Source organism: Prosopis cineraria, unplaced genomic scaffold (assembly GCF_029017545.1).
Source record: "Prosopis cineraria cultivar Desert tree isolate PC_DT_omini unplaced genomic scaffold, ASM2901754v1 PC11, whole genome shotgun sequence".
Lineage (NCBI taxonomy): Eukaryota > Viridiplantae > Streptophyta > Magnoliopsida > Fabales > Fabaceae > Prosopis > Prosopis cineraria.
In genome coordinates this window covers 8,297,328-8,368,403 of record NW_026555342.1, presented here as the reverse complement: position 1 = coordinate 8,368,403, position 71,076 = coordinate 8,297,328, and the positions used below count along the sequence as shown (strand labels likewise).

The following is a 71,076-nucleotide window of genomic DNA, read 5'->3' as shown; positions in this document are numbered from 1 at the left end:
GGCACAAGCTCTTAACATATCTTCAAGAGTTTGTATGGTTCGTTCCGTTTGCCCATCAGTCTGGGGGTGGTAAGCGGTGCTAAAACTCAGACAAGTACCCATGGCTTTCTGTAATGACTTTCAAAAGTTTGATGTGAACCTTGGATCATGATCAGATACGATATTTGTCGGCACTCTATGCAATCTTACCACTTCTCTTATATAGATTTCAGTTAATTTTTCAAGAGAATAAGTGATATTGATAGCAAGAAAGTGAGCCGATTTGGTAAGTCGATCTACAATTACCCATATAGTGTCATGACCAGAAGATGTTCTAGGTAATCCTGTAATGAAGTCCATAGAAATGCTGTCCCATTTCTACTCTGGAATATCAAGAGACTGTAGCATTCTGGTTGGTTTCTAATGCTCAATTTTGACTTTTTGGCAAGTCAAACAATGAGTTACATGTTCAGTTACATCTCTCTTCATCCTTGGCCACCACCAACCACGTCTTAAGTCATGATACATCTTAGTTGCTCCTAGGTGAATGGTATATCTACTCTGATGAGTGTAACATCCCAATTTAAATTTTAATAGTTAATTTTGATTAATATAAATTTTAAAAAAAATATTTAGAGGTAAGCAAATTAGTAGAAAATGATTATTAAATCTAATTTAGGATATAATTTTAAATTAAAATAAAAAAATTTAAAAAAAATAAATATTAATTAATTAAAAAAAATAAATAAATATTATTAAATTATTATTATTATTATAAAAAGAAAGAAAGAGAAAAGGTATGAGAAAGAGGAAGGAAAGAAAGAAGAAAATGCGATCAGCTTTTGGTGCAATGATTATGTATATAATAATAATAAAAAAAAGGGAGAGAGAGAAAAGAAGAAATAATAAAAAAAGATATGAGACCCACTGAATTTTTTTTTTTATAAAAACTCACCTGTTTTCTTCATTTCTTCATTCTTTCCTTCGTGCGTGAGCTGAGGCAGAGAGAGCGTCTGTGAGCCAAGTTCACCGGTGCTGGGTTTTAAAGTAAGAGTTTTTAATAGGATATTTAAGATGTGATTTTAAGCTTTTCAAGACTAAGTAAGTGTTCTAAAAAATTTTCTTAGTCATCCTTCCTCTTTGGTTTCTGATTTTGTGGTGGTAGAAAATTTAGGATCTGAAAGAGTGATCAATTTATGTTGAATAAATATGATTTATGAGGTTGTTAGTAGTATAATAAATGTTCTAGAGTATAAATTTGTTGATGATCTTTAAATTTGTGGCTTATGGATCAAATTCTAAACTAGATCTGAAAATATATGTTGATTTATTGAGGTTTAGATGATTATTTGGGATGAGAAATGAATTATTATAGCTATAGGATTATGATTCTAAGCTAGAGATTCAATTTTTAATTTTTGAATATTTTAGGTGCGAATTTATGAAATAAAAAAGAAAATTTTGATAATAGAAATTAGTTTAGAAGTTGATTTTTAGATTATTAATGTTTATTGATAATTAAAAGAGGAGTTAAAAATTTTACTTAATAGTATTAACTCTAAATTTATATTAAGATTTATAATTAGGAATTATGTTATATTTTTAATTCTATTATTAGAATTATTTTATTAGTTTCAAAAATTGAAACTAATATTTATAAATAATATGTTATTTGTAGATTGTATTATTGGTGAAATTTGTGGTGGGAGAGAAATTGTAAGGAATAATTTATTGAAAAAGCCACAAGGTAACCATGCTTTTAATTTGTGATTAGTGTTACTTCATGTTAATTGGGTGATTATTGAAAAAATTATGAATTTTGTAATATTGTATAATTGTGTAATATTATTATGAATTTGTTTGATTATTATGGGAGGTGTTGGGAGACTTACTATTGTTGTTGTATTTATGTGCCACGTGGTACGCCCCTATTGGAGCTCAATAGGTGGCTTGTAAGGGCTCGGGCTAATCTACCTTTGGCCAGGTAATTTAGCACCGAGTGAGGGCTACGGCTCGAGGTTAATGAAGGGATATAAGGATGGTTATTTGTGTGTATTATAATATTTCTTATATTTTGTTGGAATTATATTATTTTTGGTTCCCACTTAGTAAGCACACACTTAACTGTTTGTACACACTATCATAAATTGGCTTTGGTTACTGAAACTTTTCAGTCTCATTATGTGGTTAACAATTTTCAGGAGAAGAGCCACGAGTAACACGTGAAGGAGTCCCAGAGGCTTAGTGGCATTGATCCACTGTCTCTTTTGGGTATTTAGTTTATGATTTATAATGTGTTATATTGCCAACATTAGGGCTTTTTGTTTATTGTCAATTATATAAAAATAAGTAAATGTAATCATGCCTTTCAAACTATTTCTATTTTTGGTACAATTTAGATGACTCTAATTTTAATATTTGATTTAATTTGGATTGGTTAAAATGGCATGATTATGAGGCCAAATAACTGACTTGTGTTGAAAATTGACTAAATTATTTATTTTACTTGTTGGGAGTATAAGGATGGACAAATGTGATTTAGTTTATTTGTTGAGAGTATAAGGATGGACAAGTGTGATTTAGCCTAGTGGCATGTGGGAGGTAAAAATTTATCTGAAATGTTATATTGTGTGAGTTAAAGCCAATTATAAAATATTTTATATTGAAATTATTGATATAAAAATATGTTGGGTGGCTGTAACCTAACTATGGTTGAGTTAAATTATTTTTTAAAAAAAAAATTTGGTGTGTTACAATGAGCCTCCTCAAGTAGGATATTTTTCAATCGAGCATTATTAGGCACACACACTCTACCTTTATATCTTACGACATCATCATCGGTCATATCAAAATGTTCAGCCTTTCCAGCCCCAATCTCTACCCTAATCTTATTCAAATGATCGTCCTTCTGTTGCGCAATTCTGATTTCTTCCCAAAAATTATTCTCAAATTCAGTAATGTGTAGAGCAGCCAAACAATTATCAACTACTTCTACATTTACTGCATGAAAACTACTCCATAATTCATGTTCTCTGACCATCATGTGAGTAGTATGTACAAGCTTCCTGCTCAAAGCATCGGCGACTACGTTTGCTTTCCCTGGATGATACTTCAACTCAAAGTCATAATCCTTCAAAAACTCAATCCATCTGCATTGTCTCATGTTGAGTTCCTTTTGATCAAACAAATATTTTAAACTTTTATGATCACTGAAGACTTCAAAAGAAGAACCATAAAGATAGTGCCTCCAAATCTTCAAGGCAAACACCACAGCAGCAAGCTCCAAGTCATGAGTAGGATAATTTTCCTCATGAGGCCTCAACTGTCGAGAGACATAAGCCACTACTCGATCCTCCTGCAATAATATACAACCTAAAATAATATAGCAAGATCAATAACATGGATGGCCCAAAAGCTGAAGGTAATTCATCTAGTTTATTGAATGGCAAACGCACGCGCTACAAAACAAATGTATTTTAATCCATAAATTCTTGAATAAGCAGAAATATATTAGAAAATATTGAAGAAATATCAGGAAAATCGAACTGCTTAATTATCTATCTAAAATTATGACAAGCTCCAAATATCACTTTCTTCGGTGTCACAACGATGAACAACACAGAGCACTATTTTCCAGCACAGGTTTTCGACAACTCGCAGGCTTGAAGAATTCAATATTTAGGTGATTAAAATCATACAATACATGAGAGACATTGGAGTAATTAACCTCTGCAAATTATATTTAATTAGCAATTTATCAAATAAATGAAAAGGAAATTATTCAAAACATTACCACGTGTTTTGTCAAGAAGCACAAACTATGAAACAGCAACGACACTTCTTATTTTTTTGGGGAAAAAAGCAACGATACTTCTTTTATTTTCAATTAACCAGTACTCATTAAATGCCCACCACGCCGTGTTAGATTCAAACAAATGATCACTTCCAAGAAAAAATGAAGGACTCATTTAGTGACTTTATAAATCATCCATTACCAAAAAAGACGCGTAAATCATTTAGTTATGCAATTGAACAATTAAGAACCATGACCTACCAATCATCAATTATCGTGAAAACAATCTGGTCAACATCTCACCCATGATATTTGACACGATGAAGGCCAAAAACACTTGAAAGATAAATTTTATTATTAGATTTGTAACTACTATGAAAACATACGTATTTTTAAAGGTTAATATACAATTTTACCTTTAAATTATTCTCAAAAAAATAATATTACTTCTACTGTTTAAATGTCTATTACTATAATAAGTGGGATTCACTTTTCATGAGTTAAGGTGTAATTTTATCTTTAAATTATTTTCAAAGAGAAATGTTGTCCTTATTATTTAAAAATTATAAAATTAAATAAAAATAAAATTATAATAATATTAAATAAAATAATATTAAATGTATATATAAAAATAAAATTATAATAATATTAAATAAAAATAATAAATATAAATTATAATTTTATAACTTATTAAATATAAATAAATTTTAATTAAGTAGAATCAAAATTATTGTTAAAATGTCACAAAATTGGGGGAAAATAAAATGTACGTATTCTTTCTTGCTATCGCGTAGGCCCCATTGCTTGCCATTTCCTAATAAAGTTTTCCACATAAGAAGAATTTTAAAGAAAATGGAAAAATGGTGCAAAAAAAGAAAGGTGAGGGAAAAATAATTAAATTACAGAGGAGTCCAGCACGACTTCGTTTTCGGGTCCCACACTCCGGGAATCAAGAACTTGTGGCGTGCCACGCCGTACACGTTGAAGGATCCGAAATTCCTACGGTCTAACAACACCTTTCCCGGGTTTCCCGGCGATGATCCGCTTCCGAACACCCCCTTGCACGACGCCGTCGCGTCCACCTCCTCATTCCTGTATTCCACGTAGAACCCCTCCCCGTGCGGGTTCGTCACCGCTCCCATCAACCCCCCCGCCAGCGACATCACCATCGTGTCCGCTCCCAGGTTCGAACTCGGCGGCCTCAGCACCGGCGACCCTCTCGGCGAGTGCACGTCCCTCACGAACGGCCAGGCACATATGGGGCACTCGTTCTCCGGATTACCCACCAACACGTACGCCTGCGGCTTGTCATTTAGAGCTGCGCCGTCATCGAGAGCAGTTATATTATGATAGTCAGTGCCGATCAGTATTACAATTAAATATCCTAGAGACAAAGGCATGCTTTCGGGAAAAAAGGCGAGAAAGATTACTTAAGCTGCCGTGCTGCCAGCAGCTTCCGGCGCACATGTTCTGGACGGTGACGCCGTCGGAGGCGACAATGATGGCGAGAAGGTTGTTGTTGCCACCGGTGAGGCCGGGGATCAATGCCATGATCATGTCCTTGATCAAGACTTTGCCCTGAGAGTAACCGGGGTCCTGCTTCTGGCTCACCACTCTGACGCTGATGGGACCTGGTGGTTTTCTGGCGAACGTTTGGTAGCTCTCCACGACCTTCCACCAGGTGGCCACGTTGGGTTGGGGCACCCTGTCGGCGTTGATGGACTTGAGGAAGGCCAGAATCTTGTTCTTCTGCACCTTGGTGACGTTGCCGTACCACAGAAGGGCGACGTCGATGCTGCCGGTGAGCAGGTCGCCGTCGTTGTAAGCGAGGGGAGGTAAGGGCCTCTCCACGGCGAGGGAGGCAGCCTTGGCAGTGGGGAGGAGCAGAGCGAGAGCCAGAAGGACGGCGAGGGAAGCAGGCGGCATTTTGGGTCGTAAATCTTGATGCCAACGTTTTTATGAGCGCTGGTTCCTAATTGCTATATATGCCTCGGTGGGTCGTGTTGCTATTTGCGGGCATTATCAATACCTCAGGTTCAGGTGTGGAGCCTCAATTTAGAAAATGGACAGCCCGTTTTACGGTGACCAGAGTGCATGCCACTGCGTTGTTCCATGAACGGTGTTATGATACAGGGAAGACTGCTATAATTGCGAAGCCAATAATTAGTAAACGTGGCTTCAGTCAGGGGAACGGGTCAAATCGTCCAAACCCTTGGCCCTTAGAGCTGCTCCTTAATTACACATTCCATCTGTTAAGCTGTTTCATCGCTCTTTCTAAGCGCCACGCCAGAGAGACGCTTTCATGTTGCAGATATAACACATCAACACCACCTATCAGTCTAACAAGCTCGTCGCCTTACTTAATTAATCCGCCTTCGATTCTCATGTCATGACGCCATTTCTTACATATTTTTACTTTTTTGACCTGAAAAACATGCTCCCTTCCAGCGTTCATGCCAATATTGCTCTCTTTATCATTTGTGATGACTCGTGATTTCACCAAATCTTAACCCGGGATAAATTTATATGGAATATAATGAGCACTTGAAGACTGTACAAGCATCGTTTCTTATATGTTTTTTATTACATTATTTAATAAATATTATATATTTGTATTGTTATTGTCAAGAAACATATGCTCATGAGATACACGCTATATAATATGCATTTAATATATAAAAATAAAGTTTTTGCTTATTATTTTTATAGATTGAATAGGATACCTAGCCCGAGCATCAAAACTGGAGTCTAAAATTATCTTGTCCCACATCGGGCCAGAATTCCAGTCACGTTGATTCACAAATGATTTAGTACTCATAGACTAATTCACAACTATATGGGATCAAACACGTAATGGTTTCACAAATATGATTTAGAAGCTGGATTTAAAATTCGCTTTACAAAGGCGTTGATCCTAATTAACAAACTTGGACGATACATGCACAAGCAATCTAATCCATAAATATGTTGGCCAAAAATCTAATCCATAAATATATGTTTTCATCAGAAAGATTAAAAAAGGGAACAGATATGTATTTTTTCCCGACAGAATCTAGTGCACGGACATGCTTCATCGGATTCGTGACTTGTGAATCTGTGAGTTATATATATATATATATATAAACGACAATAACAAGAGTACAAGTGTCCAACCAACCCGTGATGGTGGGGGCCCTTGTAAGATTTTTTTTTTTGTGGAAAATAACAGTTAGGTGTTAAAGAAGTAAATTAACCACGGCTAGATTCTTGATAAATTTTTTTACAAATTGAATTATAAATATTAATTCAAACAATTATAAATAAAAATTTATATTACAATCTAAAAATTATATTTAATATTTAAATAATTATTTGCAATCGAAATTTCTGAACTTGTAATAATTTATATCGATATTTTTAATTTATTTTTTTAAAAAATCTGTTAAAAAATTTAATTATAATAATTCAGTATTTTAAGATTTAATTGTTATTATTATGATTATTTTGGTTCCCTGACACAAGAGGAAGGAAAGTTCCTATTATGGAACTGACGCTTCATGTTTAGAATTTAACATTGAGATGTTGGGCCAAAATAATAATGAGCTTTAGATTTTTTTATTGAGCTTTCGAGTCATTTGTACTTTTTTAGGTTTCCATAAAGGGCCTGGTGGTGAAAATATTGGACTTGTTCTATCACACTTAAGGATTGGACCAGTCAGTCCCACGACCACTATGCGGCTGCTCTATGTCCTATCACCCTTCGCATTTTTTTATTTTTTATTTTTGGAATCAAACTGAAATGTATTCATAACTTGAAAACCAGCATGGTCAACCGACTATTAGAGAAACAAGTCATTCATCATTCACCTCCTTCATATAACCAAGGTAGTGCGTGATCAAAAACGCAAAAAGAACTCTTAACAACGTGAGCTTTTTTGGCTGGGGAGTTAGCAAAACTGACCACATCCCTATAAACAAAATTAATGTGAACTAACCAGTCCTTATTAATTAAATTACAAACATTATGAATTACATCATGGAAAGGGTGATCCACACCGTAACCTCCAGTGATGAAATTAATAGCTTCCACACAATATGAATAGACTTCAACTTCCTTGAGCTCTTTCTACTAGTGGTGTTCTAAGCCCATAGTGATTCCCATGACTTCTACTATATAGCTGGAGGTAGATTCCCCAGTTTACAACAGAAGCCCATCACCCAGTTGCCCTCGTCATCCACCACGTGGCCTATCCATTTGCGTACACAGAACCGTCCACATCAAGTCGGACAAAGTCCTCTTTTGGAGTGTGCTAGTTGTTGGGGCTGTTATGGGGTCTTCCATGTATGCCCATGTTCCTCATTATGTTAATATTAGTGTAGACTTTTTGAATACACTTTCTATTGTCGATCTGCATGACAGGTTCCTCTCCTCTATAGAGATTTGTGCATCTATTAGTCCAGAGTTCGTAGCATAAATATGCAAAGTTGGTAGACCATCTAGGTTCATTTATTGAATTCTATCTGATCCATTCTTAACACTGTTGCTACATAAATCTATTCCAGTATTTTGGTTTCACAACTTGCCGCTAAGCATCTTGCAATCGCGGACTATGTCCATGGTTGTTTCTTCCTCATTACACCTGAACGGACCATGGCTTGATTCTGATAGTCCCCTTCGTCCCCTTAATTGAGCAATGAGTAATCTATTTCTGCCCAGGAGCCATAGGAAATTTTTCATTTTTTTCGGGATACTCCATTTCCAGATATTTGTCCAAAGATTGTCTTTGCCTGTGCCTATACCTGCAAAAAGGAAATCATATGCAGATTCAATGTTAAAAGAGCCATTAGTGGATGGCTTCCACACAATTTTCACTCCCTCTGAACACATTAGGTGGGTTATAATTAGTGATTTGCCTAATAGTGGAGAAGTTGAGCCAACTCGCCATTTTTTGCAAGTCCCAAGAACCACAGGGACTTGCAAGAAATTGTTCAATAGTATCATGAATGTTCACAGGAGGATTGTTACTCCTCATGAGATTGATCAAAAGGTTCATTCATTGCAGACCAATTTTCACACCAAAAACTAGATAATCTCCCAGGAATGCATCTTTGACATAGCCCTTCTTGAAATCTATCCTGATCCTTGACAATACTCTTCCAAGTTTCAGGTGAATTTTTTCTTTTAACTATCAGAGATAGAGCATTCTCACCACACTTGTATTTAGACGGAAGCACTCTTACCCACAAAGCTTCAGAATTCAAAGTCAAGTTCTAGCATAACTGCATTTTAAAATGAAGGTTTAGTTTTGTGCATAGGCCGAGCTACTTGTAATTGAGGAGGGCATATGCACCCTCTCAACGTAGGAAAAATAAAATACATAGAATATGAGTTTTGATATTTTGTAGTTTGTACTCCTTTTTTCTCATAGTTTACATTTCCTTATTTTAATATTTTAAACTTTAAATCCATTTCAATATTATATTTTATAGCCTACATCTAAAATTTAAATTTTTAACTTAAAGTTCAGTGAATATTAATCTATAATTTTATTATATCTAAATACTAATATTATTTATTTGTCCTTTAAAAAATAGGAAAAAAATTAATTTGACTAAATTAGAGTCACATCGACCTCATCCCCAATACTAGTAAGAGACTAGTTAAAAAAAAAAAAGCAATGAAAAATGAAGATTCAAGATTCAAGGATAAATTTATTGAATGTCTTTTTTACTAGCTCACTGTACTTGCAAAGTTAAATTAAAAAAAGAATAATAAAGAAAGAAAGAGAATGTATAAGTATAAATTATATTAATATAATTAATATATTTAATATATATTTTTAAAATAAAAAATAATATATATAACATTCGCAATGGGATGAAATATCTCAATGGTAATCGTGTGTCTCATCCTAAACTCCTTTCTTGTCATATCCCTCAAAGTCTTGTCCCAATTGTTTTCGGATCGAGACGAGACCTATCTCGATATGATCAAAACAATACTGGGCTAATTGAGATGGGTACAAGATGAACATCCCCAACCCCCCTCTTGTTATATATATGTATCCATATATTTATATGACATTTATTATTATTATTTTCTAAGCATCTTAAATTAAAATTATATCCTAAATTTATTTTTAAACGTACTTTCATTTTTTAAATTCTAAGTAACTTTTAAAATTTAAATTGGGGTGTTAAAATATGTTCTATGCATGTGTGAGTGCTTTTGCTAATGATATGCAAGTGGGGTGTCTTTGGAACTAAGGTTAGTTTCAATATCAAGTGTTTCAGGATCTTTGTTCATTATCAGTTTGAAATAAAACCAAGGCCATTAGATAGTTCATTAAATTATCTACGTGTGGATGATTGGATAACCTTAATTGTAGGCTTGAGCAATTAATTAGATACATTAAAAGTTGGTATTTATTGTCACATATTTTTGCATTGATGAGGGCTTCCGTCGTGACAGAGGTGTCATATAGGGCTAGCTACGGCAAATAAGGCTGTTAACTACGATAAAGTGGTTTTTATACCACATGCTACATCGGACAAATTCTTAGCTGCGGTGGATGTTGTTATTCATGATCGACCGTAGCGGATGAATGTTTAGTCAGAATAGATATAATAGTTTTGCTATTTGACAATATTAACCTTGTTAATTTAAATTCTTAATGCTAAACATAATCCCATGTTTTCAAAAACTCTTGCACTATAATTTTATGTGGTTTCAACTGTTATCACTTTATTACTATTTTCAAATGAATTTTAGGATCTCAATTTTTAAGATACTTCTAAGAAATTATTATCTTTCGTAACTATAATGTTCGCCTTAATATTATCAACATTTCACCACAATCATACATTAAAAGGTAATTAGGAGTCATTAAGCTTCAAAGCTTACCTCAAATATAGAAGGGTTAAAAATAAACAATCAAAAACTTTGAAAACTACTAAGATCCCAAAACCTTACAAAATAGTAGTTTAAGCTTAAACAGATAAAGTTTTAGAATATGAAAGCATAAAACAATCATGAAATAAATCATACATGAAAATAGTGGCATAAAAGTCATTTTTGCTTAAAATGGCACATATGTCATAGCTTGTAGCCATATGCTGCAGCATATGGCATGGAGAGGCAAGGTTTTGCTCTGTCCCATGCACATCAGCATGTCACCATGCACCACGACACACATGATACCATTTGTTGTCATGATAGTTCACCAAAAGCAATTTTCCAACGTGCTCCATTTTCACATAGGATGTCATATTAGAGTGATTCAAGCAAACATATAAAACTTATTCCACAATCCAACTATTAACCCAAGTTTCATTTAAATCCGGTATTTTATTTGAAAATTAGACACTCGAATGCCAAATGACTACTTTTATGTCATTTTTTGGCAAACGAGCGTCCTAATTGCCAAACGTATGTTATTAACCATAATCAGGGTCTCAACCACATCTAATAGACTAAAAATGTACCTGATTAAATAGTCATATCCATAAGTATAAATGTTAGGCTAAATTTGACCACTCAATTGCCTAAATTCCTATAAAATAAGGCTATATTTCACATCAACATATAAAGAACATCTTGGCCAAATTCCACACATTACATTCATTCAAAATATATTGAGTATACACTTGTATTAGTATCTTAGCCCTTTTTACCACACATACCACAATCACACATATTAAGGTTAAGATATATACCACCTCACTCATACAAGTGCAATTAAAATGTAAATACATTCCTAGTTGACAACTACATACATATATTTAATGTACACAAGTTAAAACATCAGTAGGTTACAAGTAAAATTTTACTACTCAAAGCTTGGCTTTTTTCCTTAGCTTCTATCCATCTCTGCACCTAGAAATAAGTAACCACAGGTGAGACAAAGCCCTAGAAACCTAAATAATTCACAATTATTTATTAACAAGTAAAACTATAAATAAGTATGTAAAGTAGGATAATAAAACTCCTGATATAATACATATAATTACAATATCACATGCATGATCATACTATCTATTCGAATCTTATAAATAAGTATGTAAAGTAGGATAATAAAACTCCTGATATAATACATATAATTACAATATCACATGCATGATCATACTATCTATCCGAATCTCCATATCAATCTCCAACTGAATTCGTAGGCTATCATACTGGATGAATGTTGAAATACATTGATCCAAGCTCAACTTCCATGGTAGAATAACGTGACAAAAAATATTTTATCCCACTTTTAGACTATGGATTACTCCTATTACATACATAATTGAGGTGTTGTTTATTCTAACACAACACCTTTCGGATGCTAAAAAGTGTTTTTTTTAACACCACACCCTTTCAGGTGTTAAGGAGATAATATTAGCTGCATCAGGCATCCTAAGGTCTTAGTGATAACCACATGATTTTTCCCATTACTTCACCTAAGGTGAAGTCCTACCCTCATTATCATGATCACACTTGTCACACACAATGCAATTTATTTGCTTTATTATATTCAATTCTTTTATCAATCAACATTCAGTTATAAATACAATTAACATAGACATTTTGTTTCTCAAATCATTTTTTCTCACTTTTTCAAGTTCTAAATCAAATGAACATATAATATCATATTTAATTTTTCAATCCACTTGTAAATAGTTATACAAGCTAATGAACAATATGAATTTTTCGATTACCTTAACCCATTAGACATAGAGGTTACCGGTATTAATTATCACTCTTTGTACTTTCAATTGCTGAATATACACTTGAACCATGTCAATTTACAAGATTAAGTACTATATATCAATTTTTAATTTTAATTTAACATCAATACTTAATAGCATAATTAAACTAATATAAACTTCTAACCTCAATTATTGGACAATTCTAAGTCCTAATGAACCTCCCCAAGCTTCCCAAAACTTCTATTAACCCTATTAACATTAATATAGGGTTTTCATGATTTAAAATCTTTCACTTGAGGCTAAAATTGGACTAAAGCCTCAGATCTCAATCAACAACCACAAACTTATTGTAAACCCTTAATTTAACCTTCAACAACCTTATAACGATTATTATGCTAGAAAACAACCCTCCATAAACTTAGAATTCTATTTCTTAATGTCTCAAACCAAGATAAAATAGGGTAGATCAGGATGGAAAGAATGTACGAAGCTTGCCCAAAAGATGGTAAGTGAGAACTAATGCCTAAGTTCTCACAAATCCTTACCATAGCACAAAACTCTCCTTCTCCCTCACTTTATGTCATTCTTTCTCCTTTCCCCTATGAAATTCACATCTGATCCCCTTTTTATTTTTCAACTTTTTCCACCATGCGCCATGACGCATTGTGCCATGCCATGTGCATGGTATAGTGAGACACTTCTTACTTTAGCTCTCCCATTCTGACTATAATATGTTCCTACTTCATCCTAACTTGATCTTGCAGTTGGCTAATGATCAAAATGTCAATCGACCTTCCAAAACATGCTTAACATAATTAATTCATTAATTTATTAAATTGCCATTTAATTAGCTATTGGAATTCAAGTTTAAAATTTAAGATGTTACAGTAGCTATGGTTGATCCTTAGTAATTAAGGGTTGTGTTGGTAATTGGGTTATTTTAGTTTAATGATAAGAGTCATTATAGTTTCTACACACAGTCACCAAATTGTTGTATTGAAGTAGAGTTGGCATGAGCTCTACTAGTTTTATTCTTAAGGGATAGATATGCCTTTAAATCTCCTATAATAATCTAGGGAGCAAAAATAGTATGACCAAGAGTGCAAAGATCATCCCATAAAAATTTTCTAAGGAGATAATTGGGTTTCGTATACATATTAGTAAACCAAAAACAATTATTACCCTTAGAGTCTTCTAAATAAACATGTAAGAGTTGAGTGATAGATGTATAATATTGAACGTTAACCTCCAATTCATTCCTAAAAAGCCATATTCCACCTGCATAACCCATAATTTTGACGTAAATCCAATTAGAAAAACCCAATTGAAGTGAGATTCTATTAGCTTTATTGCCACTAATTTGCATTTCTAACAAAACTAGAATTTTAATCATCTTATCCTTCACCAGATCATGAACACGGATGGGAAAGATTTTAGAGGTAGGGCCTTAAAAATTCCACACAAAGGTATTCATAAAATAAATAAAGGGGGAGGAACCTAGGTATTCAATTTTGATTCTTGCCAAGGGTTGCTGGTACACCCTTCGAATTGCTATCCCTTTCATCACCTTCCATCTCATAATATTGTTCTAGTATATCTTCAATTTCTCCCTCACTTTGATTTGCACCATCAGCTTGTTTCCAAAGTAATTGTAGGTCATTTAAGTGAGGAAAGTTTTCTCCAATCACAATTCCTAAAAAAGAGGGTAACACAGCATTAATCATGCGACTTAGATGACTGGTAAAATTTATTGCTTGATTCCCTTGGTTTCGATTGGGCTAAGTTGGATAATCCAAGATCAATGGGCCTTTCATACTTGATGATGTCAGACAGATTATTTCCTTTTGAAAGTAGGTGATAACACATTTGGCCTAGTAGCTTGGCTCCCTTTAAGCCCACTAGAGTTCTCCTTATCCATGTTTGAGTTTCCCCTTTATATGGGCCTTGTCATGAGTGTTATTCTTCTAACATTTATCATCTTTTAACTTCTTGACTTTAAAAGAAAAGATTCTTTCAACATTTTCTTTTGTTATTTCCTTCATAGGTTCCAACGCCTAGTTGTTCATAGGCGTAGGCTCTATATTTCCTTTTTGGTGATTTGACAAATTAGCGGCCAAGTTGCTAACTCCCTAAACTTCACTTTATTGCTTACTACTCTCCTTCTTGTCTCCACTAACCTTCCTTCTTTAAGCTATAGTAGGAGCCTTTTGATGGGTTACCTTTTCTTTCTTTTTTTTTGTGTTGTTTCTGACTCTAAATCCTTAAAGAACATTGCATATTTGGAGGAAGTGTTGTTCATATTGACCTCTTTGTGTAAACCCCTTTGACCCATATAAAACCCTTTAGTCCTTTTACTCATCTCAGTTCTCCTAGTTCTTGCCTTGCATGGGTTCTTAGGAAGTATCAACTTGTCGTATTAGGTCTTCAGAGGGATGCTATCAATATTCACCGATGACATAGTTGCAGGTTGTTTTAGACCTTAGGTTTCACTTAATGGTGGTTTCCCTGCTCCTTCAGCATGTTGATCACTATGAACTTTCAGTAGACAATCCTCGCTTTTATGCCCTACCTAACCACAATTGAAACATATAATGCTAATTCCTTCATACATCACCTAGAAGATTTTCTTCCTGATGACAAAACATGAGTGTAAGGGTTTTGTAAGATCAACCTCCATGTTGACATGAGTATACCTGCCTCTCTTTACCATGTTCTTTTGGTTCGCCTATGTAACTCTATTCACATAGATTTCTTGAGTTTTTCTTATCATGGTCCCCATTTCCCATGTAAAATCTTCATTGTAGTAGTATATGGGAAGAATGATGATGCAAATCCAGACCGCAATCTTTTTAATTTGATTTGTGAAAGGGTTAAAATTTAAAGACTGTCTTTGAATAGCAAGGTAGTATCCCGAAAACTACTCCTGGCCCATCACTGAGCACTTTTTAATAAAGTTCAGCATTATCTATTTTGAAAGTAAAATAGTGTTCTCAAAGTCAATTAACTCGAAGTTGTATGTATCCCATAATCTTGCCAACTTGGTTTTCAACTTAGAGTGACACGTCCTTTTCCTAGAGTGACGATTAGTAAGTCCTTCCATGGATTATAGAGTTCTTTTAACCTTTTATAAGGTCATTGACCTAAGGTAGAAAGTCGACTATTTTTTGTAGTTGCTCATGCCATTGTGGTGCATGTTGAGACTATTCTTTTAGCCATTCTTTAAAGATCTCATCGAAGTCTTGCTTGCCTTTTTTCCTTCTCCTTTAATCAACTTTGCCTTGTATGAGATTTGTCTAGGATGATTCACATATTTCGTTTTCACTCTTTCCCATTGTTATCTTTCTCTTCCATGTGAACATCTTGATCCACTGTGGCTCCTTGCATGCCATCGTCAAGCTTCTTGGTGCTTCGTATTAGGATATCTTCTTCTTCGGAATGAACGAACTCTATTGTCTCCCTCTTCAGGAAAGGTGGAGGAAGGCGAATCACTAACCGTAGCAGATCCTCTCTCATTAACTTTCTCATTCACCCTTTGCTTTCTTAATTAGTGGTTTTTTTTAATAAGTTTTCCCCGGGCTTTCCAATTTTTATATTTAACACATGCAATATTAAAAAGCAATACAACAGAATTTGATTCGGTATGAAGTCTGTATCCTATTTGGGGAAGAATTTGGTTTATTTACTTATCTTCATTACAACTGATCCTCTAATCAAATTTCAACTCCTGGAGTTTTTTTCTCACCTTCATCGTTTTCTTAAATATATTAACTATAATAACATTTATGATCTTTTTATAAAAGATTTATGATAAAATTCGTGTGTTAATATTTGATTTGAGAATTTATCATAATGGATATAAGAAAACAGGCCTAAGTTTTGTCATTTTATTTCATACTTGGTACATGTCTCTTCTCCCATTTACGATATACTGAGGCATTAAATGTTTTTTATACGAATTGAATTGGCAACCTTTTCAAATTCCTATAGATTATTTTTATTTTGGAGTCAACTTTCCCCTATAAGAATAATCTTTCCCGTTTAAAACAATCAACAAAGGCTCCAAGAAATAAACGATTCAGTTCTTGTAAAAAATAAAAAAATAGAATTCTTTGGCCAAAAAAGAATTGAATTGAATTTTCCTAACAAAATAATATCTACTAACAAACATGTTATTCGTTTGTCCAGCATATGCATATCAATTAAAAACGTAGCAAATTTTAATCTAAACATCTTCTTTCATAAATTTTTAGTAACTAATTTTTTAGTAGATGAATTTAAAAAGTTATGCTGCATTACAAAGTACTTAATTATTTCAGAGTAAGTAAGTCGTTACTTTAAAGTTGAAAATAAGTAATTTTTAGAAATTTTATAGTTTTATAAAAAGTCATCACTATTTTGTGTTTGTTAATAACAACAAAAAAATTTATCTAATAATTTTTAAATTTTATGATATCTCTACTTATTTCTATTTATAAAAGGGTAAAGAAGCAAAAATACTCACGAAATCATCGGCCAAAAGTAAAAATAACCATAACATTATCAGAATTGGTATAAAAGTGACCAATACATCCAATCTCTTAAATATTGATCGTTTAGTTAACACTTAAGCAAAAGTTGACTATTTTTTTGTTGATATAGACAAAAAAAATTCTAAAATAAATTTTTACGGATGTTAATCGATTATTGTATAAGTACCTATAATGTTACTTTAATAGGTGTAATAGTGATCAATCTGTCAAAATCAATGCCATATGATTTCTTTCCATCACCACATATCTCGCCCCTTTCCTTTCTCCCTCTTCACTCATTTTTTTTGTCTGCAAAACTTGAGATATAATATAGTGAGATAAGTTGTTCAAAATCAAAGATCAAAATTGAACACATTTAATTTAAAAACATTATCACAACCTTAAGCAATTGCATTTACAATAGATTCAAAATTTTTAAATGATTTTCGCCACTGCTGTAAAAAAACAAGCAATTTAATTTGATATTAAGTTGAAATGACATTTTCTCACATGATATTCATATAATAACCGATTAGTTTTCAGAGAATTTTATCTAAGAATATTTTTTGTTTACATTAGTGAAAAAAAAGTCAACCTTTACTTAGGTGTCAGCTAAATGGTCAACATTCAAGAGATTGGTTGTATTGGTTACTTTTGCACCAATTATGATAACGTTATAAGTATTTTTGCTCTTAGCCGATGACTTTATAGGTATTTTTGTCCCTTTTTTAGTTCACGTCAACAAAGACTGACACGTGGCATGCATGGTCAACATTTAATGGTCAAAGTTAAACTTTTGCATCCATCTATGTAATGTTATGGGTATTTTTACCTTTTTTGTCATTTTATAATATTAGGTGCTTGTAGCTGATTATTTTGTGAGTATTTTTGCCTGTTTACCCTTTATAAAATATTCATTATTTAGTATCTTTTTTATTTCATGACATTCCTATACAACTTTGCATTTTCTTTGGATTTTTTAAAAACAATTATAAATATTTTTTATATTCTTATTATTTTAAAAATTTAAGCATACATGATAATTTTTTTAAAAAAATTATAAAACAAGTAATTTTGTTTTTTGACCAAACAAGTAATTTTATTTTTTGTTTTACCAGCAACAAGTTATTTTGTTTAAAAAATCAAAGTTTCAAACAAAAATCGGCTCCATCTCCATATCGGACTCTCACTAAATTGTGAGCAATTACATAATTTAAGAATTATTTTCTTCTCTTTTTCTTTCTTTCTTTGTTTTTTTTTCTTACTTTTTAATTTTTATCATTATTTGCGCATTCTATTGTGATGACTGCGGCAGAGCTTCTGAATTTCCACAGGCCACAGCGTCTCAATTTTGTGTTGAAGAAAAAGGGAAGGGAAAAAAATAGCCCCAACGGACGAAGCTTTCTGCCATGGGGCATCATACAGTTGCGATAATTTGATGGTTGGTTCTTTCGAAGAAGAGAGTGACAAAGCAATGCGGAAAGAGATGTCCTTTCTTGCCCAACCGCGATGCCTCCTTGTATTCCTTGTTCTTTCAGTTTTCCTGATTTTCGCCTTCTCTTATAACAAGCGGGTACGATTCCTATCCAGCCATTCTTGTCTACACTATACACCTTTCGTTCCGATTCGGAAAATGATGCCTGGCTGTGGGCGAACTGTTTTATCTGAGATTAAATTTTTACAGTGAGTTTTATGGCGTTTTGATTTTATTCGGGGTTTACGGATCTGAATGCTCAGTGCCAATCGTCTTGGCCTCCTGGACACCATTTTGTCCTTTATTTGATCTCTCTTTTCGATACGGCTGGATAAAAATTTCAGCTTTTGCGACTGCAGTTTTGCTTACGTTGTACTGGCGCCTTAACTGACTTAGCTCCTCCTGTGATACTAGATTCTTTCACATTGTTGAATTGTATTCTACTACAGCTTCCCAACACCCACTTATTATAACTTTTGCCGCCTAAGAATTTCAATTGGTTTCTTATTGGTGGATTTATGCATTGTAGTTCTCTCATGAAGGGAAGCTCTTGTGATGTGATATTTTGATTCATCCTATAAATGATGCTGTAGCTTGTATTTGCACCTGCAAAGCACCAATTTTCAAAAAAAAACAAAGGCATATTGTGTCGGATAGGTATGGGGTGGTCATGTCAGAGATATATCTGACACTCACGCCATGCCCCTTTTCCGAGTTAGGGATTGTTTGCTTTGAGCTGTGTATTGCCTGACCTCCTTCTACATGACCACAATTATTGTTATTATTATTGACACCGAGAGAGTAATATGTCACTGATCATGAAATGTTTGTATTCATAGCTGCTTAACTGACAATGGATAGAGATACAAAGGACGTTGTTATGCAGGGATGATGGCATACACATTTTTGTGGGTCACATGCAAAAATTAAAAAAAACAAAGACTAGCAAGGACCTGTGTTAGGTTAGTGATAATCAGGTTGATGACAATGTGACATATGAGCAAGAAATTACAGAAAAGATCCTGCATTCATATAGAAAAATGTGTTTGGTTCATTGATCATTGCATAAAGGTGCTCTGATCATCATTATGTGCAAATGAATTACTGCAACTAGTGAAATTGTGCAATGGTTACCATGTCTTAAAACCTATATAGAGTGAAGTAGGTTTATTTGTTTATCTGCATTACCATTCCTATGGCAGGTATGCATTAGCTGTGATGAGAGCCCTTCCAGGCACATTAGCTTCGTGGTCTACCATTTAAACTACCTTTGAGCATAGGATCTATAGGAACATAAAAAAAAGTTTTACCATGCTACTCTTGTATCTTAGGCTTCATTAAACATGTTTAATTGGATGGGAGGACCGCAGGAGTTGATTTCTGGCCTTAACTATTTCTCACACTAGTGTTAACTGTTAACGAAGTCAAGAATTTTATTTTAGTCAAGCTTGAGGCATTTGGTGAAAGCAACTCCTGATGTTTCTTGTTCTTGCTTTTCCCTCCCAGCTCTTTAAAGACCCACCACAGTGTTTTTGAGAGATGTAGATTAGCCTCTTATGCACCAATCTGATTGGAAATTGATAACTTGTTATTGCACTTAAGAATTTCATCACCTTTTGTTGATCTTTAGTCAATAATGAAGTTGCTTGTCTCTGATATAGGTTGAGGAGAAACCAGAAGAGGAGCCTGAAATTACGCACAGAGTATTCTTGGATGTTGATATTGATGACCAACGCTTAGGTATGGAACCATTTTTACTGGAAGTTTTTACTTTACTTAGTTGCTATCGTTCAAAACAATTTGATTTACGAACTAACTCTCTGTTAGCAGTATACTTATTATCCTTTGCTGCTTGATACTTCCTGATACATACAAAAATTCTGCAGGTAGGATCATTATTGGACTCTATGGCCAAGTTGTACCAAAAACTGTGGGTATGTTATACGTTATTGATTTCTTGGTTGAAGTTCTTTAGCCTGCAACTTTGTTATCTAAATTGCTGAAAGTAGAAGTTTATATTTCATTTTCGTACGAATCAAGAATGTCAACCTCCATTTAAGTGCAGTGGATATTTTAAAATTTTTGGGGCGGTTCTTGTTTATCTTTCATCATGCAGGGTGACCATATATCAAGCTGTGTAGCCAATAACTGTTATCATGTTGTATAAAGCTACTTGATGGGCACTTAAGTGGAATGGGGAATCATCCCCCAAAAATTAGCCCAGCCATTTGCAGGCACAGCCCTTTACAGAATAATCAATCACCAACTTTCCTGCCAATTGATATATACTTAAGTGGGATGTTAACTCTGCCACAAGAGCAAATTAATGAGGTGGGAGAATTAACACACTTATATACACCATGGAGCCTCTCATACTGTCCATTTGGGACTTAGGCAGTGCATACCATCTTAATTTTCATCTCTATCTCACTGGGCTAGGCTATGCATGTGATTCACATATGGTAATGTTAATGGTATCCTCTTGTCCTGCAACATCTTGATGATTTCATTGTTTTGCCGGCAGAAAATTTCAGAGCTTTGTGCACAGGTATTTGATGCCAAACCTTAATGATGTCTGCTGAAATTTCATTGTTAATTTACTTTCTTTTTATTAGTCTCCATGCACTGATTCGAGTTCATTATGTAATATGTAGGGGAGAAAGGCAAGAGTTCCAATGGCATAAAACTTCATTATAAAGGAACAGCATTTCATCGCATAATATCTGGCTTCGTGATTCAGGGTGGGGACATTGTTCATCAAGATGGCAGTGGATATGAATCTATTTATGGTGGCACCTTTCCTGATGAGAATTTTAAGATAAAACATTCACATGCTGGTCAGTAAAATCACTTGGAAAGATGCATTCATTTTGTTTCTTCTACAGGATTTTTCATTCCTAATTCTTGATGTTTTCCTTCATTTCTTTTCTTTCTTTTTCTTTTTCACATAAATGTGGCTAGCCTAAGCTTGGAGATAAAGGGGTAAATGTTTTCCTTCATTTCTGAGGTTTTCTTATGAGCTATTTCTTTGAAAATTTACTCATTCTTGCAGGGGTTGTTGCTATGGTGAATTCTGGACCTGATTCCAATGGCTCACAGTTTTTTATCACCACTGTGAAGGCTAGCTGGTAAGTTATTCTCTCATAAGGTGAATTTATTGCTCCTAAACATATCTTGTCTCCAGAAAAAGAATGTTTGTAGTTATATAAAAATTCTAAGGTCAGTGATGGTTTTTCACCTGGTAAATTTTGATGTTGCTGGTGTCATTTTGAACAATCAAATCTCCTATGTTTTCTTGTATTACCCAGACAATGAATCTCTTATGCTGCCTGCTAAAAAGGGTCAGCTGCGATTAATCTAAGTACTAAAATATGGTGTACAGTCTCATCAAGCCAGCCCTTCTTGTTTTGCCTGAAGGAATTTAGCTTAAAGTCTCATTTGTTATGCAGAATGGAATGGAAAGGGAATGAAAAAGGTGACTTTTTAAATGAGAAATGCCATGTTCACCCTTGTTTGAATAATAATAAGGGTTAATGTGCAACTTTTCCCTCAAAGTTTTCTTGTTAGTGCAATTGGTATCCTAAAGTATTTTAAGGTGCAATGTTGCCCTAAATGTTTTTTTAAGTGGTGCAATGTTACCTTGAGTTGACAGAAGCAAAACATTGACTGTTAGTTGACTTTTTGATGCTTATGCAGTATTCCTATAAAGCATCCACGTCACTTTCTATCATTCGGAAAAAAATATGTAGGATAAAATAATAATAATAAATGGTGTGAGTCCCACCACCTTTGCCATCAACCCATACCCTTTCACCTTGCTCCTCTTGATGTCCCATCTTCCATCTCGAGGCCGTGACACTGCTGTTCATCTTCTTCTTCAGTTCATCTTCCACGACATCATAAGACCACTATCGGGTTCATCTTCTTTTGTGATGGCACCAGACATTCACTTCTTGTTAAGATCGATGCTGCTACTCCTTGATGCTTAGGTCGCCAAAGCTCACGATGCCCAAGCTTTCCAATTTTCTAAAAGCCATTGACTGTGAGATCGCTTCCTTCTTGCTCAGATCGGTGTTGTTGCTTGCTCATGTTGCTTCCTCTTTCTCTCACGACTTTGCCTAAGCTTCTTCTTCTCCTACTTGCTGAGATCTGTTTCTGTTTAGCAATTTCTCCTCTCACGCCTAGGGTCCCATTCATCAAGCTTTCATCGAGGTATGGATCCTTCACCCTCCCTTCCTTGAAGTGACAGATCAGAGCCAGCTTAGTTCCATTGTTCTTGGATTTCAAAAGTTTGGGGACTTTGAAGAAGCACAAAGATGCCTGATTACTAGCAGAATATTGGCAGATATGTGAATGCAAGTAATATTTGAAGCTCAGAGTTGCTTCTTAGATCTTCGATATTCCTGTTCTATAAATTTCTGCTAAATTGATGGAAAATTTTATTTCCCAATGTGCTGGTGAGACAAAGCTTGATCATATTTGCCTTATTTTTGAAATCATTGGGGTGTTTGTGAAATTATTTGCTTGACAATATTTGCTTGATTTCACTATTGTCGCCGACGATGGATTTAGAACTCAGAAGTGTTAGAGGGGTAGAGTGTTTGGGGGGGAAAGAAAGGTCAAAACATTTTTTCAAAAGAAAAGAAAGAGTGACTTGGATGCCACATGAGCATGTCATGCTAGCATGATCAGTCAACTAAGGGTCACCGTTTTGTTTTTGTCAATTTAGGGTAACACTGCACCACTTTAAAAAATGTTGTGGGCAACGTTGGACCTTAAAATATTTTAGGATATCAATTGCACCTCCAAAAAAACTTTTAAGAGCAGATTTGCACATTAATCCTAATAATAAAGAACTTAGTGTTGAGTGATAATAATAAGGATATAATAGATTATAGATATTGCATGTCTCGATTTCCATTGAAGTAATCAAATGCGAATGGAGCCTTGTATTTTTTTTTTAAATAATCTTGATTACTATAATCTGGATTTTAACCTGATTTCATCAAATACTTGTGAATTTAGCGTGTTATTATCACCAAAAAGAAATGTTCATAAAATATAATGTCGTTTTATTTGTTGTATTGTCGGTTGTGTTGTAATCAAGCAGCATGAAAACTTTGCAGGCTGGATGGAGAACACGTTGTATTTGGGAAGGTAGTAGAAGGTATGGATACTGTGTTTGCTATAGAAGGGGGAGCTGGAACCTACAGCGGTAAACCCCGAAAGAAAGTAGTAATATCAGACACTGGAGAGATACCCCGGAGCCAGTGGGAGGAGCAAGGCTGAATTTCCTTGTCACTTTTCCCCAAAAAAAATTGTTTAGTTACCTGTTGTTTTATGTTCATGTTTAGTTCCCTCTGCCAGGTGTGTGTGAGGTCTCAGGATATGATTTTCTTTCTAATAGAAAAACAAGGGGACTTGAACTGTTGAAGTCTTGTTACGTGCAATTTTTACCCCTTCAGTCTTTGAAATTGTTGTAGGTTGTGTATCTAAATATACGCACTCTTGTTTGAAAAGGCTTCAGTTTTATTCATAAAAAGTTGCGCTATCAAACATTTGATGGCGTAACTTATGCAGATAAATGGGCTATTATAAGAATTAAAATATCAGAAGAGCCTTGGGTAGAACTAAAACCTATGGTCAAAAAGAGGGGGGGGGGGGAATAACTACTCCAAGGGCGCCCGATCCAAAGGCGATTCAATAACGCAAGAGTTTTCTATGATGTTCCGGTGGATTAGTAAATTAGAATGGAGAAGCATGTTCCAATTTCTCTCTAATAGCCATCCGTAAGCATAGAGTATAAGGTCCCACAGTGAGTTCTGAGCTTTGACAGCTTCGCTTCATTTCAGATGTACACGTTATTATTGGTTGAACGGAGGGTGAAATGACATATTCAGAGCACAGTAGTATGCACTTGGAGACTAAATATTTGATGCACCTAATGATGAAGTTGGGTCTAGTAAAAAAAAAAATTAATTAATTTCTTGTATTATGATGAATCTCGGCTCAAATTCTTATTAAAAATGGTCCATATGTAATTAGTTCCATGTTTTAAATAAGATTTCTTATAATTAGAGGATATCTGTGCGTAGTCAATAAAATAACATAAAAAAACCTTCCATACGCAAGGTCTCGTACTATTTTTGACAAATTTCATTGCTTCAAAAATATTGTTATTACCATTAGTGATCAACAACTAGGCCTGGAAATGAGCATCATGGAGCAAGTCCAAATGTTGTGTGAAACAGGTGTTGGATTTTTTGGGCAAAGGAAGGGTATCCCAAAGGGCGGAGGTAGTCATGAGTCTATGAAGTCAAGGAGCCCCAGCCATCCATTCGACGGGCATGGCCTCTTCACCTCCATTTGCTGAGTAAATTCTTGCGTTTTGCGTCAAATCACTATTTAGTCATCTCTGTAGGTCAACATTAGACAACAGTTTGGTCTGACATGGCACCGGTTGCATTGATAATTCCATACACTTGGTTTCAGTTTTCACAGACAAGTACGTGGGAAAACTCAGACCTTGAAGCGTGCAATCTCCAAGTTGGGCAGCTCCAAAACATACCCTCGAAGGTGATTAGCGACATGGACGTGGACGTGGACTCACATCGGCACCAATGAGAAGCTCTTCTTTCATTCTCTTTTTCTGCAAGCGCTAGTGTTTATTCCCTTATTAATTACTGCTACGCCTATATCCGATTCCAAGTTTTTGATATATTCTTATAAACAATGCAAGGTGATACTCCCTCCCATCAAATATATGATATTTTTTCCCGGCTGGTGTGTTGATCCAAAATATATTACACTTTATAAAAACAAAAATCAATAGCATCAAATTCTTCTTTTTCACATATATGCCTTTATTAGTTGCATTGTGAAGAGAGAATATATAAGAAAATTAAAGAAAATTAAGATAGACTATTAATCATGGGATGGGATAGTGAAACGGAATAACCCCAACATGATAACGCCAGCCACATTACACCTTTAACATTTATCCATTTTACAAGTATTAGTCCTTTTTATTCATTTTATTTTTCATTTCAATTGTAACCCCTCCCTATCTCAATAATATAAATATGGCGCTTTATACTGTAGAAGGGGCAGCAATTTTTTAAAGAATAAACGAGAGTTTCTTTCATACAGTTTCTGAACCAAATAGTGAAGCCTTTTCGTGATTTAGCTTAATAATTCACAACTTTACATGCACTACATCACTCTCAATTTTGAATCCTTAAAAGCTAAAACTCGCCGCCTGTTACCCTTCACCATCTAAACTTGCATTTATTATTTCACCCTCTCTCACAAGATGCTGTCCTCCATCATATTCTACCATCTTTCTTCATTACAAAAACAGTCACACAATCTTACCTCGCCTCTCTACCACTTTCATTTATCATCATATTCATATCACCCTTTTTTTTTTAAATTTTTCCTTCTCTTATTTACCTGTGCAGATAAAATATTTCTTTTTCTTTTTGCACAAACATGTAAAATATTTCAAAATGCTTGACATACGAGACCACATTTATAGTGAGGATCTCGTACTCAATGCATAAGTCGAATATAAATTTTTAATTTCACAGACATTACAGTGCGCCCGAAAGTTTCTCGGTACAAGAGTACGTTGCATTTGTACAAATCTTGCATTCTCACGTTATGGATACTAGAGTATAGATAGATGCTTAAAATTGAATTAAAATGTTTAATTAATATGAGATACGCCAGAAAGTAAGGAGTCTAATGATGAACATCATCCACATCACTATGATGAGATTTAGACTATGTAGATTGTAATTCTAAAGGTTCACATTTTAAGTATTATTTTATATATATTACAATAAAAATTTATAAAAAGTATACATCAATGTAATTTAAATTTAATTTAAATGATCTAATTTAATATTAAAATTTTTTATAATTTTTATATATTAATTATTTAAATATACTCTACATAGTTTGAATTTAAAATTTTTAACTTATAATTTTTTAAAAAATATTTTTGAAAAATACAAGTTTTATATATATTAATTTTTAATATTATATTTATAAAAATTATAAAAAAATTATTATTATATTTAAATTGTTATTTAAATAGTTAATATATAAGAATTATAAAAATGTCACTATTAAATTGTTTCTTTCATTTGGCCAGAAAAAATTGTTTCTTTTAAATTAAATTTAAATCATATTCATAATAATTTTTTTATAATTTTTATTTGATTAAATTTAAAATAATTCTTTAAATTTAGACTTCCCCGATCAAAATCTGAACGATCCTTATCTCGCACGTCAGCACAGAAGTTAGGGGCATGGGAGTCAGTCAAGGTAGGGGAGTGTAAATAAGACGAAAGAGCGAGGGCAATTGGAAAGATGCCCGACTTTATATATAGACCCTCGGAAACAGAGTTGAAAAGCAGAAACAGGGAGAAGCTCAGCTGATCGTCCGGGTGCTCTACTCAACTCGCGAAGCACAACAATGGCGATGGCTTTCAAGATGGTACTCTAGCCTATGTACTTTAATTAGTCTCTCTCTCCATATGTAAGAGATTTCATGTGGTGACTATGATATAAAGCGCATGTTAATTGTGGTGGACAGGCGACGACTGGAATGTGGGTGGCGGACGAGTGCAAGAACTCGTTCATGGAGATGAAGTGGAAGAAGGTTCACAGATACATAGTGTTCAAGATCGACGAAGGGTCCAGGGTGGTCACCGTGGATAAGGTGGGCGGCGCCGCGGAGGGCTACGACGATCTCGCCGCCTCCCTCCCCAATGATGACTGCCGATACGCAGTCTTCGACTTCGATTTCGTCACCGTCGATAACTGCCGAAAGAGCAAGATCTTCTTCATCGCATGGTACCCTCATCCCTATATAATCCTAATTACACATTTTATTTTCGCAGACGTTAGCAAGTTTGAGAATATGAAAATGACTTTAGAACGCGATGGGATTGGTAGGTGGGGGGTGGAATTGAATAGAGGAAAGTTAATTATTTGGGTTGGAATGAATGGATGTTTCAGGTCGCCAACAGCGTCGAGGATAAGAGCGAAGATGCTGTACGCGACATCAAAAGATGGGCTGAGGAGAGTGTTGGACGGTATCCACTACGAGCTCCAGGCCACTGATCCGACTGAGATGGGATTTGATATTATTAGAGACAGGGCCAAGTGAACGAATGAATATCGGTGCTGATTATCATTAAGCTAGGACCACTTTGCTAATTGCAATCATTTTGTCCTTGCTTATCACTTTCACAGGACCTCTTCCTCTTTCTTAATCCCTCTCTCGGTTTTTGGCACCAATACACTCTCCTCCAAGTGGCGACTCCAATATATGTAATGCTCTTAATTATTATATATGTGTGAATCTGTCGGGTGCTTGCTGTGACTTGAAGACAAGAAACTTTTGGGTTTTGTTCCATCTTAATCATTAACATTTGCTCAACAGATGTATTAGCTTTAACTTTTTTTAAAACAGAAACTTGTAGAGTATCCGCTTTAACTTTTCCCTTTCATTCTAATCCACCTTTCACTAACCATGGTAAAACACGTCTCTATCTATCTTGGGTTCTCCCTCTCAATTAGGATCTCACCATATCTAATTTTTTGTTTCGAGTTAAAATCATGTCATGTAAGTCATCATCAAATGGTATTAACTTCCTTAATAAAAATTTATAATCCCTATCTCCAAAAATAACTCAAGGCCCTAACACACCTACGTGTAATAGTAAGTTTAAATTTCACATGAACACATAATAAATTTTTCATAACCAAAGTTATGAATCTGATTAAAATATAGAGTCTGATTTAGCACAACCAAGTTATGGAGTGTCTTTTTACTATGGATTTGATGTCATATATAATTATATATATATATATAAGACACGCTTTTATAACATAACTACTCAATTTGGATTTTGGACCCTTTTTTTTGGGGGGGGGGGTAGGGAAGAGTCTCTGAACTCAGGTGATTATGCATATCCCCTTTTAAACTTACCATGTGAGGTCAAAATAATGATTTATTTGGTAGTTAAAAAATCTTTCATTTAAATGAAATTGCGGTCGTGGTTGGCCTTACCACAACCCCGCACTTCAAAAACTCCAGTCTGTTTACTTCACTAACATTGCCATCCAGCCTTTATTCATCAATAATCTATCCATCATTTCAACTGATAAATCGATGCAATTTTTAAAGTTTAAAAGAAAGAAGATGTGAAGGAGGGTTGGTTCATGTGGATAGACAGGGGAGAGAGGAAGCATCCAATGTGCATTATAAGGAAATAAGAATCGAAATGAGTGAGGGAGTGGTTGGCTAATGATGATCACTCACACCTCTCGCTCCCTTTGATGTTTGGTGACTGATTCCTCCCTTCCCTCCATTTCAGCGCAAGCATCGGTGAACCATATTCCCCTTTTTTTAAATGGTGAGTACCGAGTACCATGAATTTTTCGACTCATCTGTGGTGCCATTTCAAGGCGTAGCATGATCGATGAACGATGAATGCCTTCGAAACCCCACCCTCCTTAGTCCTCACTCCTCAGGAACTACCGTGCATGGGAGCGTGCAGAGGGGAGAGAAGGCCTGACGTGCAAATATTGGGCTGGGAAAGAGACGGAGTGAGTTGGGCCAAGAAGGACGTGCATGGTTTTCATGAGCACATTGTAAGGGCTATCCATCGATGGGGATGGAGGAGCCCCACCACCTGCCATTGATCATCTTTGTGGCGGTGGTCTTTGCTATGATCGCGGCCAACCACCCCCTCCTTCAATCACCTTTGTTTTTTTCCCTCGAAAACAAGTTAAAACGTGTCATGATTTCTATGGGTCATTTTCTCAATTTTTCTCGAGGGTAGCTTATAATTTAACAAAGTTATTATTCAATCAAGTTATACAAATTAATAATAAATTGGAATGTGGAGAAGGAATTGAACAAGATGTAGGAAACTGAAGGTGAGAATCACCTGGATGCACTCTGTTGCTTTTGATGGCAACGGTTGCGTGCGGTTAAGTCAGTTGCGAATGGTAATCCTAGACGGGAATCAGTGAAATCGCCAGGCTCAGGCGTGGGCCAGACGCTGAGATGCTTCTTCTCTGCAAATCTGGACCGCCTATGAAGCCCGAATGTTGCCCCACCCCTCATGATGTTCCGTGCGAGACGGCAAATTGGGGACTGTTCGATATGCTGCAAAGGGCGAACTTTTTAGATTTTGGGATGAATCTTGACGGAACGAAACTAACATTCCATTGTTTGAGATTTTCATTAGAAGAATGATAAAAATTAATAAATTTGAATTAATTATTATTTTTTTGTGTTAGAGTGAAAGGGGATTAAAAAAAAAGATGAAAGTAATCATGTAATAAAATTTATTAATAATAGGCGAACCAATTGGATAAATTAATGAATTAAGTCTTGTATGGAAGAGAGGAGGGAATACAAAAGTTGTTAAAAAAGGAAAGTGAGGGCAGGCACCCCTGATGCGAAAGCAAGGCTGACCCATTAAATTAAATTACAAAACACATGGGTCCGTCCATCCATGTGCCTCCAACTTCCTGTCTACCCCTTTGACTGCTCCACCGGTCCTTCTCTTTCCGTCTTTTGACTCATCCCTCTGGTCCCGCTTGGTTCATAAAAACGAATGGAATAAAATGAATTGAAAATAAAAAAAAAGTAAAAAAAAAAGAAGAAGAAAGAATGATAGAAAAATTTTAAAAAAATTAATTAATTTAAGTTAAATTTTAAATGTTAAATTTTAAAAATTTATAATTTAATTTTTTAATTTTATAATTACGTTGTGATGAATATATAATTTATATTTTTAATTTTAATAAAAAAATAATTTTTTTATTCTTCAATCATGTTAAAATTTTAAAAATAAGATGTAAATTCATCATAACGTAATTACAAAATTAAGAAATTGAGTTATAAATTTTTAAAGTTTAGCATTTAGGATATAACTTAAATTAATTAGTCTTTTTAGAATCTTTTGTCATTCTCCCCAATAAAAACTCTTTGAATTGTATAAATAATAATTTAATTTTTTTAAAATGTCATAATTTCTATGAAACCTTTAGGAACTTTTCTATCATTGAAAAATTAATATAAATGATTAAATTATCTTTAATTTAAATATTAATTATCATTCATAAGTTTTGTTTTTAAATTCACAACTTTTTTTTTCTTATAATTGCAATAATTCAACATCGATTCACAAATTTAAATTAAGGATAATATGGTTATTTATATTAATTTCTTAATGAATAAAAAAAGTCCTCAAAGACTTCAAAGAAATTGTGACATTTTGAATGACCAAAATGTCATCTACATATTTCAAAAGGAATTTTATTATCATTTTCTTTTGAAAAATTTAATATAAAAATGAATTAAATTATCATTTTTTCTCATAGTAAGTATGATAAAATTCATTGGTATATATTATAAATGTACAAATAATCATATCCTCTAAAAATTTTATGAATCATGATTTATAATTTCATGAATTAAATTACTGCTCTTCTTTATAAATATAGTTTATCATTTTTTTTAATCTTTTTATTTTTACTTTTATTTTTTGATCTATTTCATTTCATTTATTTCTATTAACCAAACAAGATCTTAGTTTCTTTTTTTCCCCACTTTTCCGGTGGTAAGATCTTATTGCTATGTATATGAAACAAAATTACAAAGTTGATGTTTGCAGTTGCTCCTTAATACGCGAGCAACCTCCAATTAATCATGAGTTCATTTCCATATAATTTAGAATGGTTGGTCCCTCCATGCTTCTCCTCTGGCTTTAAATATCTGTATTCACTCCCTTCATCGGCTTTTTATGTCAGGTGCGTCGGTGGTGTCCCCAGTGCATCACTGGAATGAATTTCGCCTTCTAAACCCACTACCCATACTCGGAGCAGAAGTGACATGGTATAACAAAAGCACAAACGACTTGAAACCTGAAACATGCATGGCTGTAGTAGGCGACTCTTTCATTTGGTATGAACCCATATCGTCACTTCACTCATTCTATACTCATGACTGATCATACTAAACACCAAGCTTCTTCCCATACTTTCTCATCCCCTTCCACATTCCACTCTTGATTTACATTTTATTTCAATAAAGCTAATATTTGAGATATAAATGAAGTCTCGCGTTTGAAACTTATGACATAAATCATTAATTTATAAAATTTAAGATGTTTCTAACTAAATAACTTAAATTATTTTAAAAGAATATATTATTCTTTATCATACTTAATAGTATAAAGAATCTTATAGCTTATCTAATCAAATATTGATATTGAGTATAAGATTGCAAATCTCTAGTTACTGTGTACTTAATGTGCCCTTTCCCCTTAAAATCAGACTAAGCTATCGTCTTCCCTATTATTTTAAAAATTAAAGTCAGAATAAGCTATCATCTCCACATAGAAATCGGACTGGGCTGAAAGGTGATCATAAAATTAGTTTATTTTTTGACATAAAACTGAAAATAGGTACAGTTTAAAAATATACGATGCACTGTGTTTGACTTGACCAAACAATTATATTTCATTGAATATTTTAATAACCAAAGACAACTGGAGGGGCCAAGCATGACTCATTTACGAATATGCATTTAAATAAACCAGACCGGACATTTCACATATATGTAGGTGTACAAAATGGAAGCAAATCCTCATCTCCACTCTTCTCTTCTCATTCCGTTTCCACTATTATTATTTTAAAATCTGTAGTTTAGATTTAAATCTAAAATAGTGGAAACGGAATGAGAAGGGGGCCACGGTGGAGATATTTTGGGCACGCTACAAGCATAATACGGGCAGATGACATGTTCCCCTTATCATATGCGGGCATTCATTCAGCAGAATAACGTAAATATCAATCAATGGCGGCAAACGTTGCATCAATCTGTTTGCTTGCTTTATAGGCCGTAACATCATTTGATTCTGCGTGATCCTACTTGGTCAGCGATCTTAGCATCAAATTATAAAGGGTCTTCCCGAGCCCACTGGCAAGGTCTTCTCTGGCTATAACCGCTCGAACCCCACTTTTAGCACAGCGCCTCAGCGATTAGCTAGGAGCAACGACGTCGTTTCGAGCATCAAACTGTGTCTGTGGCCCCACGCACATGCATATTATTGGCCTCACTCACGACAAAGCCACGTCCTTTCCATGGAGCCCCTCCGAACTTTCTTATATCACTCATCGTCCCACCCCACTTCTCAGTTCTCACCCTCACACTCTCACTTCCCCACCTCACTCGCCATGCCTCGCTCCCTCCTCACTCCTCCTCTCCTCCTCTTCTTTTTCTTCCTTCTTCTATCTCATCCCATCTCTTCTGCTCCTCACCCTGCCAGGACCTTCATCTTTCGGGTTCATTCTGACTCCAAACCTTCTATTTTCCCCACCCATTATCACTGGTACACCGCCGAGTTCGCTGAGCCCACTCACATCCTTCATGTTTATGACACTGTTTTCCACGGCTTCTCTGCTTCCCTCACTCCGCAGCAGCTCGATTCCATCCGACAGCACCCTGCCATCCTTGCCGTCTCCGAGGACCGTCGCCGTCAGCTTCACACCACTCGTTCCCCGCAGTTTCTCGGCCTCAGAAACCAGCGCGGTCTCTGGTCTGAATCTGACTACGGCTCTGACGTCATCATCGGAGTTTTTGACACTGGAATTTGGCCCGAACGCCGCAGCTTCTCAGATTCCAATTTGGGTCCCGTTCCGCGTCGCTGGAAAGGGGTCTGCGAGGCGGGGGTGAGGTTTTCCGCGAGCAACTGCAATAACAAGCTCATTGGTGCTCGATTTTTCTCTAAAGGTCACGAGGCGGGGCCCAGTTCCGCTGGCCCCTTGAACCCCATCAACGACACTGTTGAATTCCGATCTCCTCGAGATGCGGATGGTCATGGGACCCACACAGCATCGACTGCAGCGGGTCGGTATGCTTTTCGAGCAAGTATGTCGGGTTATGCTTCTGGAATCGCGAAGGGTGTGGCCCCCAAAGCAAGATTAGCAGTATACAAGGTTTGCTGGAAGAACTCGGGCTGCTTCGATTCTGATATACTGGCTGCTTTCGACACCGCCGTGGCTGATGGGGTTGATGTCATTTCCATATCAATTGGCGGTGGTGATGGCATCGCCTCGCCGTACTATCTTGACCCCATTGCGATTGGTTCCTATGGTGCCGTTTCCAAAGGGGTTTTTGTAGCGTCTTCGGCTGGAAACGATGGGCCTGGAGGTATGTCGGTGACCAACTTGGCGCCCTGGCTGACGACTGTTGGAGCAGGCACTATCGATAGGGATTTCCCTGCCGATGTGATTCTCGGTGATGACCGGAGACTATCCGGCGTCTCTCTTTACTCTGGAGCACCGGTAAGCAAGAAAATGTATCAACTGGTTTACCCTGGTAAGTCGGGGGTCCTGGCCGATTCACTGTGTATGGAAAATTCACTCGATCCCAACCTTGTCAAGGGGAAGATTGTAATATGTGATCGGGGAAGCAGCCCCAGAGTTGCTAAAGGATTGGTGGTGAAAAAGGCCGGTGGTGTGGGAATGATTCTAGCTAATGGTCTTTCTAATGGTGAAGGTCTCGTTGGTGACGCTCATCTTCTTCCCGCCTGTGCTATTGGCGCGGATGAAGGTGATGCCATCAAGGCATATGTGTCTTCTTCCGCAAATCCCACGGCCACCATTGACTTCAAAGGAACGGTGCTTGGAATTAAACCAGCACCGGTTTTGGCTTCTTTTTCAGCCAGAGGACCAAATGGTTTAAACCCAGAGATATTGAAACCGGATTTGATCGCCCCGGGAGTTAACATTCTTGCTGCCTGGACCGATGCTGTCGGTCCCACCGGGTTAGATTCTGATACGCGAAGAACTGAATTCAACATCTTATCTGGTACTTCAATGGCCTGTCCTCATGTAAGTGGTGCGGCGGCGTTGTTAAAATCGGCACATCCAGATTGGAGCCCGGCTGCTGTAAGGTCAGCGATGATGACGACCGCAACTTTACTGGATAACAGAAACCAGCTCATGATCGACGAAGCCACCGGGAAAGCTTCGACCCCATATGATTTTGGTGCCGGACATCTCAACCTGGGTCAGGCAATGGATCCTGGCTTGGTATACGATATCACCGACAAAGATTACGTGAACTTTTTGTGCGCCATCGGTTACGGGCCCAAGCTCATTCAGGTGGTGACCCAATCACCGACGAATTGTCCTGCCAGGAAGCCATTGCCGGAGAATTTGAACTACCCATCTTTCGCGGCTCTGTTCCCGAGCTCATCCAAAGGGGTAATGAGAAAGACGTTCATCAGGACGGTGACGAACGTGGGTCCGGCGAACTCGACTTATCGGGCGAGAGTGGAGTCACAGCCGCCGGAGGTTGGGGTGAGTGTAAGGCCGTCGCAGCTGACGTTCTCAGGGTCAGTGAAGAAGCGGAGCTATGCGGTGACAGTGACAGCAGATGGCCGGAATCTAAAGCTGGGTCAGGTCGGGGCGCTGTTCGGATCGATTTCATGGAGTGATGGAAAACATGTGGTTCGGAGCCCCATCGTTGTTACTCAAATAGAGCCCCTGTAACGGTCAAGTTCTGCCTCCCTCACGCGTGGGCGACGGATATGTTTGTCGATATCCGTTTTTTCCTTTTCTGAAGCAAATTTAATTTTTACTTTTTTTGGCTGAGTGTTAGTGTGATTTTCCCCTCTCGCTAGTCTGCCATAGCTTCGTGATGCATTTACGGACTCCAAGGCGTCTATTTAGTACAGAACATAAACAAGTTATTTAACTTATGAGTGAGTGTGTAAAACTGAGAATGTTAGTATGGAATGAGCTTCTGTTTGGGGTGAAGGGGGTGGGATTAGCTATGTATAGGTTGGTTAAAATTGAGATCGTGTTGTGCTCGTTTGCTCGCGGTCCTACGTCAAGTGGCCCAATCCTACTCACTTGGGCCCCTATTTAGTCCAATTATTATTTTGTATCTTTTTAACTTTCCAAACATGCTTCTAGGCCCAATTTAAGTCTTGATTAATTTCCTATACACCCAGTAAACATTGAATACACATTTATTTCCCGAAAAAATTCTCGAAATAATATTAATACACATTTGAATTTCTCAATTAAAACATCAATTTTCACAATTAATTCTTTATTTAAAAATTAAAATGTTACAATTAATTTGTCAAAGTTTATGCAATGTGGTTTCTTTCTATACTATGATTCCTCAATAGAGATTTCAAATATTTCTCAAGTAAAGACTTCTAAAAAAAAAAATTGACGAATAAGCATGATTTTCTAGAATTCTCTTAACTAGACATTGAACCTACACTGTTGAGTTGGTCGAAAAGAGATGTGATGTTTCGAATGATGTTATAAAGGAAATTGAGTTGTAAGGAATTTCTTTTATTGATTCGAATCATCAAGAAAAAACTTTAATTATATAAGAATTTTAAAGAAGTAAGCAATTTAACTTATTCGATTAAAACAACATTTTCTAGCCTTCAAATTCAAAGCTTCAAGTGAAGACTCGTCATCATACAATGATTGATCAGCCTCAATAGAATTCACTTGGAAAATTTTTTAATCCATATCAACAAAAAAATGATTAAATTTTATTTAGGTGTTAGCTAAACAATTAAGGCTATAAGGATTTGACAAATTGATCTTTGTTGCAGCTACTAAAATAACGTTATATGTATTCTTATTTTGTTTCTCACTTTAGATTACTGAACATCTTTGATTGACAACTTTATGAGTATTTTTGTCTCATTTTTACTCTACATTAGTGAAAAAATGGTCAATATCTGTTTAAATATTAGCATAACGATCAACGTTTAAATTTAATGAATTTATCACTCTCATACCAATGTAGGTAACATTATAGATATTTTTGTTATTTTTGTCACTTTGTACTATTGAATGCTCCTAAATCATGATTTTGTGATGTTTTAACCTCTTTGCCCTTTAATAAATTGGTCATTACGTGTATTGTTTTGATCTCCTTACTTACACTTATTCCTATATATTTACAAATTTGAAGAAACCTTAATTATTGAGCTCTTTTTTGTTAAAAGAAGTTATAATTATATTTTTCTCAGTCAGTCCTTCCTAAATGGATAATATTATTAAATTAGAAAAAAAATGAACATTAATTACATGGATATTTTAGTTAAAACATGTCAATTTCAACCACAATTATTAGTGTTAATTAATTTTCTTAAATTTTTTAAGGTGATTGAAATTCTCTCATACTCTCTCGATTTTTATACATAAGAGAAACTATCACTTGTTATTTTTTTTATTTATAAGCAAAATCATATCTTTTAATAATCATTTATTACAATTTTTAAAAATTGTTACTCGTGAGATTATAATTTTCATTTACAGAAAATAATTAATGTAGCTTTATTTTTACTAAATACAAGGATATTTTAGTTTGGTTTTTATATTCTCCAACACAATTATTATCGTGTCATACATTTATTTTTTTATACATAAAAAAGGAAGGAGTATTTGATAATGGGGGGATGAAAAATTACTTCCTTAAAATTATAAAAAGCTAAACATATTTTAGTTTAAAATCATAACATTAAAATAAATACTAACTTCTATCATTTTAGATACAGTCAACCAGTTAGAGACATATGATGCGTAAAGTGTCAAATATAATTAAAATAATTTTAACATCCTAGAACAAATAAAACTTTCTTTAAAAAAAATAGTGTTGTAAGTGTACGCTAATTTTTAAATTAAATTAAAATATTATTAAATCGCAGTTATGTATTTTATTCCCTGAAGCCTTTTTAATTATAGTTATTGAATTTGATAAATAACTTTTAAATATGTGAATTTGTGCCTGAAAATAAAAAAATTAATATGAAACATGGTAAAATTAAAAGATTAAAATATAATACTCTCTCTGTTAAAAAATATAAGGCATTTTTAATTAAATTTCACCCCAATAAAGTAGTTACATATTTTCAAACTAACTCTATCTTTTCGTATTTACCTCTATTAAACACCCTATAAAAAATAAAAAGTCACTATTAATAAAGATACTTTTTAAAAAAATTTAATGATTACACATTGAAAGATTAAAAATATTTTATATTTTTAAATGGAGAGAATATATCTTAAAATTAAAGAAATAGAGACGGTTTTCCTATTTTCAAGAAGGCACTCCTATTAATGAATGATGAGCCAAACAAATGTATTTTTTCTGTCTTAAACTATAAAATACTTTTAAATAAAATTTAATATATTAATAAATCTTATTAAATATACTTATAATCTCATTTTTTGAAAATAAAAATGTAAATTTTTAAAAATATTCATTATTTAATATATTAAAAAATAAAAATTAATTATAAAAAATAATACCAAAATTAAATATATTTAATAAAATTTTAATCTATTTAAAATATTTTATATTTTGAAACGAAAAGTTTTGTTTATAAGCGTCCAGTAATTTGGACTGAGGAAGTCTCTCCCACTCTGTTTATGACAGGAATGTATCTTCAATTGATCACCATTCTCAATATTCGTGATCGCTTGCGGATAAAGCAAGCTCAGTTTTACCTTTGGTTTGTTTTATTTTTATTTTTATTGTTTTTTGTTTTTGCCAATTAAATTTCAGTAGCCTTAACGGTGAAGGCTGTAGAATCATGGTTACGCGCCTGCGTTCAACACACGCATGTGTCTCCCGCGTTGCTTGCCACATGTCTCACTTACGTCTCTGTCGGTGTATCTAAGCCCATCCTATATACCCGATCCAATCCACGAGTCTGCCCCGCCTGCAATTGACTCACTTCTCCGATCCCTTCCTCTCTTCTTTCACCATGTCTCTCTACCCTAAAGTTGATTCCACCAACCCGGACGCGGATTCCCCATTTTCCGTCAAAACCTCCTCCTCCTCGGCCTACCCCTCAGTTGACGTTCATCACGTCGCTGAAAACGTCTTCGCCGAAGACGATTCCGCTTCACACAACCAATCCATAGCTCACTCCTCTGAAGATGTTGTCATCACAGTCCCCGGTGTCATTCTTCATCTCATCGAGAAGGATTCTAGCGTCCAGCTTGCTTCTGGGGACCTCACCATTGTCACTCTCAGCCAAGGGGGTAACGTGGTTGCCGTCCTCGCTCGTATTGGAGATCAAATTCAGTGGCCCTTGGCCAAAGATGAGGCCGCAGTCAAACTCGATGAGTCCCACTATTTCTTCACTCTTAGAGTTCCGGCATCGGAAAACGACTGCGATGCTGCGTCCGGGTTCCAGTTCGATTTGTTAAATTACGGATTGACTATCGCCGCCAAAGGACAAGAGGGTTTGTTGAGGGAGTTGGATCGTGTTCTGGAGAGGTATAGTTGTTTTTCGGTGGAGAGAGTGGAGGGTATGCGTGGTTGGGAGGGGTTGGATGGCTCTGTGTCGAAGGAAACGTCCCCGGAGGAATTGAAATCGGAGAAGAAAAAGGAATTAGTGGAGGAAAGCTCTGCTGCGTACTGGACGACTATAGCTCCGAACGTGGAGGATTATAGCGGAAGCTTTGCGAGGTGGATCGCCGCCGGTTCGGGTCAGTTCGTCAGGGGAGTTTTGTGGTGCGGTGACGTGACTGTGGATAGGTTGAAGTGGGGGAATGAGTTCTTGAAGAAGAGGATGAATCCGGGTTCTCAGGTGGAGATTAGCCCGGAAGCTATGAAGAGGATGAAAAGGTTGGGAACTCTCTATCATTCCTCCTTTATCTTTTTGGTTTTTCTGATGATTGGAAAAATCTTAAGTTTTTTTATTTTTTGGTTTTTTCCTTGGGATAGGGTGAAGAAGTTGACGAAGAGGTCAGAGAAAGTGGCGGTTGGGGTGCTCTCAGGGGTCGTCAAGGTGTCCGGATTCTTCACGAGTGCCGTGGTGAACTCAAAAGCCGGCAAGAAGTTCTTCAGCCTTCTCCCAGGAGAAATCGTCCTTGCCTCCCTGGATGGATTTAGTGAGTCATTCGTCTCTTAACCTTGTTTAACTCAATTTGTGCGTGGGCATTGTTGCGGGGATTAGCGGGATGCGAAAACTGATCCACTTCAGGCTATTATATGCAAACTGATTTATTGTTCTGAACATGCATATTGATATGTTATGGATGTATTTTATTAACTTCACAATTTGGAAGCATCAATCTCAATACTACTTGAGGGGAAGTTTCCAAAGTCTAGGTATTTGATGATAATAAGCAAGCGATCATTCTGTTTCTTCTCCATCGTACTCTTAGACAATAGCTTTGGTGGTGTTCAGTAGTCGAGTGGATGTTATTTGGTAATCTGTTAAACGTATTCGAGAATGATGATGCAGACATATATAGATATACAAATGGAAAATTAAATATATTGTGTTAGTGGTTCTTAAGCTTTCAGAAAGTTTTTATCCTAGGGTCATAGAGATTATAGGTTTCCATATAGATATAGTTGCTAAACAGGAACTAGTCCAAGGAAGACTCAAAATCTGAAGTTGTTTAGACACCTGAACAGTCATGAACTCATAATTCATGAAGCTATTAAGATGAATCCATTTTCCTGTGTTGGGAGTTTGAAACTTACTTAGTCAAATGGGGCTGCTAGTACTTTTACAGACTTGTTCGGATTGTGTTAGGCATAGAAGCTTAAGGCTTTTCTTTTCGCACCTTAATCTGTCACTGATGGCTGATATTGGCGCGTGCAAATGCAGATAAGGTGTGTGATGCTGTTGAAGTCGCCGGAAAGAATGTTATGTCCACATCATCGGTTGTGACCACTGGGCTTGTTTCACACAAGTAAGTGCATTCTCCGTTTTTTAAAATCTCTGAATTTAAACAGCGGGAATATCATTGCGACCGCCAATGTTATCTTTCTCTGTTTATTATTACATTGTTCTCCATGTAATACTTCTAAAGAAAAATATTGGGGAATTTGGGGGAAGGAATGTGCGGAGGCATCAAGTGATGGATGATAACCTCCTTTTCAAACCCTAAGCAACGAATGCTTAGAATAGTTAACTGTGCCATTCTTGGTGACGAGGAGTGACGCTACATTGGAAATTGCAACTAGTCGTGTCTTGAGATGGAGAAACAGAGTATCCCTAGGTTTTATGTGTATAATAAATATGGTTGGATTAGTGTGCAGGCATCGTTTGGTTTTGCTGGAGGTGAATAATGAATATGTGAATGTTGTAGATATGGAGAGGAAGCAGCGAAGGTGACAAATGAAGGGTTAGACGCTGCAGGCCATGCGATAGGAGCAGCATGGGCAGTGTTCAAAATAAGGAAGGCCCTTAACCCCAAGAGCGTTATCAAGCCAACAACTTTGGTCAAAGCTGCCGCTCAATCTGAACTCAACTCTAAGGACAAGAAATAAAGCCCCCCTTTTTCTTTTTTTGTACAAATATTAGATGAGGGACCCTTCCACAATATTTATTGGCTGTTGCATTCATTTCTTTGGTTTATTGAAATGTTGATGAGTATGTACAGTGTGAATTATTATGTTTTACAATAGTGGAAGCCGGCTCCTCTTTTAGAAGGTCCAACTACAGCAAGTTCTAAATCTCATACTATGAAATTTATGGTTATGCGATCATTTTTCTAGTACTAAAGGTTACTGTTTAAAAAAAAGAAAAGAAAAGAAAAGAACTCTAGTTATTGTTACCCAAGTGTGGGTCATTAAACCCCTTCCGAAGCTAATAATGCTAATTCCTTTCTTGTTTGGAAGTCACTCTGAAATCCTTCACGCTGGTTGACGATTTTTTTTTTTTTAATTGCTTATGAGCTGCTTTTTATTGAAAGTAATTCGGGATACTAGTAAGCATTAGATCTTACTTTCAAAGAAATAGATATGATTTGCCTTGCCACGCAAGAAGAAAGAGTGGAAGCAAGATGTGAAGCGGGATATCATGTAGGGAGGAGTAAACACTAGAGCTGGAAAACGGCGGGCGCAGGCCCATATAAATCAAATTTTTCATTTTGTTGGCCTTTTTTTTGTTTTTTAAGCTCCACCTCTCTTGATGAGTTTCAAGCTCAAAAGTCTTTTTTTTTTGGGAAAAAATTAGTTACAGTATTTTAAAATTAAAAATAAAACAAATCAAGATTTTCAAAATCTTTTTGAAAATAAGCATCATATATTTAGATGTTTAAATTAATTAAAATATTTGTCAATCTAAATTCAAATCCTTCTCGTCCTCATCATTATCTATCATCTATAAATAAAATGTTAAAAAGTCCTTAGAGGTAGATCCTCAACTTTTTCTTCCTAATATTTAATTAAATTGTGTCACTATCAAATATATATTAAATATTTATATATCACAAGATCAAGTATAAAAATTCAATAAGGACAATCTAGATCAAAAATGAAATAACATAGTAAAATCTAGATATAAATGTATATAATTACTCATTATTGATCATCAACAATCTAGATCAAGTTGTTGTTAGGAGGTTCATGAATCACAAAATCAAAATAAAAAATAAAATAACATACTAGCAACCAAAATAATGATGACATCATTTGGAAGCAAGACAGGAATAAGGCTTGCAATATATTGCATCTATTATATAGATCAAATTCAAGGACGATGGCTTTTTAAATGTAAATTCAAGGATGTCAATTGAAGGGGTCACCTATTTTAATATGAGTAGTGAAATATTATATAGATCAAATTTAAACCATAATGAAAAAAGACAAAGAATTAAAAGTACTTGAAGGTTGAAGCAAAGACTTGAATTGCAAGCATTATGAGTCAGAAAGTGAGCACCTAAATTGCGAGCACTTAAAGCAATTTGCCGTCATGAGCACCTGAATCATGAGAATTGTGGTCAGTCACTGAGATCAAGAGGGGGGAGAGACAACAATAGTTCATCATCAAAATAGAGAGGGCCATAGAAGGAGGAGAGCTGAGGGCACTTCGTCGTTAAGATTGAGCTAGCTAAAGAAGGAGGAAAGCTGAGAGCCGTTCGTCACTAAGATCGAGCTGGCTAAAGAAGGAGGAGAGATAAGAGGCGAGTGAGATCATTTTGTGTGTGTGTGTGTGTGTATCAAGTGAGAATGCGTGAGTTGAGAGAGGCAAGTAGGATTATGGTTTTCTTTAGACTCGAGACTTCAGAGCTAATAATGCGTTTAGACTTAAGAGGACAAATGAAAAAAAAATAAAGAACTGAGCTTGATAGGCCGCTCGAGGCACAAGCTCATTTTTTAGAGCTTATGAGGGTCAAGATTTGAAACCTAATTTCCTTAAAAATAACCAATTTTTCAAACCCAACTCCTAATAAAAGGGGCTTAAATGAGTGGGCTGCCAAACTCGACCCTTATTTAGGACTCTAGTAGAGACTTGGGCTTGATCTAAATAACAATCAAAATATAAAGAAAATTTAACACAATGTGTGTTAGGCTCTACTTTATGTAGCCCATGCAAATAAAAATCAAGATACAAGATCTAATATTTGATATCCGACTAAATCACGAAAAAAATATAACTACCCAATACATCATATCACAAATGCCAAATCACTTCACCTATGGATAAATACTTTCTATACTCCCCTTTAAGTTGGAATCGAGAATGTTTAAGGCTCTCAATTTGGTTAACAATTTTTCATGATTGGTTTTCCCTAATGCTTTTGTTAGAATATCTATAGCTTGCTCTTCCAACTTGATTAACTATTATCCATGATTGGTTTTCCCTAAAGCTTTAGTTAGAATATCTGCAACTTGTTCTTGAGAAGACACATTCTGTAAAGTAATCAAACCATCCTATAACTTTTCTCAAACGAAATGACAATCTATTTTGATATGTTTTGTGTGTTCATAAAAATTGAATTGGATGCAATCTATGGTGAAGCTTTACTATCACCACAATAGCAATAGGACTAATATCTTTGACTCCCAAATCATTCAATAAGCCAATTACCCATACTATGTAGCTACTACACCCCTCAAGGCTTTATGCTCTGCCTTAGCGGGTGATTTTGATGCTATAGTTTACTTCTTATATTTCCAAGCTATTGGAGCTTTTCACATTTGAATATGATAATCGATAACAATTTGGCCTAATCAAAGTCACAAAAATTGATTAGTATTGTTCCTTCTTCAACAAGGAAAAACACTCTACCTTGGGGATTCATTTTGAGATATTTTACTACATTCATGGCAATTTTCATATGTGTTTTTCTTGGGGCTATTGAAGTTGATTGAGAATCTATACTAAATAAAAAAGGTCAACAAAAAAAATTGATTGATTGATATGTTTAACAATTAAATAAAGTAATTTCCTAATCATCCTCTTATACCTTGTGAGATCTTTTAACATCTCATCTTTCTCCCCTTGTAGTAACTCATTGTGTAATTTCAGACTTAGAGTCATTGAAATATTTCTAAACTTATCTAGATCTTAAGTCTAAATTATATTTTTCCTAATTTAATACTAGTATAACAATTTCTATGACAAAAAAAAAATATTTCAAAGTATCCAAATCTTTCATTTTAAAGTTATTTTGCAGATATTATTTAGTTTCCTCAATCATAGATTCATATTTACCTATAATGACTAAATCATCAACATAGGCTTACCCAACCATAAAATCATCTTCATTTTGTTTGATAAAGAGTGGATAATAATGTATATTTTGGGAAAAACCACCCTTTATTAAAGCATTAAACAATTTAATGTTACATTGTCTTCTAGCTTGTTTCAACCTATCTAATGACTTCACAAACTTGTAAACCTTATTGGCTAAAAGGGAAAAAATGCCTTGGAACTCATTTTTCAGGGGCGCCTGACATTCTAAACTTTTTTAGAAGCAATGTCACCTTAAAATTTTTTCAAAACAATACAATGTTACCCAATCGTTAAATCTGATAGATGTTGATCATTAAATAATTTTATTTGACCAACTAATATACATGTGGCATGATGAGTTGGATAAATAATTAATAAAAATAAAAAAACTATGCATCCTCATCAATCTCATCTACAGCATTCTTTAACCAAACCATTTACAACATCCTTCTTTAACCAAGACACCCTTCTACCTCTTTGCCAAACCAATCGCAATAAATGGAGGTAGAGAATCCAATCTTAAGAATCTGATATGGAAGGCTAAGGCATAATATTGGGAAGACTATCCATTAGACTTTTAAATCATAGTAATGAATTTTTAGAATCCAATCTTTTATCAACAACAAACTTAGAAATCATAATAATTTTTATCAAAAATAAAAATCAAAGAACCAAAAGAAAAAAAAAGCATAGCAACTAGAAGGCAAACTCATGAATCAGATCCAAAACATCATTGAACTCATGGACTAGATTTGGAATGGCCTTGAGCTTGTGGACTAAATCTAGAACATTGTCAAGCTTGTAGACTAAATTTTTATATTTCTAGAAACTTCAGGCCTAAAACCTCATGAGGATGAGACATTTTCCTTCGAGTTAACAAACATGTTCAATCATACTTTGTGTTCAAAAACCCTCAACTTGCTCTTGCTTTATGCTATAACATTGCCAACTTATGTTTCTCAATCTTCAGGCCCAATTTTTCTTCCACTACTCAAATAAGAAGAAGAAAGGGATGAGGAGGAGGAGGAAGAAGAAGCAATGGCAGAGCAAGAACAAGCAGAAGGCCCAGATGATCCTATTTACAAATTCTTCAAGTCTCACACTTGAACCTTTGACCAAGACCCTTAACATGAAGGACAGAATTAAGGGCTACAATACATCAAGTACAAACAATAATGATTGAGGAAACCTGATCAGCAAACATGAAAGGCAAAGAGAATGAGGGCATAAAGAGTGAAGAATGTGAGGGTGTGAATTAACATGCAAAGAATAAGCTTGGCTGGAGCAAGACAAAGAGGAGGATGCCGATCACCATAAGACCCCAATCAAATGTAGTTTAGCTTTGAGTGGTAGGATAAGCTTTAATGGAGAAGAGGAGAAGAAGAGACGATTGAAGAAAAAGAACAGCCAAGAAGCCTTTTTTATTGCCACGTATCTTTGTCTTTTCTTTTTTTTTAACTTTTTTAAAAATTTCATGGGCTGTTAGGTGGCAGTTGAAGCTAAATACATGGACAATTAACAGTCAACTTTGACGGTTGGGTAATACTGTACTTTTTTGAAAAGTTTCAGGGCGACATTGTTCCTAAAAAAGGTTTAGGATACCAAACGCCTCTGGAGGAAAAATTCTAGGGTAATTTTGCCTTTTTACCCAACCTTATTCTCCTTGTTCTACCAAACCCTTAAGAAATTTTCATGTAGCTTTTTTATTTAGATTTGTAAGAATTCATTACTAACATCTATTTGATAAATATTCCGACCATTTTTCACACTCAAAGTTAAAACTAACCCTATTGTTATCATTTTTACATGTGAACATATATCAAAATAATCAATACCCTTAACTTAACTATAAGCCTTAGCCACTACTCGCATTTTCAATTTGTTTAGAGTCCTATTGGCATTGTATTTTAGCCTAAAAATCCATTTACACCCTATAAGTTTCTTACCTAAAGGTAATTCTACAATGTCTCAAATCTTGTTTATTTTTAAAGCCTAAATCTCATCCTCAATGGCTCTAAGCCACCTCTCATCTTTACTTCCCTCTTCAAAAGTTTAAGGTTCAATAATGACATTTGTACGAGATAAAAATTCTTTATAATCAAAAGAAATATTAGCTTAAAATACATTGTATTGAATAGGATAAAGTATTTTCCTTTTTCCTTCATTATTTGCATCGTTTAATTTTGCCAAACTTGCACAATCATAATCCCTTAACCAATCAAGTGGTTGCCTATCCTTATAATTATAGGTAAATGCAACATTTTGATATCTTAAAAGAAAAATGATGAGCTTGGCTCTGATATCATGTAAAGACTTGGGCTTGATTTGAATAACAATCACATTATGAAGAAAACTTAATACAATGCACATATTGGCCATTCCGTTTTATCTAATAATAATCAAGATACATGATTTGATATTTGATACCAGACTAAAGAAAAAAATATAACTACCCAATACATCATATAACAAAGATCCAAATCACTTCTCCCAATACCTAATATTTTCTACAAGCAGGGATTATTTTTTATTCAAGTTGGTACATTTGATCTTTTTCCTTATGACGTATTTGTTAAACTTAATTTTTCATTTAGATCTAGAAGATTGTCAATGATTTTTTTATCATTTTAACTTCTCCATTTTTTTTAAATTAAATCACAATCCCTCTTTCTTAGGTGTGGCAAAAATGTTTAGAACTTAGCTAAATTGAAAGGATTTTGTTCTTTTGATACAAAAAAAAATGTTGATTCTATAGGTATATTAAAAAAACAAAAAATTGAATATATTTTTTCTGATAGAATATTCTCTGACATACTTTAGCAAATCCAAACATAGATAGAGCAATATGAAGTAGCTGGCAGGTTTTTATAAGGCTCTAATAAATGAAGGAAATGATACTAGACCCTACGTAATTGCTTTTCAAGTCAGGATTAGTTAGGCCCAATTATATTGTTAGGTAGAATTTCAAATCAATCAAAGTTGGTTCCTTCAAATGAGCCCAACTAGCTAGTAAATGGGCTGGTATGGATATTGATGGTTGAGTTGAGTCTAGAAGGCTCTATATGAAGAAGGAATTCTCAAAGGCATTCAATCAGGTTGGTACGAAGGCTTTAAGAACGTCTTTATTTCGAGAAGCTCTTGACATAAGGAAACTGCCTAAGAGATTAGTAGGGACTTGCTACAGAGGGAATGGTATAGGTTTCTATTCATCATATGTTGAGCCAAGAGATGCTAATGAATTTTTGAGCTGCATATGGACCCCATGCTTCTTGATCATCCTTTGATGTGTTGCTGTAATTTGAAAGGCGTATATGCATGGTTTTTTGGATAACTCTCTATATGAATTTTCAAGGCCATTCGCTTTCATACAGTGCCTTAAATCTATCGCCTTATTTAGTTATATTACAAAACACATCGTTTACTTTAAGTTTTGCTGGATTATGAATGGTTAGAGATGCTCATAATTTGTGTGACATCTTCTTCACAAGTGATATCTTTCATCATGTTTCTGAAAGTCTATTCAAAAAGCGATTGCATTCCCTAGTTGTATTCAACTTGTAATTCTTGTTTTGAAGAGACCTAAATTTGATTGTCCAATTGAATGCACACCCCAAGCATCATTTGGTAAATTATTTATATTATAGCTTACCACTTTGAGCGAAAAGATTTTGATAGATAAAGTGCACATGATCACTTTTGATCATATTTACAAATAAACAAATAGATGTGCTAATCTTTTAACTCATCGGACATCAAATGATAATTTTAATATTATTATTTTCGAAGACCCACCCCTTAACTGTAGAAATATTTTAGTTTTAAATATGATTTGATTTTGATTTCTACTTGGTTTTCTGTGACCTTGACTAAAAAATAAAGTGCACAAAAACCGTTAATATTTTGCAATGTATATAATGCAAGCATGGTTATTTGCATGGGCGGAGCTACTTGTAGTTGAGGGGGGCATATTTTTTAATTCATATTTTATAGTTTTTTACCCTCTTTTTATTATACTTTGCACTCCCTTATTTTAATATTTTAAATTTTAAACCATTCCAATCTTATTTTTTATAGCCTAGATATAAAATTTAATTTTTTTAAATTCAAAGTCTAGTGAATATTAACTATAATTTCATTATATCTAAATATCAATTTTATTTATTAATCCTTTAAAAAAATAGGAAAAAAAAACTAATCCAACTAAACTAAAGTCACATCGTCCCCATCCCAAATACTAGTCAGAGACCAGTAAAAAAAAAATAATAAAAAACAGAGATTTAAAACTCAAGAGTAAATTTATTGCTTGTCTTTTTTTGCTAGTACTTGTAAGGTTAAATTAAAAAATAAAAAATAATAAAAAAGAAAGAGAAATAATGTATTTATGAGACACAACAAAAATTTTCTTGTATCGAAAATGCTAACTCAACCACAGGTCCTCTTGAATTAGAATTCTGGCTTAGCCACCAATTATTTGATTGATTGTGCTTGCTAGCTAGTTGGGTAGACTTAAGGCTTTTATATATAAATTTGTCAACCCAACAGTGAGGGTTGTTAGGGCTTCTTTCTTACTTCTGAAGCTCAGTGCATTTGGCTATTGTTGGGTACCTAATGAAATTAATGGCTTGGTAAAATCAGATCATCCTCAACAATTTTGAGATGAGTGTCATCCGTGACTTCCATGTGGGAAGAGGGCGACGTGAAGCATAAGAAACCCTTAAAAGCAAATCCAAAAAATTCAACGTTTTCGTTTTCAGTGTCATTATCAAATTCAAGGTACGAGAGAGTTGGTATCTCCCCCCTTTTAGTTAATTGCAAGATAAAATGGCCCAACACCACGTGACGCCATGTTCACAAAAAGTCCCACCTCCTGAATTCGGTCGATAACAATATTCGGAAGCCTGCTTAGATTTCCAAATCTTGGACTTTTTCTAAATGGATCGTGGGATTTTCCGGCCTCGTCACTTTATCATTCTCTAGCACAGAGACAAGTCCTTCATTGGCTGGCCTGAGATACCCAGCAGTACTTTCATTTGAAACTCAATCAAAACCAACCCTCAGCAAACCAGACCAGGTATTCAATCCAAGATCACTTGGATCTCCATCAAGAGGAGAGTTCTCGGCTAGCTAGGCGTAGTAGGAAAGATTCAAGTGACTAGTTAATTCCTGCCTTTCTTTACTCCGTCATTAATTATTCGGGTATGAAAAGAAGGCTATTAATTTAAGAGTGAGGCTCGGTTATGGGAAAGGCGGGATAATGAAAGTGAGTTTGAGTGTGAAAGGAGTTCTGTACAACATGGCATGGGATTGCCAAATCACCCAACCAACCACTACCTAGCAATATGGGCTTACATGCTTATCGGCCACACACTTATCATATATATCCATTCCCTTTTTCCATCCTCATCATTTATTCACGGACATCTCACCTAACCTCCTCAGATTTATCCCACCAGATTCGTTTCTGCTATCATGCGCTACATATGCGCATTTTCTTGCTTCTGTGACCGCGTCATTGTCACCATTTGGTATAGTGAGAGTGTGAGACCCACTATATTGGTCCATCGAATATATATATATATATATATAAAGTCCTCTATGTGCCCATAACAAGCATACAAAACACGAACAAGTCATTATTAGCAAGTTAACCTGCCAACTGAAATTCCTATGAACATTGAAAACTATCGAGGGAATAGTCAAAATACATGATGAACTCTGATTGATGTTTATGATTTATGGGTCTCATCGATCTCGCTCGTGCATTTAAAAGCGAGGAGAGAGGGTTGGGATATTTCTTTTCTTATGGGTACAGCCCGAGGTCCGAATGCCTGCAGCCATAGACTGGCAGGGTAATGACAGATACTGTTCCTTCTTGTGTCTGATATGAGTGAGCTGGTCCTCACTGATGGTTCTTTTCTATGTATCACGAGAACGATGCACTGATCATATATGTGTGGGGGCGTTTAGTTCCTCTACCTCAATTATAATCACCATTGTTTATTAAGATGGATCAACTTAATTAGAACTTGTTAACATTGTTTTTATTGATTAATTCCAAAGCCTTTTGGTTTGTTATTATCATCATGTGATCAGATCAAGCAAATCTCCTTAATATCCCCCTATAGTTCCTCTTTTTCAAAAAAGGCAAGAATTGTACGATAACAAACTTTAAAAAATTCAGTTTTTAAAAAAAGAGGAGTTTTAACAAAGAAGCAATGATCAGCAAAAGCTAAATTGGACGAGTGTTTCATAGCTAGAGACTAGACAAAGATTGGACAATAAATGGGTCGCGTATATATCTGAACAATTAATATCTACTGATTATAAATGGCCCCTTAAAAAAGTTGGGTCTTAATTTAAGGTGTCACGCATGCTGCCATTTATGAATTTGATTTAATTGTATCAACGTTATATGTGGTGTACGATACTCATGCATGGCCTATATCTGTAGAAGAGGCTTTGGATACAAAAACAAAGCAACGGCCATATTTAGTACGTGAAGGGGGGTGGTATGGAGAGAAATGAAAGCACAAGTGAAGAAGGTGGGAATGATTGAATCCCAAGGCTAATAGTGTAGAGTAGAGAGGAAGTGGGGAAAAGAAAACATGCAGCGAGCGGAAGCTTGTCTGTACCTAACGCCATTGAAAAAGGGATCAAGAGAGCGTGGGTGGGTTGAAAAGTGAGGCTCTTCATTATGCGTGTTTTATGAATTCTGCTTTCCATTTCTGAAATCTTACATCACCCTCTAGGCCTCTTTGTATCAACATGATTCATTAATTTAGCACATTCCTTTTCGGTTATATATATATATATATATATATATATCTTTGCCAGCTCTTTTCTCATCGCTGTAGTTCTGCTTCTGCATGATAAAATCTGGTTCGTGTCAATTACCTTCTAAAAGTATTTAGTCAGTCAGTGCGCAACGTCATTATATTGAGAAAGAATAGTTCAGCGAGCATCGATTTTACCATTAATTATCAGAAACGAATACGTTTCTGAACACCACATATTCTCCAACTAGGGCATTGGGTAGCTTGATAAAAACAAGTGCCTAATATAATCAATATATATAGGTTATTGATGACTGTCAAAGAATCATATTTTTAATTATATTTTATTTTGTCAATAAATTTTAGAATGCCCAGTTCGATTCCTATAGTTTTAAATTGATTTTTGTAGGGCGTGTACAATGTCATAGCATTTACAAGCTTATTGATAATGCATATTTCATTTCAAATTCGATGCACACAATATCCAATTAGAGCATCAACAAGAACTTTTGCATCTTGAGACCCTCAAACAATCGATCATGGAGAAGACGAGCTTTGAATTAATGGCACCATAAAGAGACTTTCAGAGAATAAATTGACAAAATAAATTATAACAAAACGATGGATTCTACCAATTTTTAATGCAGACAAGGGCGCCAAACTCACCTTCCCTCCTTTTCCCCCCCCTTTTTTCTTCACCCTCATAACATTACAAAAAAGACAGCATTTTGTAGCAATTTTGGGATACTATAATAGCATATCAAACCTCTATATGGGAATTTAGCAGCGGCTCAACGAACCGCTACAATAAGAAGCAAAGCAAGCTAAATAGTAGAAGTTATATAAACCGCTACCCTCCTGAGCAAAACTCTGCAAAAGGTGTAGTGGTTTATGAAACCACTACAATCTTACGACATTACCCCTCATTTTTTGGTGCATCATAGTAGCAATTTGTAGACTGCTATAATATTTGAAAATTTCAAAAGGTCCACTAAATTTGTAGCAGTTTGGGTATTGGTTTACAAACTGCTGTATTGTTCAAAAATTTAAATTTTTGATGACAACTTTGGTAGTGGTTCATGAACCGCTACTAAATAGATGAATATATTAAAAAAATAACAAAATTTTAATATTTTTATTATAAAATTTACATATTATATTTATTATTTAATAATATGGATTTTCTGTTAAATAAAAAAATTATATTTAATTGACTATATAATTTTATTAAATATTTTATTTTTAGTATATTGTTTAACTGGTATTATTTGGATCATTTGTAGAAATAATTTAAAGAAGAAGAATGTGATAAAATATATTCGTGAAAAACCTGAAAGAAACAAAAAAAATTATTAGTAAATATATTAAATAATGAAAATAAATTAAATAAAGTAAATAAATTAAATAAGATAAAAAAATACCATCACTCTGACATAGATAAGCTAATAATCAAAGAGAGGAGAGGAGACAGAGGAAATTGAAGGAAATGAGCAATTGAGAAGGGGAAGCAAGGGTTTTAATAGGCTAAAAGCCGGGGTTTGTGTAACGGTAGCTGTAGTGATTTGCTTAGCAAGTGGCATAGCAGTTTATGGGTTTCTGTTGCATTTTGTAGCGGTTTGTACAAAGAACTGCTACTGTCGTCTTAATTTGTAGTGGTTTCTTTTGGTAAATCGCTGCGAATAATTAAAAATTAATTTTTCCACCATTTCATTAATATTTACTAAAACTTTAATACTTTTAATAAACTTAAAATACACTACTAAACATTAAATGAAATTATTTGGCTTCTATTTGCATCACTCTTCATCCCAATTCCTGTAATTATTATATAAATAAAATAAATTATTTTTTACATATAGTAACTTGAAAAATAGAATTTTACTTGACTAACGGTAAATGATCATCTCCTTTGGGAGAGAAATTTTGTAAGTCATCTAATTGAAATTTTTCATTGTCATTTATGACATTAGCACCGTCATCACCCATATCATAAAAATCTCAAGGCTTTAAAATAAACAACCATATTCTAGTCTTTATATTTTTCATCTTCAACATAATAAACTTGTTGTGCCTCTAAAGCAAACATATAAGGCTCATCATCTTCATGTTCACCAATGTGAATTAGTTGAGAGAAGTTGGCTGAGGTAATACCCAATCTGATAAATTTACTTGTTGAGCAGAAGGATAACACCACCTGATAAATTTATCCTAATCACTGCGATTCACTTTAAGAGGGCTATTTGTTGCCAACTCATCTGTTGTCTTTATCCCCTCCTCGTTATACTTTCAAAATAGGCTATTTATATCGTTCTTCCATCTAGTCCATATCCTAGAAATTGAGTAGACCTTTTGGTCATCTATCACAACAAATTTTTACTACAAAAATATAAATATAATTAATAATTAATATTATTAACAAACATAAAATAAATATAAATAAATATATTAATATAATGGACTAAAATTTAAAAGTATATTAAATAAAAATCCCCTTCATGACCTATTCCCAAGTCTCCTCCTTCAATTGCTTTCTAACCCTCCTCCGAGTAATGGGAAAAACATTATATCTTTTTTCAAGTCCCACTAGAAAAATATTGTAGAGTTGTCCTAATTGAGTGATTAGCTGCCTAGCTGCATTCCATGTTTTCAATATCTAATGACCTTTAGGCATGGTCTAAATGTCTCACTCCTGCACTTTTCTCTTATAGGTATTGCCATTGGGCTTTGAAAATATTTAAATTAACAAATTAATTTAAAAAATAAATTAAATTAAAAATTAAATAAATATAAGTAATAAACTTTAAATAAAAAATTACCTTGTATCATAACTTTATAGCCATTCATCTACATGCTAGTCTAATTGTTGGTCCCATGAGACTTAGATATCTCTCAGTCTAGAAATTGATAAGGACATTAGGGAACCACCACCCCTAGGGGTTTTAAGTCCTAGAATCATCCTCAGCACCCTCTTTCTGATGCTTCTTCTTCATAATATTGTCATTAAATATATAACAAGTTGAAACCAGTAGCAAGAGGGAAAATATCTAAAAAAACATTCTTAACAAGTGCGTGCAAGAGATTTAAAATGCAGAGGTGAGAGGAAATTTTTCCAAAAGCCAAAAAATGTGGAGGGTGAAGGTTTAAATAAATGTGCTGATCGTAGTGGTTTTGGAGAGAATTGCTACGACAAATACTACAACTTAGTAGAGGTTTCGTTAGGAATCACTACCCAAACCATTGTAGACCTTAACAAAAACTCAACAAGTTAGGCAGTTATTAATGTAATTTTAAAATGGTAGCAATTTTTTGGAGAATCGCTATAAAAACTACTATCCTTTTAACTATCCATTACTCAAGGTAACTTGGCAATGGCTTGGGTCAACAGCCATTACTAATATCGTTTTTGCCATCCCAACCGTTGCAAAGTTTTTGTGCCATTTGGCGCATTCTATAGTACCAGTTTGAGAAAACAACTATCACATTAGTAGCGGTTTTTATTTGATAAACTGCTACTACAATGGTCAATATGTCTTTTGTCAAAAAACTAGGGTCAAACCGTTACTATAACGGTCACTATGTCTTTATTAGGGTCAAACCATTACAATATGGTAGTGGTTTAGATTAAAACTGTTACAATTATTATATTTTGTAGATGTTCATTTAAATCGCCACTAAAGTTTTTTTTTTTGGGTACTGTAAACTCTCATTGTCACATGCACATGACTTATGGGTCAATGGATTTTTTATTTTTAAGTTGAAGATATCCTTCATTATTCTCCTGATAATCAGCCCACCCTTCTACTTTGTCAACTTTTCTGATCCTGTAAAGGCTTATAGTGGACCCTCATCTGAAGACTTTCTTTATTTCTTTATTTCTAATTAAAGGGCAAGGTTTATTATCGATAGTCATATAATTTGGAAACCAATAACCCACTTTACCTTGGTAAATCCGCGCGAGCTCTACAGAGGGCTGTGCGCGTTATTAGTTTATGCATATCATCCCTGCAGATTAAAATATGAATATGTTGATATCATTTGCTTAGTATTCCACATACATTTTTATAAATCGCCTTTGATTGGAATGATATCTAACACACGTGATTGGAATGACACATATAGAGAAGGAGGGAGAGGGGGAGATAAAAAACATTATCTTCTTGTGAACGCAAAATTCACGGAATACATGTTTGTAGGTTGAAAAAAAAAACACGGTTGTTTAAGGGGCGATATATATAATATTAGTGGATTATGGTACCAGAATCTAGGTCTTTTCTACACACACACAAAAACAAAAACAAAAATAATAATAATAATGAAGTTAGTTAGGACATGACCTATAAAAATCATTTAATGGCAGGAGGTTGGTAGAATAATATCCAGGGATTAATAAGAAATATGTGTGTGTGTGTGTGTGTGTGTGTGTGTAGGTCAGTTCATTCACGCACTTTAGCCACTCTTGTGTTTGTGAATATATGAATTAAGATGGAGCTGTCTCCCACTTATCAATTGGCTTTTGCATGAATATCCATCCACATCCCTTTTTAATTATTTCGGTTCTTTACATAAACAGTAACCTCGCAGGTCTCCACAAAGATGCTGACAAACACCATCAGCATCAAATCCAGCAAAACAAATGGTTGCCCCGCCTGGACCATACGCAGATTCCTCAGAAATTGCGCCACCAGTGGAGTAATTGCTTGCTAATTAATTAAAAAACAGGAAAAACTCAATGAATATCAAGATTGTTTTTTCTTTTTTCTTTTATTAAAAAAAAACCTCATTGTTAAGATGCATACTATTAGAGAGGATCAAAATGCCCTGATACTTATGCATCCGTAATTAACAAATTATACAATTAAAGAAAGAAGAGGAAGCTTTAAGGTGGATACACGCATAAATCATTCTCTGAGTGCTCTCCAATCTATTTGGGTCATGCTGCTCCTGCAATCCAAAACACCGCTTTTCAATCCCAAGAAATCATAACCATCGCCATCCGAGCTGCTTCCACTATTGCTCCCACTACTGTTGAGCGATGGCCGATCTGGTTGCTTCTGATTACGATGATGATGGGGAAGACTGATGGTCAGCTCAAGGTTCAGATCGGGGCACACTTCTAAGACGCCGGGTCGTTCGGAATTCGCACCCGTCATCGGAACCCGATCCGACTCTTGCTGTTTAGCAGCAGAAGCAGACGGGGCAAGAGATTGGTTCTGAGAAGCCTCGTTGAGAGGCCTGTGAGTTGCGGGGTCAATTCCTCTGCTCAGAAGCTTCCTTTTTATATGAGTGTTCCAGTAATTCTTTATTTCGTTGTCCGTTCTTCCTTGTAATCTCCCAGCTATCAGCGACCACCTGCACTCATATTAATCGCACCCCAGAAACCGAGTCAGTTGGTCGGTGGCATGTATCACCCTAATAATTTCTATCTCAGCTCACATTTTAAGTGGTTAATTAGCTTATCCACTGATGGGCCGTGTCGTTGAAAGTTGGAGGTTTTAGCCAGTGAATCACCTCAAAGATTGACATACAGATTTCAAGACGATATGAGTTACGTGTCATCCACGTCAAGAAAATGAGTCGGGAGCTTACTTGTTGCCGAGGAGACTGTGGAGCTTGATGATGAGCTCATCCTCTTGTTCGGTAAAATTTCCGCGTTTAAGGTCGGGACGGAGGTAGTTGATCCAGCGGAGACGGCAGCTCTTGCCACAACGGAGGAGGCCAGCGGCTTTGGGGAGAGAGCGCCAGCAGCCCTCGCCGTGAGCTCGAATATAAGCGACGAGACGGTCGTCTTCTTCCTTGGTCCATGCTCCTTTGTTGGTGTGAGCTTTCTCGCAGCAAGGAGACCTTCCCATGCTGGCGTGGCTTCTGCAACCTGCAACACAAAGGCCTGCCCTCGCAGGAGGAGCTTTATATACGAGGCTTTTGACCCACAGAACGGGGGAGAGATTTAGTAGGTCGGACAGGTATTGAGGGAGTGGGCGATCCAAAATACAAGATATATCAGCATCAATTATTCATTATGTTTAAAAGAGCATTAATTATGGGTACCCTTTAGGTAGGTGTAAAGTATGATGTATTTTAAGTATGGGCAACAGGGCAAGCCTAGACAAGATGTGAGTCATCTCTGCTCCTGCCTCCCTTGCCCTTCTTTCTTATTCCCTCATTTAATTCTCTACAATTCTGAGACTTGTATTGCGGGCCTGTTCTGTTCATTTATTTGTGCAGAATCATACGGTATGTATAATTCTGCAGGATGATATGTTGAAACAAATTAAAAGTTAGTTATGCCCAACTTCACGAGAGTGTTTTTCATTTTGCCCTCAAGCAGTCATTAAAAACAATCAAGACATAATTTTGATATGATTAGGCTGATAATGAATTTTCGGATTGGTAACAGGAGTGGTTAGGACGGAAATGATTATGGAGTACCTACCACAAAAGAGATCAGCTTCCTTGTGAGGTCCGGATCCTATCAGGGTGGAGAATCAGACTGAAAAACATAAATTACTTAGAGATGTGGTAATGGTAATGGTATTAAAATCAGTTATTTCAGTGAGGTAGTTGTGGTGGACATCCCTGAAAGAAATGTGAGGGTAAATTGGGCTGCTCATGTGGCCAAGTACAGGGATGGCAATGGTAGTTGTGGTTCTTTATTCCATTGCTTCATTATCGTGCGAGAGACAGGCCGAAGAGTTTCTAGAAGGACTAGAGATTTGGTTCAAGGTAAGAATAGGAACAGGTTTTGGAGTTTACTTTTTTAAATACTTCATACTAAAATTACAGTTAGTAATTTCTCCGAGATAATAATATTTTCATAAAAAATTATGAGAAATATATTGACAGGCATTCAAACCTTGCATATCAGTTCTCCTGGGTATAAAAGTCGTAGCAGGGATATTGTTTTGAGGATTTTCTCAACTTTGAATAAATATCCTGAAAGCGGTCTTAATTTAATTTGTTAAAAATATTCTCTCTTTAAGCAGAGGAAATCTAAATTATTCACTTTTCACTTCTCATGTCTTTCTCTGGCCTTTGTGGTGCAAGTTTAGGCAAGGCATCAAGAGGAAGGTTTGTGAAATTGGCCACACTTCTGAAAATTAGATGAACCAATTAAGGTAATGGTTTAAGAGCTAAAAATCCAATCAGGGATCAACCCAAGATCAGATAGGTCATGAATAAAATAAGATATTTTAATTTAAATATATAAAAATATTCATATTTAACTATGACAATAATAATAGTGAAATAAAGAAGCCCTAAATTCTCAAGTAAATAAAAAATTCATCCATAAAATCTTATACAAATATTAATTATAATTTTTTGACAATAATAAAATACAACATTAAAAATATTATTCAAAAGATTTAGATTTGATTTAGGGTTCAATAATGTTTAAAAGAGGAAATGGAGAAAAGGAAAGGAAAAATAATAATAAAAGTAAATTAGCAGGTTAACCCCATTAATCTATTGAGTTGACCAGGTTAATCTGGTTTATAGCCTTCCTGATTTAGGTCAACCAAACTGGCTTGATTACCTGTCCAACTTGTCAACTTGGTTTGGTTTTTTGTACCATGATATTGGATAGCTTCATTCACCTTATTGTTTTCTTCTTTGTGATATTTATATTTTTTTGGTTTTTCACAGGTATCGGTGTATTGGAAGCAATCTTGTTGAAGGAATTATCAGGCATTATTTGTGGGTGCCTCTCCTAATGGGACTTGAATCTTAATTTTTCATGTTATGAGGGATTAACCCTTTTCCACTAGACTTAACCCTTATTAATTTTCTCTATAATATTTATATTGACACTTACACACACATATGTGTGCGCATTCAGAATCTAACCTTCCCTAATTACCACAAAATAAAAAAAGAATCTAAGCTTCCCCAATTGGATGGTATGAGACTAATAAGACAGGAGCTCTTAAATATGCTTACTTAAACACAATTAACTACCAAGTACGAGGTAATCGAGGATTTAAACCCAACAAGAATTATCAAGTTTATCTAATTATAAAAATGAAATCCCAAGTTTTTAATGTTCAAAATATTCTCATAAACCATTAAACATTTGTAAATCAAAGATTAAAATGTGTGTGAAAACATGGGATTTCAAAATAGGTAAAAGCATTTGCAAAAAAAAAAAAAAAGAATTTCCTTTTTCTGCCAAAATGGCACATGCACCACGACGCGTTGTCTCTATGCCATGCATCATGATGTGAGGCACCATTTGCTGCGGCGCATTACACGAATTTGATAGCAAATTTTGCTACCATATGACAGCACCCGGGACGAACTTCTAACGTATTTGAAATCTCTATTCGATGTTCGATTGAGGTGATCCACATGTATATATAGAGATTTCTCCTAACTCTAGCTAATGATATAAGTTTTATGATCAAATTATTTTTTTTTACAAAAAGTTGGACATCCAATGCAAATCTTACTCCTATTTCACATTAGCTCGCATCTAGGGTGTCTAAACTCTAATACCAGTGCCAAAAGTCTACACCATCCCTTAGACCACATTCAATGGACCATTTTAGACTCGTGCAACACACAACAACTAGATCAATATGCATATATCATAAATTTACTACTCAACCCCTTGATTTACAAAAACAAGAAGAAGGAGATAACTTGCATAAAATTATTAATATCCATTCAAAAACAATCCAATTACACTTTACCCTACTTGTACTAGTATTTTAGCCCTGTGTAAGTTTTACAACCACATATCACTATCTTAGGGCACGAAAAGTACAAAATATTTTCAATTATAATGCAAGTAGATAAAATAATGGAATAAAATCTTAGTTGACAAATTAGCAATGCTTGATATGCAGAATTTAAAATTAAGAGGCCTACGAGTAGGATTTAATTAAAATCTTATACCTCTAGTCATTTTTCTTGATCTTAGTCCGATGAGCTAGATCCTAAAATATTGAATAATGAGGAATGAGTATAATCACTTAATAATCAAAGTTAATCTAGCTTATACAGTTGCATATCAATTACATATAGATGCAAATGAAAATAATCTCCAACATCACATTCTCATAAATCAAGTATAGCCTCATCCACAATCAAAGCAACCAAATAACTGAGCGCACAACAATTAACATTGAATATATCACAATTATGCACATTCTGGGGTCACAAAAATAATAACTATGCGCCCCTAATACAAACTGAACCATAATAATAATAGTCATATGGCTAGAACTAAATGCATGATTAATGCCAACTTTATATCCTCCTATTACCTTCGACATGAAATCGGTAGCTATTAATGGCTACGGCCGCAACTTGAACTAACCTGACCTTCCACTTGTGAGGAGCTACCGGGCCAAAGTTAACTCACTCACTTGTGTATCGTGGTTTCCCCCAATACTAACAATTATGGGATATCATACTCCTAATCTTAACTCCTTATGAACCAGTGGAGATTAGTTAGATTCGAGTTGTAACAGCCCTCCGCTCACCCCACCTCCCCGAGGTCTTTTGCGGCGTTGGACACTCTCTCCCAGGCCCCACAACAGGGCGAACCCACCCCTTACGGTGATCATTAGGAGACAAAGGCTTCCTCGCAGTAGTGTGCGGATTATTCTCCTTGCAGAGAGCCTCCCCAGGTTCAATCCTCCAACCTCTCCTACATAACAAAGTTGAGGCTGAACTTGGTGCCATTGAGTCACTTGACAAAACTCCAGTCAATGATCATGTTATGCAAATATGGACACTTATTATGTCATGTTAACACTATTACTAACATCGTATCACATCTACTATCCATTATTCTCCTCATGCCAAATGTCACACATTCCCAATTCTCTATATGTCAAATATCACATATCCTTTATCAATTACATAAGTAGAAATATGCACACTATTTTCTACATCAAAACAATTTCACACATTGCCAAATTTGCATCAAAGGATTCACAAGCATTCAAATAATTTTTAAATGATTTAAATCACTAATAAATAATTAACATATAACAATACGAATAAAATTTTTTTCTATTACCTCAAACCTTTGAGAGCTCAAAGTTTACCCCTCAAAACATATGCTTCCAAAGCTTCCAAATTCGCTTGAGTGGTGACAAAATTAGACAATCTACAACCAATCACAAGGACATTCATTAATATCCCTCTTTAAGCAATTTTCCCAATGTTTAACTCCACATTCTCATTTCATCAACATCATAAACTCTCCCCCAATCATACCTAATGGGTTTAATAGGTCCCAACAACTCACATTGTTATCAATGAGCCACTAAACTACCATTAATGGCCATTAAACACTCTAAATAACCTTATTTATTACCATTTTTGGATATTAATGGCCCTTAACAACAACTCATAAAATCATAAATATGGGGTTTAAATACTCTAAACAATTTTTATTATATTCATTTTAGTCAATAGGTTTGGACCCATAAATCATATAGACCAAAAATCACTCTCTCAACTCAAACCCTAACTTTAACCTTCATGAAAGTGGAAGGAAAGGGAAGAGGGAGGCTTAATGTACTTACCTTGTGTGTTAGAAAGTTTCAAAATGTCTCTAATGGTCTCTAAGTTCAGCCCTAATAGAATTATTGGTGTGCTCTTCGTTCCTCCCTCTTTTTTCTTTTGATTTTTTGAATAGACACGAACTAATTTAACTAGAATTTTAATTGTGCACCGTGATGCACACAGCCTACACTGTGGCACATGGCATAGAGAGGCCCACCTTTGTTGGTTGCCTTCGTGCATAACGGTGAACATTCCTCACACTGCTGTATATGGTACATAGGACCTTCCTTCAATTTTTTCTTACCTTTTGATACCCAGATGGCCTAACTTCACTTTGGACCCATATTTAAGGCTGAAATCACAATCAATTATATATTAGACCTCTCTGATCATACACCACATTAATAGTTTAATTACCTTCATTAAGTTTAGTTAATCGGGTTTAAATTTTTAGGATGTTACAAGAACTAAAAGGATGGGTGTATAAGTTGCTTTCAAACATGATAGCCTATAAAAGAAAACAATATATTTGATCAACTTTTTCACTACCCTCAAACACTCTCATGGTAATTCTACTCGTACAATCCTACTCTCCTTTAAAGCTTAGCTCTCATGTCATAAGAATATGTATGGCATGATTTAAAGCAATAGGTGTAGCTTTTTGAGGAGAATGAATAAACCAGCTAGTCCTAGTATGAGTTTGAGCATGATACTACCCAATCTTCACATATTTATATTTTGTGGAAAATATTTTGAAAAAGATGCTTTGTATAACTTGATAGCGTACTAGCCTCTCTCATCTTATTACTATTTATAGTTAAGGCATTAAACCCTAGGTATAAAGAATAAGCCACCTAGTAGAGGTAAAAACAAACAAATTTTTCATAGCAATAAATGAGGCCACTACTAACTAATCTAAGGTCCAATAAGTAAGCCAGGTGATCTAATAGGCTTAGGTGTATATGTTATGTTGGGCTTGAGAGCTAAAGTCCTATTTGTTTCAACATTTATTGCCCCGTAAATCTTTCTTTATAGGACGCCAAATTAATAAAACATGAAATTATATGGGCATACAATTATAATACCATTAAAATTATCCACATTAAGTAAGAGGTGGATGGAATATACATATAACTAGGAACACTCTTCATTCAAATTAGCATCACCCGTTTGGTCCCAGTCTGTTGAGTTGCAAATGCAATTATTACCGCTGGTTAGCCTACATTACCAAATGAAGGAAGAGCACTCCCCATTAGGATACAATGCACCAAATACTCCCTCTTTTTGGGCTGCTAGGTAGCAACTACCGATTATCATGTCATTTATGAATTACATTCATAAATATATTATCATTAATCAGCAAAATGTATAATTTTGATTGGTTGATTTTTGTATGGCTCAATTCGTCAAGGAAAAAAATTAAACACTAATTCAAAAACGGTAAAAGAAATCGAAATAAATCAATAATACCTAACTGTCATGTGCACCACCATCTTGATCACCAAAAATTAAATACACAACTAACATGATAAGTTAAACATGCCTACTCAATAGTTGCAATCTACCAAATGGGAAGGCTAGAGGGGAAGTATTGGCGTAGGATTTGCCTGGACACAGTGGCACTTGGGAGGCTGTCCAACCAAACAACCCCTACCTACCTACTTCCCTTTCCCCTGTCCTCCTCCACATCACCATTCCCCTCACGCACTTCGGTATCTTAATTGACACACAACAACAGCAGATATATCTCCAGTTCTCAACCTCTTCCCACACGTTTCTATTTAGGTATTTGTTTTCCTTTTAATTACAACATGATGATGTCCACCAACCTATGGGTGGCCATCTCATCAAGGCCACTTGAATTTATTACTCATCAAATCTATTTTATAGGCACGCGGACTCGTTTCATTTCAGCTACTAGTTGTCATCAAAAAGCACGCTCTCTCGTGTTTTGTGTAATGCGAACCCTCACATCAATTTAACATCTTTTACAAGATGATAATAATTTTTATGCCCAAGAGTACAAAATGTAGGGTGCGTGCAGCTGTTCTCGATGCCAAAATCTCAATCAATATAATCATCTATATAGTCCTGCTCCTCAATCTGCCCTCACAGTCTTCAGCACATGCGAACACCTGAGGCCTATTCTCTATTTATGTGTATCCTCTCACTGTTTGGTTGCACGTGCTGTAATATTTTAGACCCTGAGAACCTATCCTCGTACCACTTAAATATATTAATATGACAAACATGATTTCTTAATAATAGATCTGAAAAAAGGAATTGATGTTGAAAGAACATAATTGACTTCACAAAAGGGGTTGAGCTCTTCATAATATTACCCACAAAAATTTGTTCCTGATTGATTTACCCTATGGAGGAGGAGCTCATAGTTGAGCTGCAGATGTAAGGAATAAAGGATCCGTATTTATGTCCCTATAATGACAATTCATAAGGTGCACGGCGTGGTCATCAATAATTTCCCTTGCTCAGTATGACTTTCACACTACGAAAGAATTTTCTTTGCAATGTCCCTCTTGGGGCATCCCATAAAAAAGATTTCTTTATACTGATTCACTCGCACCAACTACTAACATGAATATAATCTTCTGAAGACTCTATTGTTTGTCTCTTCATATACTCAGAACAGCTGTTATATTATTCTAGTTGGCAATGAAAACAAGTATGCACTACCCAGCAGCAATAGAAGTTCATGAACGAACCCAATAATGCCCATATTATGTTATGGGTCACATGTACGTCGAATCCAAGACAGATCAACAAAGCTAAGCCTACTTCGCTCTCTTGCGAACTTCATACAAGTATCCGAGGATCACCACAGCAGCAGTGACAGCAACTCCAACAGCGCTTTGTGCCAGTATTATGCCATCCTTGATTTTTGGCTTTGAACTTGCTACAAACCCTTGCTCTGAAAGCTTCTTATGCGATTCAGCATAGTCTCTGAAAAATGCATCCTCGTCCTGGCAGAGAAATAGAGCGTAAATATGAAAACAAATACAAAATGAAAAAAAAAAAAAAACAACAACTAGTTATGCACTATCTCAGAAAGACGACTTTGCTCCAAAATCCCCATGCACGTTCCCGGTTAGTTAGTCAAGTAGACGACAGTTGGTGCTAATTGCCTCGTGTTATTCAGTTCCGAGTGGAAGTTCAACTCTCTAGGGTTGAGTATGAAGCTGAGGACTGGAAGACCAGAAGAGGAAAAAGAAGAAAGAAAAAAAGACGAGGAAAGCATGTACTGAAGAAGGCAAAAGTAAGATTTACTTGAACCGCATCGGTTAATGCCTAGTTGGAAAAAGTGGCGCCAAAAACACGTCCAAACGAAAAGGGAAAAAAAGGCCTAATAGGAAAGATAAATGGAGAGGAACTTGAGCCGAAAAAAAAAAAGGAGAGGAACTGATAGAAGTGGTCACATATCAACAAAGAAAATTGATCTAGCAGACTTGCCAATCAATTTGTGTAAGGAAGAATAATAATCTATTATCTACAACATCAAAATGGCACAGATAGCAAAAAAGACCATGTACTATCGTTAGTGTAACGCTTATCATAACAAACTATTACTGAACGCAACTGCATCAGACCTAAAGATTAACCGATGGAAAGTCAACAGCTTCATGCCCAATATATTGTAAATAAGTAGACTTAAAGGGGTGCTGCTTTGAAAAGAAAAAAACAAATTGCTTGCACATGGCATCATCAGTATTGCAGAAAGAAATTCAAACAATGGTCATTTGGATTAAAGATATTCCAGTTACCCTTGCATAAATCTCAACATAACGACGAAACCCAGGATCCTCCAATAATGCTTTGTCTGTTGGAAGTTTGAGTAGCCCCTCAGAATCTCCTTTTAACAGTTCCCTGATACAAACAACAAGGTTTAACTGAGACAATTTCATGCTCTACAAATTTCCATGAAGGGGTCAAATGTGAGAACTTTGCAAGCAGCTCAAATCTTACACAAAGTATGAGTTATCAAACTTCAGAGGTTCCTCTGTCCAAGGACCATCGAACCCTGATCTCTCTGGATGTGCCCTTCCCTAGTAATACCAGAGCAAATGAACTAAGAATGTCTGGTGATAACCACAGAAAGTCAAACGAGGATAAAATAAGGAGGACAAAAAAAGGAGATTTACCAGAGTGTGCCCCCCAGACAATGCAACAATATCCTTGTCAGACAGGCCCATTCGATAAAAGATATCACGGAGATGAGGTGCACCTACCAGTAGCATTCACATGTTCATATTCAATCTTATAGCATTCAAACTCATCAAATCATGTAACAACCTTACAATTAAATATTAAGCAACAAATTTTTCAGCTCTAGGAAGAAAAGACAAGGAAAGGTGGAGCACACACAAAGAATGATGAACTCACCTTGTTTAGCATCAGGAAGACGTCCTTCTCTGGGACATATATTTGAATCCTTCAAGAGGGATAAACATTGACGTATATTAACAAGAAACACATGATACCATTACTAAAATTCTAAATAAATGCCAAAACATACCCTTCTCCCAGGAACAAAGTCAATTGTGGGACCTCCGGTAACCTCAACTGCAACAACACCAGCGAGCTGGGAGCACAAGGAGCAAGAAATAACCATTGTGTTCCTTCATATTTACATAACTTGCATGGCACGTGCTCAATTATTTACTTATGAACACAAATCTTGCTTTGCATAGGGCACAGGATCTATGCAATTAACAAGTAACAACACCCGCTGCCAAGCTGCACATAAACTGAAAGGTTGGGTTGGCCCGGCAGTAACTGGCTACGTGGGCCAGGCCAAAAAAAAAATCACCACTGTTTCTGGCTCCGCCCAGCTCAATGAGTACAATTAGAAATAAAATTATAAATAATCTAAGGCCCCTATAAGTATGATTTAGGCGAGAGAGAGAGAGAGAGAGAGAGATGTAAAATGTGTATTTTTGAAGTTAAAAGCAGCAGTACTCTTTCCCCCCCCCCCCCCAAAAAAAAAAAAAAAAGCAGTGCCTAGAACACGTTTTCAATTCAACTATCAACCTTCATGGAAGTGTGTTTGACCATTCAGGCCAGAGTTATAAACCCGCTAGGAGGTGAAGAAACTTATTTTATCCCTATGCCCTCGTTCATCTTTCTTCCGCCCGCCGTCGGTATAATTTTCAGAAAGCACTAATTGTTGCACTCTCGGATCTCATGGAATAACTAACCAATGAATAGTCGAGAAAATATGCTCCAGAATATTGAAGAAATCAAGATTGTCCCTTCGAAGGGTTTATAATTATATAGACCGTTCATCCAAATTTAAAGCACATTCTAAGACAACTTTATCATAACTTTCAAAAAGCACACCTTAGACAAAGACAGAATAGCCATTTTCAAATTAATATGATGAGACGAAAACGGCTTTAGAGTTGTCAGAGTTAATGAGGAAGGGATGCATGCAGCCTTTACATCATAAGCTTACCCCTCATAAAAACCTGACAGAATAAGGATACCAGGGCATCACTTCAGATATCACATCATATATCACACTAAATCTGTACATTCAAACTGAATCCATGTACCTAATATTAACAATGATCAAGATGGAAAATACGAACATGAAATGGATTGATTGATTGCATCTGAACACCAAACAAGAACCTGGGCGATACAAGTTGAGATTTGGGAATCACAGACTTTGAACAAAAGCAATTATTGGGATTGCAAGGGGAAGAAAATAAAACCCTGCACCTAACATCAACAAGAATGTGATAATTCTAGTAAGATAATGCAAAGATCAACTAAATGCAAAGTCCACTCTACACTTTACAAAAAACAAAAACTAAGTTCATTCTTCTGGCATATGAATAAAGTATTTACACGAGCATAGATTTACATTATGGTCTAGTGAAAATAATAATCACCTGGTATAGGTCTGCATACGTTATCCTAGGACGCTTGGCCTTCACTTCCTCTGCCATCAGAAAATAAGGAGAAAAATGAGGGAAAATCGCCATATGCAGCATAGTGGAATAGATTCTACATTGACACAAGCCATGACAACCTTTAAGTTTAGAATTGGATTTGTAAATTTATAACTACAGTTCTGCGTAAACCCACCAACTAGAACAAGATTTTCCTAGTTACGGTTACTGTCTCAGGCAGACACGTTAAATACGACATCGTCAGTATCCTTATATTTGAAAAATTAGATCCATAAACCAGAGAGTGTCATAGTCACAAATTAATGAAATATATCCACAAAAATGCTCGGTCCAAAAAAAAAATATCCAGAAAAATGCATATGCGTATGCCAGTGTTCTGTCACGTATGAGAGTAAAACTTACCACAGAAGTCAATAGCCTTCTTCAGGCCACTATTGGAGCCATGTGAATACTCTTCCTCGTTCCTTATGGAGCCATTAGGCCCACCCGTCTTCGTCTTGGCATCATAAGTTCCTGCATCGTGCCAACTACACAAGCACACAGATAAAGTGAACAGAAAGATCAGATAATTATACGATAATAAAGATGATAAAGTACATGTTTAAGAACTGCTGGAAAAGCCATAAAAGAGTAATCGAGAATTGGATTATCCACAGCAGTTCCGTTGACTACGGATGAAGCTCAGGTGATTATTAAATCCGAATACTCCATTCAGTTTAATCAGTGTATAGAAAATTTACGGAAGAGTCAATAAAGGGAGGGGGGTAAGTTACGCCAAACGAAGCATGATAGGAGCGCAGTTCCTGCTGGCGATGAGAGCACGAAGATCGCGGCGAGCCTTATCGATCTCTTTGAGATATTCAGTGTCCACCACGGGAAACGCCATTGGGAAATCTGATGCCTCTGGTGGAAAATGGAAATGAGCAGAAACCGTTGAATAAGAGAGAGCGGAGTGAGGACTTTAATTGGCAGGGCAGAAGCAAACAAAATGGTTACGAGCAAAGAAAGACCTGTAGTTTGCGTTGCGATGAGAGGATAGGATAGCCCGCGGGTCGCGCTCTCATGCGGCCGTCCTCTTCTTGGTCCACATGAGATCTCTACGTGTCAAAAACCTGGGTGACATATTTGATATTTCTCACATGCTCCTCTTTTTCTTCAGTAAACCACCTCGGAAAAATCTGAACATTTCCTGCCGCGAGAGCGAGTCGTGATTTGAATCTGAGCTTTGAACTTATGATCGAATTTAACTCATTCAATAAGTGAACTAATAAAATTAACGAGTGCTTAACTAAATAAAAAGTGTGTACTTTTTAGTTAACGTATGTCTGCAGACCTATTTCATGGACTTAACAAGTTGGATCTTAGATTTTTTTTTTTCATGAAAATTAAAAAGTTTAGATATGAAAGATGAGCAACACAACCAATCTAATCATGTGTATTTGGACTATTGTTAGGGAGAAATAAAATAATAAAAATATCCGCAAGACAGCCTTTTGTTTTTTTTGTTTTTTTGTTTTTTTTTTTTTTTGGAGAGAGCAACAAGAAAGAGTGACGCTGTTATTCTGCAGGGCAGCGCAAGCGTTGGACGTGGTTGAGAGACTTGCAAAAGCCCAGATGATGGGTGAGCACAAGGGTATTTAATAGAGTTGAGAATAAAGATTAAATTTAGAGAGCCATCCGTTTAAATTTATTTTTATAAAAATTTAACCTTAAAAACATAATATTTTTAAAAAAATTGAGCTTTTAAATTCAACCCTAATACGCTTTGAAAAACAGGCTTAAACAACCCTTTTAAACCCGTTTTTGTTTTTCCCTTAAAACATAAAGCATATTTAATTTTAAATTAAATTTAAACTTTAAAATATATGTTTATATTTTACAATTATAATTTATATTATTTATTTTTAATTTTAAATATTATAATTTATATTTTTAAAAAATATATGAAATATTATAATTAAAATTTTAATTTTTATAAATTAAAAAAATAAAAAAAAATAATAAAGGCTTACGAACCTAACCTTAAATCCTTTATATAAAGGTTAAATTTTAAAAAATAAAATATTTTAAAAAAATCAAACTTAAAAGTTCAAACACTTAAAGGCCACCCCACCCGTCTTCCAATTCTAGTATTCAATGTTGTATCAATTCCAATTAATCCATTCTCCTCTTAACCATATTGAGGTGGCTTTATCCTGGTTTAAACAAAAATTAAGCACAAGACTTTTTAAAATGACAAGACATCCTATCCCATCCTGTATATAAAATATATTTTTTTATTTTATATTTTAGTATTTTAAGTTTAACGTTCAGCCTTCACTCCTCATTCTTCACTATTGAGTCTTGAATGCTGTTTATATAGTGAATTAGAAGGAAACAAAATAATAAAAAACACTTAATAGATAGTCAATAAAAAATAAACTTTTTTAAAGAACAAGCTTAATCACACGAAAGAACAATGCAAAACTCATCCAAAACGCAACAACCAAATATAGCGACATCCATTACCCATAACAGAAGAACAACATCCTGCAGAATCCACCACGATCACCCTCAGGAAACCAGAACCTGAAATGGGAAACACACGAGGAAAACACCATGAGCCGGGAAACAACAAAACAAACAAAAAAAAATTAAAAAAAAAACCCCAAACCACAGCAGGGAAAGATAACAAAGGGGAAAGCACCAATAACAACCACGATGTTCGCCGGATCCGACACCAAGCATTGCCAAATATCCACTCCAGGCAACCCCAAAAAAGAAAACAGCCAGCGGATTCCAATATTCTTGTTCTTGCGGCAATTACCTCACGTCACGCGAACCCCGAAAGCAGTAATCGTGAAAGGACGAGCATTTAAATTTTCCCCAAGGTAAGCACATGCGTGCTGCGAGCGCCCCCAAAGACAATTTTTAAATTTTAAAAGCCTATAACAAAAAAGAAAGACAATAAAGTAATTATTAAATATTTACATAAATGAAACCAAAAGGTAGCGTGAAAGAACTAGAGCACGTAATGTCCTGGAGCACGTTAATAAAAGCAATAGATGGAGACTGTTCATTTACTGTAGATATGGCCATGCTGGATTTTTGATGTTTATGCAGTTGGAGTTTCGACCCACGGGTCAAGTGGAAACTTTTTAACTAAACTTTTTTAACTGTTTTTTTTTTCCTTTGGCTGTTTGGCTTATAATATAAAACAGAGAAGCCTTCCCACTTTTAGAAATTGCTTTATTATTGGTTAAACTATTTTCTTTCCAGCTAATGTGACTCTCTCAAATACATATTATAAACTCCTAAAACATGATCTAATTGCCCAAAAAATGTGATACACATACACTGAGTTCTAATTATATTTTTTAAAAAAATTTAATCAAAATGTTGATTTTATTATTTGTATGGTATGATAAACATATTACATACACAAACACATACTTTTATAGATATCTGTTTGTGTGATAAAACAGATTATATATACAAATCATACTTGCATATATACACAATGATGTTGATTTTGGCTTGTTCATTGTTGCTTGTTAAGTCTCTTGTAGATCTACAAGTGATTGTGATTAATGTAACTTTGTAAATTTGTAACAATGAATAAGCTAAGTTGTAAATTTGTAACTGTAATTAATGTAACTTAATAATTGAGTTTGAGTTGTGATTTATGTACTCTTAGACTTAAAAAATTATTTGATTTAATATTTTAATAAATATTATTATTCAAGTCTCTCTATCATGCTCACTTCACTATGACGTCTCGCTCCTATCTCAATTTTTAATAGGACAAGATAATTTTTGAGATAAGATGAAACATGAATTCAAATTTAATCTCAACTTTTTTTTTCAGATAGAAAACAAGATGG

General features: G+C 35.1%; 7 protein-coding genes and 1 long non-coding RNA gene across 11 annotated transcripts; 4 read left to right on the top strand and 4 right to left on the bottom strand.

Annotated features, from left to right (window-relative positions):
- Positions 1-4,518: 4,518 nt before the first annotated feature.
- Positions 4,519-6,239, bottom strand: LOC129286795 (protein EXORDIUM-like 2). Its single transcript, XM_054922847.1, has 2 exons — positions 5,203-6,239; positions 4,519-5,090 (listed from the first exon to the last, which is right to left on the bottom strand). Exons 1-2 carry the CDS (start codon positions 5,696-5,698, stop codon positions 4,672-4,674), a joined length of 915 nt encoding a protein of 304 aa, XP_054778822.1. The 5' UTR covers positions 5,699-6,239; the 3' UTR covers positions 4,519-4,671.
- Positions 6,240-18,260: 12,021 nt separating this feature from the next.
- Positions 18,261-23,946, top strand: LOC129286683 (peptidyl-prolyl cis-trans isomerase CYP21-1). 3 transcript variants are annotated; one of them, XM_054922665.1, is made up of 7 exons: positions 18,261-18,526; positions 20,089-20,167; positions 20,314-20,361; positions 20,952-20,975; positions 21,082-21,264; positions 21,480-21,555; positions 23,554-23,946. In XM_054922665.1, the coding sequence occupies exons 1-7, from the start codon at positions 18,392-18,394 to the stop codon at positions 23,714-23,716; spliced, it is 708 nt and encodes a 235-aa protein (XP_054778640.1). In that variant the 5' UTR covers positions 18,261-18,391; the 3' UTR covers positions 23,717-23,946. The 3 variants fall into 3 exon arrangements, with proteins under 3 accessions (XP_054778640.1, XP_054778641.1, XP_054778642.1); XM_054922666.1 differs by having other exon boundaries at positions 23,538-23,946; XM_054922667.1 differs by lacking the exon at positions 23,554-23,946 and adding an exon at positions 22,309-23,509.
- Positions 23,947-26,774: 2,828 nt separating this feature from the next.
- On the top strand, positions 26,775-27,878 carry LOC129286833 (actin-depolymerizing factor 5). Its single transcript, XM_054922902.1, has 3 exons — positions 26,775-26,930; positions 27,030-27,289; positions 27,455-27,878. Exons 1-3 carry the CDS (start codon positions 26,910-26,912, stop codon positions 27,603-27,605), a joined length of 432 nt encoding a protein of 143 aa, XP_054778877.1. The 5' UTR covers positions 26,775-26,909; the 3' UTR covers positions 27,606-27,878.
- A 4,709-nt stretch (positions 27,879-32,587) lies between these two features.
- LOC129285945 (subtilisin-like protease SBT1.6) lies at positions 32,588-35,458 on the top strand. Its single transcript, XM_054921942.1, has one exon. It carries the CDS (start codon positions 32,603-32,605, stop codon positions 35,015-35,017), a length of 2,415 nt encoding a protein of 804 aa, XP_054777917.1. The 5' UTR covers positions 32,588-32,602; the 3' UTR covers positions 35,018-35,458.
- A 2,757-nt stretch (positions 35,459-38,215) lies between these two features.
- LOC129284947 (protein EARLY-RESPONSIVE TO DEHYDRATION 7, chloroplastic-like) lies at positions 38,216-41,018 on the top strand. 2 transcript variants are annotated; one of them, XM_054920471.1, is made up of 4 exons: positions 38,216-39,140; positions 39,240-39,406; positions 40,135-40,219; positions 40,619-41,018. In XM_054920471.1, exons 1-4 carry the CDS (start codon positions 38,272-38,274, stop codon positions 40,797-40,799), a joined length of 1,302 nt encoding a protein of 433 aa, XP_054776446.1. In that variant the 5' UTR covers positions 38,216-38,271; the 3' UTR covers positions 40,800-41,018. The 2 variants fall into 2 exon arrangements, with proteins under 2 accessions (XP_054776446.1, XP_054776447.1); XM_054920472.1 differs by having other exon boundaries at positions 40,562-40,684.
- Positions 41,019-55,495: 14,477 nt separating this feature from the next.
- Positions 55,496-57,046, bottom strand: LOC129286611 (MYB-like transcription factor 4). Its single transcript, XM_054922563.1, has 2 exons — positions 56,352-57,046; positions 55,496-56,114 (listed from the first exon to the last, which is right to left on the bottom strand). Exons 1-2 carry the CDS (start codon positions 56,612-56,614, stop codon positions 55,664-55,666), a joined length of 714 nt encoding a protein of 237 aa, XP_054778538.1. The 5' UTR covers positions 56,615-57,046; the 3' UTR covers positions 55,496-55,663.
- A 6,784-nt stretch (positions 57,047-63,830) lies between these two features.
- On the bottom strand, positions 63,831-68,203 carry LOC129285750 (L-ascorbate peroxidase 3). Its single transcript, XM_054921619.1, has 9 exons — positions 67,987-68,203; positions 67,616-67,740; positions 67,193-67,242; positions 65,812-65,877; positions 65,679-65,727; positions 65,438-65,520; positions 65,262-65,341; positions 65,060-65,162; positions 63,831-64,261 (listed from the first exon to the last, which is right to left on the bottom strand). Exons 1-9 carry the CDS (start codon positions 68,097-68,099, stop codon positions 64,073-64,075), a joined length of 858 nt encoding a protein of 285 aa, XP_054777594.1. The 5' UTR covers positions 68,100-68,203; the 3' UTR covers positions 63,831-64,072.
- A 1,392-nt stretch (positions 68,204-69,595) lies between these two features.
- Positions 69,596-70,245, bottom strand: LOC129285751 (uncharacterized). The gene is made up of 2 exons (XR_008587286.1): positions 69,910-70,245; positions 69,596-69,781 (listed from the first exon to the last, which is right to left on the bottom strand). It is a non-coding gene; the product is annotated as an uncharacterized LOC129285751 (long non-coding RNA).
- Between the last annotated feature and the right edge of the window lie 831 nt (positions 70,246-71,076).

Excerpts from the sequence above, each read along its gene's own strand:
- LOC129286795 (XM_054922847.1), bottom strand. The coding sequence starts at position 5,698 with ATGCCGCCTGCTTCCCTCGCCGTCCTTCTGGCTCTCGCTCTGCTCCTC. Across the intron at positions 5,091-5,202 it reads CTGGCAGCACGGCAGCTTAA|CTCTAAATGACAAGCCGCAG; the intron begins GTAATCTTTCTC and ends ATGACGGCGCAG.
- LOC129286611 (XM_054922563.1), bottom strand. The coding sequence starts at position 56,614 with ATGGGAAGGTCTCCTTGCTGCGAGAAAGCTCACACCAACAAAGGAGCA. Across the intron at positions 56,115-56,351 it reads CACAGTCTCCTCGGCAACAA|GTGGTCGCTGATAGCTGGGA; the intron begins GTAAGCTCCCGA and ends ATATGAGTGCAG.
- LOC129284947 (XM_054920471.1), top strand. The coding sequence starts at position 38,272 with ATGTCTCTCTACCCTAAAGTTGATTCCACCAACCCGGACGCGGATTCC. Across the intron at positions 39,141-39,239 it reads GCTATGAAGAGGATGAAAAG|GGTGAAGAAGTTGACGAAGA; the intron begins GTTGGGAACTCT and ends TCCTTGGGATAG. Across the intron at positions 39,407-40,134 it reads TGCCTCCCTGGATGGATTTA|ATAAGGTGTGTGATGCTGTT; the intron begins GTGAGTCATTCG and ends GTGCAAATGCAG.
- LOC129286683 (XM_054922665.1), top strand. The coding sequence starts at position 18,392 with ATGGTTGGTTCTTTCGAAGAAGAGAGTGACAAAGCAATGCGGAAAGAG. Across the intron at positions 20,976-21,081 it reads TTTCAGAGCTTTGTGCACAG|GGGAGAAAGGCAAGAGTTCC; the intron begins GTATTTGATGCC and ends TGTAATATGTAG. Across the intron at positions 21,556-23,553 it reads ACCACTGTGAAGGCTAGCTG|GCTGGATGGAGAACACGTTG; the intron begins GTAAGTTATTCT and ends AAAACTTTGCAG.
- LOC129286833 (XM_054922902.1), top strand. The coding sequence starts at position 26,910 with ATGGCGATGGCTTTCAAGATG. Across the intron at positions 26,931-27,029 it reads TGGCGATGGCTTTCAAGATG|GCGACGACTGGAATGTGGGT; the intron begins GTACTCTAGCCT and ends TGTGGTGGACAG. Across the intron at positions 27,290-27,454 it reads AAGATCTTCTTCATCGCATG|GTCGCCAACAGCGTCGAGGA; the intron begins GTACCCTCATCC and ends TGGATGTTTCAG.
- LOC129285945 (XM_054921942.1), top strand. The coding sequence starts at position 32,603 with ATGGAGCCCCTCCGAACTTTCTTATATCACTCATCGTCCCACCCCACT.
- LOC129285750 (XM_054921619.1), bottom strand. The coding sequence starts at position 68,099 with ATGGCGTTTCCCGTGGTGGACACTGAATATCTCAAAGAGATCGATAAG. Across the intron at positions 65,728-65,811 it reads ACTTTGTTCCTGGGAGAAGG|GATTCAAATATATGTCCCAG; the intron begins GTATGTTTTGGC and ends TCCCTCTTGAAG. Across the intron at positions 65,342-65,437 it reads TGTCTGGGGGGCACACTCTG|GGAAGGGCACATCCAGAGAG; the intron begins GTAAATCTCCTT and ends TGGTATTACTAG.